General features: G+C 38.3%; 2 protein-coding genes across 3 annotated transcripts; both read left to right on the top strand.

Annotated features, from left to right (window-relative positions):
• The first annotated feature begins 21631 nt into the window (after positions 1-21631).
• LOC140242643 (uncharacterized) lies at positions 21632-44724 on the top strand. 2 transcript variants are annotated; one of them, XM_072322398.1, is made up of 8 exons: positions 21632-21665; positions 25756-25895; positions 26864-27409; positions 35581-35756; positions 39776-42422; positions 42880-43090; positions 43380-43467; positions 43927-44724. In XM_072322398.1, the coding sequence occupies exons 2-8, from the start codon at positions 25790-25792 to the stop codon at positions 44143-44145; spliced, it is 3993 nt and encodes a 1330-aa protein (XP_072178499.1). In that variant the 5' UTR covers positions 21632-21665; positions 25756-25789; the 3' UTR covers positions 44146-44724. The 2 variants fall into 2 exon arrangements, with proteins under 2 accessions (XP_072178499.1, XP_072178500.1); XM_072322399.1 differs by having other exon boundaries at positions 21654-21665; positions 25762-25895.
• A 14557-nt stretch (positions 44725-59281) lies between these two features.
• LOC140242815 (uncharacterized) lies at positions 59282-62381 on the top strand. Its single transcript, XM_072322570.1, has 2 exons — positions 59282-60771; positions 62029-62381. Exons 1-2 carry the CDS (start codon positions 59598-59600, stop codon positions 62379-62381), a joined length of 1527 nt encoding a protein of 508 aa, XP_072178671.1. The 5' UTR covers positions 59282-59597.
• Positions 62382-72089: the final 9708 nt, after the last annotated feature.

Here is a 72089-nt window from a genome sequence, read left to right on the forward strand (position 1 = left end):
TAATTACTTTTCGCTATCCCGTCTTATAAAAGGTAGGTTATACTGACACGAGGACGCGCGAATAGAAATTGGGCAAAAAATACTGAAATAAAGATGAAAATTACTCGACTGGGCATACCCGGGCACTAATCTGACATATCTATCAATAAAGAATTGTACTTGAAGATTATTCCATATTAGTTTTATTTGCGGAAATGAAGTGGAAAAGTGATCAAACCGGCTTTCGAGGATGGTACAGTTTTAAACATTTTCACAATGTCATGATACAGCTCTGATTTACACTTTTGCACAAAGTTCTGGACGGGATCGGCTTTTGTTTAACATGCTTTATCATTAAGTGAAATTTCATTTCATTTAATAAATAAATAAGCAAAATATGGCCAACATTATGTTAACGTTCCAAATAATATCTTCAGATTGCTCAGCAAGACGGCGGCATCGAACATCGATCATCAAAGGCACAAATGCACCTGTGGAATTCTTTTGTATATCACTAGAAATCTGACAACTGTTTGAATAATTACAGCCAGTTGAAACTCCAACACTTAAACCTCCTTGATCAGACTTTATCAAGCCATACAAAGAGAGAGAGAGAGAGAGAGAGAGAGAGAGAGAGAGAGAGGGGGGGGGGGCGGGACAGACGCTAGAATATTTCTTTGTTGGACTTAATTACTGTTAAAGGACAGTGGAGGCGCCGGCTTTCGGAGCAGCGAGTAACTGGTCACATGACCTTACACAGCGATCATTGTGATCACTATACAGCCTGCAACTCACTTCCTGCAAGGAATTGTTTTCCCTCCGATACCATCACTATTGTTCAATTTTCTAGCATTCATTGAATGTTTTATATTACACTATCCCCTCCTATTCTTACGACATGGAAAAAAATAACGATGTCAAAACTAGAATTCAAAGGAAGGGGCGTGTCACTGGAGATAATAATTATGTTGTTTGCTGAATAAGGACGACAAGCAATGGAAAGTATCTAACTTATCCCTGTCTTTAGTAGCCCATTTTTTTTTTTTTGGGGGGGGGGGGGGGGGGGGAGGGAGTCTGCTTTCGATTTTTTTTTACACTTCGTTGAAGATGCAATGATGTATATTTGCAAAACATGGATTCCTAAGAAATTCATTCAGATTGATTGATTGGGTATAGAAGTAAAAAAAAAAAATGATAAAAACTGGACAAACAAAGAAAAAAAATACTAGACAAACATCAAACAAACTCAAAAGAAAACATAACATAACACAACAAGAAAGCCGAATCGTTTCATGGGCACTCCAAATTCAGACAATGGAAGGGCGACGGGAGTCCTGGGTGCGTCCTATATTATACTGCTCGATTAGACCATGGACCTACTACACGTATGGACTGTGAACGGAGGTCGTTCTTTGATCCCATCATCACCACCGCCACCTGTTAATGTGCATCTTAATGAGTACATTAAAGGCATAATTTACCATTTGCACATGAAACAAAAACCCAACATTAGTGCTTAAAAATATATCTAAAATGTGAGTTACGGATAGAAACAACCACTGTAAAAAATTGAATCTGTATAATCGATGTTAAGTATTGTTAAGTACACAAAATGTGAACAATAGTTATAATAAGAATGCTTCCAGACTAAACCGTATACAGTTATGGTTTATTAAGAAGAATGGTGATATCTCCTCATGTTTTAGGCTTTATTGCAAAAATCTTATATGGTAGGATGTTTTGTGATACAACAGACCTACACATATGCATCAAATGTGATATCTTGAAAATTTTTGAAATCACTGCTCCCAAAGGTAAACAGAACCTTTAAGGTGCTTGGATAATGGCGATTGTGCAATTGTGCATCGTCACAAACAAAAGAATCATTTCTCTCATTGCGGTCTGGTTTCGCTGATGTGCCTTTTTTCAGACGGAAATTGTCTTTGAATAAACAGATAATGAGGAGCAGCAAAACCTGAGAACATGGCAAATTTTGCGTCGAAAGATGGATAATCGCTGATTCGCACATTTTCGCACACGCATAAGACCTTGCCTAATGGCAAGATGCTGTTCTCTACCATTACCGTCCCTTTTTGCTCTGGAATAAAAGCTGGAGAAAAGTGAAATATTGAGATCACAAATGACAATCATTCTGCCAAAATGTTAGCTTTCTTTTAAAAACTGCCTGCTTCTCCCAAGCGAAATTGTTTGAGGCATGGTTTCCCAACATACACCACAACTGCACATTCACTTTACCTAGCTGATTTTTGTGAGTTATAATCTTCTGCGCCTATAGTTTTAGATTTCTTTAATCTTCGTCTCGTTCTTCTCCCGGCTTGCTGGCGGTGACGATCATAGGGATCAAAGCAGTGAAGCATGTTAAAAATGTCTTTTTGGCGCTTTTGAGATGTATAGGAGCATAGGCAGGCTTTCATGCTCGGTTATTCGCCCATGATATTTTTATCATGGCTACTACTAGAACACTGATCAATTCAGTGCTTATTTACGTCGATGCAGGGCAATTTGTCAATCAGTTGCAATACGGGGTCTTTTCTCTTTTGTGAATAGTGTGTGCTCTCTGCTTGCTTTTACAGCAAGTGCTGCTGTGACAGGGCCTTTGTAACACCGACGCAAGAGGAAGAGCAAAGATGGCATCGTGCAAACTTTTTTTTTGTGTGTGGTTCCCTCCCCCCCTAATGATCGTCAGACCTGAAACCAATGCGTCATTTTTCTTGATCATGTAGTAGTCCTAAATATCCAGATTTCAGATATCAAATGGTATCAAATACCATAATGCAGAACTGAAAACAAAGGGTCTACAAAGTGGCAGACGATAAAGCTGTACGTAAATTCGCATAGATCATGGTCCTACTACACAAGAACATTCATCGTATCGTTAATTAATTCATGCACCTATACATTGTCATTATTTTGTAATCTCAATATTTCACTTTTCTCCAGCTTATTCCAGAGCAAAGATGGACGGTAATGGTAGAGAATAGGTATATCTTGCCATTAGGCAAGGTCTTATGCGTGTGTGAAAATGTGTGAATCAGCAATTATCCATCTTTTGACACAAAATTTGCCATGTTCTCAAGTTTTGCTGCTCCTCATCATCTGTATTTATTCAAAGACAATTTCCGTCTGAAAAAGGCATATCAGCGAAACATGGCCGGAATGAGGGAAATAGTACTTTTGTTTATGCACGATTGCACAATCGCCATTATCCAAGCACCTGAATGTACTCATTAAGATGCACATAATCAGGTGGCGGTGGTGATGATGGGATCGAAAGACCTCCGTTCATTAGATAGTCCATTGTGTAGTAGATCCACGCCTGGATCAAAGCCAAAATTAATGCATGGTCAAAGCCCACGGAAAAAGGACGATTATTCAGAAGAGGACAGTACAACGAAGAGCGAGAATTCATAAGTGGCACAGGGAAATAACCTAATTGCAACGGAAATGACTATAATCATCCCCTCCTAGCAATTGAAGCAGTATTAGTGCATGGACAGTAGAAAATGAAAATGGGATGTGATTTGGTATGCCTTATATACATGATATAAGGGGTAGTTTAGTATCGGTGGAGATGAGAATTTGGCTTTTAACTTTTTTCGAGATACCAGGAAACCACCTATGAAATAGTACAGAGGATACCATTTTAGGAGGAATTCAAAGTTTGTTGATGAAGGTCGGTTTTGGTATGGCTGAGGCACCCAAAAACAAAGTAAAACAAAGCGATCGTAATGAAAGCTGGGTCCCAATTCTTATTAGGATCGCTCTGGTTTTTTTTTTTTTTTGGATATCTCAGCCATTTCGGGGCCATTTTCATCAAATAAAATAATTCATCTTAAAATTACATGCTCTTTCATATTCATAAAAAGTTTCTCATTATCTCACCAAAAAATGTTAGAAATCTGAAGTTAGGTCTCAACCGAAACTGTACAATCCCTTTAAGAGAAAGAAACTAATTTCTTTCTGTTGCAGCATAAGACTTCCAAAGGAAAAACTTTATTCTTAAACGAATTCAATGTAAGAACACTTATTTCGATGTCCATATTAAAAGGGAGTTCCCGTCTCTTGGAAGAAAAATGTCTGCTGAGATATTACGGTGCTTATAGCAAAGGTTACTGACACTCTATTTGTGACCGTGCACCTCAAAACGAACATAAAGTCGCACACAGAATTTTGCGTGAGGACTGAAAATAAGTGAAATGGGTCAACCTAGCCGAACTTGACTTTTTCATATTTTCTGAAAGAGCGGGTCTTCTTTTACATTATGCTAAAATTTGGTATCATAAAACCGGCAGGAAAGTGTGTGTTTTTTATCAGTTTATCTCGAACATTTTTGGTAGAATAGTGTGATTAGGTGTGTCTTCCGAATCCCTTTTTCATTTCTGAAAAACCTCGTCCACACTCTTCACTTTCAACTCCAATAACTCAAAAGGATAGTGCTACTACTTTGAAAGTTGGCATTAATAAAATTATGGACAGAATGTGTTAATGCGGCATGCTTAAGTTCAGTTTAATCTGATAATCCCTTCATTGTTGTTACTCTGGTGGTTTACTTGCTGTTTTTTGTCCCATTCATCGCACAGCCAGCACGGTTTGGTAAAGATTAAGCGCTTGAATAGACACTGTACTTCAGAGCCTCTTTTCTCAGTTCCCACTTTTCCTGAGTTTGTGCTTCCTTTCCAATATTTAGATAGGTTAGGAGAGTCCATTTGATTTGAGTTATACATCATTTTAAAGCTTAAAGTCTGCTCTTTCAGAATAGAGTCTTAACTGAAAATTCATGTCTGGCGACTTTTTGTTCGTTTTGAGGTACAGGGTCACATTTGGATGCTTATGATATTATGTGCACAAAATGACAAGTAAATAGGAGGGAGTATGCTTGTCCTATAGATCAATCTTTAAATTTGAGAAGCTTGTTAATCAATAAACAAAGCGGTTGTAGGCCCTGTGCGAAGATGGAGCGGAATAAAAAAAAAAATCCAGAGTGCCTTCTTTTGTTCAGTAAAACCCTATCATTGCTATTTGACGCTTGTTTTCCCATCACGCTGAAATTCAGGAAATTCATTATGATTCATCTGAAAAACGAAGTAGTGATGGAATGGATTTAATATAATGAGCCCCAACCACCATCTATAAGGGGCCCAAAAGCTCGACACCAGGTAAAACGGCCCACGAGACCGACATTAGGCCTACATCAAGAGGCTTAATCTAACGTAGTGTCGGTCTCGTGGGTCTTTTTGGCCTCGTATTGAGCTTGTGGGCCTTATTTGCCTAGTAGCTCGTGGGAAATGCCAATTGTCGATCTCAAGGGACTTTCTTGTCTAGTGTCGAGCTCGTGGGATGACCCCATGTAATCGTTATTATTCAAATACAGATATGTACCTGTGTTTCACATACCGTCATATGTGATGATAAAACCAATTCTGATGTGAAATAATTTTTATCGGCATAGCGACTGCATTCTATATCGATACAACAATATCGTAAGACCTCGCGGGGATTTCAGCGGACATCGATTGTCACACCTCACTGTAGCAGTAACTTTTGATCAAAGAAAATGCAAATCGGAAACAAACACTAAACTAAAATCAGAAGTTGACACAAAAAGCAACCACAAGCAAAGAGATGAAATAAAACATTGCCACTTTGACAGCATGACAAAAGTAGCGATGAAAATAGAAGCCTACCTGCAACTGATTGACAAATTGCCCTACATCGACGTAAATAAGCACTGAATTGATCAGTGTTTTAGTAGTTAGTAGCCATGATAAAAATCATGGGCGTACATACTCGAACATTACTCAACCTGCGACCTCCTGATCACCGGACAGGCGTCATCTCCACTAGACCACCGAGCTTTCGCCCGACAGCTAGTGTTGGTTCTAATCCTTATAGCATGCAGCGGGTACTGCGTGATTATTCAAATTGCCCTACATCGATGTAGGGCAATTTGTCAATCAGTTGCAATGAAGACACCTCGACGGATGAACTTCATGACTTTGAACAATCACGCAGTACCCGCTGCATGCTATAAGGATTACAACCAACACTTGCTGTCGGGCGAAAGCTCGGTGGTCTAGTGGAGATGACGCCTGTCCGGTGATCAGGAGGTCGTAGGTTCGAATCCTGCTCGAGTATGTACGCCTATGATTTTTTATCATGGCTACTACTAAAACACTGATTAATTCACTTTACGTCGATGAAGGCAATTTGTCAATCAGTTGCAATGAAAACTCGATGGAAGAATTTCATGAGTTTGAAGAAGCCTACCTGTCTGCTTTAGCAGGTGCATTAGGAGAAGCATGTTGAAAAGAACCGGTAGTTTCTTCGACATGATCTGTGTTAGCTCCCACAAACGTGAAGTCAAAAGTTTTATCTCGTTTTTATGAAATAGTTATGACTTGCGTGAAGACACGGCGGAGGTAAATGTGTCTCTTCTCCACACAAGAAATCTCACTCGACTGCTGCGACGAAATGCAGCTAGTTGAGCCGTTCACTGAAATGAGGCAGGCCTGAAAATCATTCACAGCTGCATGTTACTGGGGGCAGGGATATTCAAATTTGTATTAAATTATGTATCAGATGTTAACATGCATCATGATAAATGCGTTTCAGATGACAAAGGATAACGCTTGTGTCTGATATGGCAGTAATATCGCACACCCCCAGAATGATGTATGGCGCATGATTGATTTTTTTCCCCCTTTTTTTTTGGGGGGGGGGATTGTTAGGGCTTGAGCAGAAGAAAAATGCAATGAAATGAGTAACCACCAGAACATTTTCATTTGTCTCTAAGTTTCGCATCATTTCTTCTTGTATGATGGGGGTGTCACACAGGCTTCTCTTGTTTCTTGTGGGGACTACATCTGGGTCCCATTCCCTAAAAAAATGTTAGGATGGCAACTCTTGCTGGAATGGCAACTTCCAATAGCAGCAGCCAATCAGGAAGCTGCAGGATTCTTGTCGTTATATACTATGACAATTGCCATTCCAGCAAGAGTTGCTATCATATCAACAACTTTTTCTGAAATGGGGCCCTGTACATCACATAATTTGATACCACGGCAAACATAGGGACAACAAAGTGGGTGTACGTGCAAAAATGGCACAGTATTGTTGAATTCAGCATTTAATTCAAGTAAACTCTGTTTTTGACTTCTTTCTGTATTCATTCGTTTAGACTCGGTTCATTATTTTTTTTTCTCTTGATCTCATCTATTTTTACCGCGAATTAAATAGACAATTTGCGCTACTCTCTTTCTTCTAGTGGGCCTTTAAAAGCGTGTACAACTATACTAGGTATTACAAAAAACTTTTCCCGTTTTTGATCCTTAATAGTTAAAAAAAACTGTATATCAGATACCACTGACATTGAAATGAGCTATAGCCGAGTAGTGTACAATATTGTTGGAGGTGATTTAAGAATGAAAGCATAAATCAGTTTTATGAAATTCAAGATTTATTCTTAAGTTAGGTTTCAGATTTTGCTCTGTTATCAACCCCTGTACAAAACTTTCACTTTGCACAGGGGTCAATTGGTGTGTATGGGAATGTGTGGTTAACGGCAAGACAATGATCCTGAACAATGGTCAGGGTTATCTATTACATATTATTCATGAGAAATTCCACTATCACAGCTATAGTCTTTATTCATACTTGAAATTTAGTGTATGAAAACATGTACTTACTTTTTTTCATGTGCATGCACTTTATACCCTTTACCATGAATTCAGAGTAGCAGTGCCAAGGGCAATCCATCTTGAATTATTGATAAAGCATTCATGTGCCTTGGAGCATGGACCCAATACAACAATGACATTCATCGTATCGTTAATTAATTCATGCACCTATACATCTCAAAAGCCCCACAAAGACATTGTTTAGCATGCTTCACTGCTTTGATCCCATGATCGTCACCGCCAGCAAGCCGGGAAAATAACAAGACGGAGATTCGAAAAATCTAAAACTATATCGGGAGAAGAAAATAACTCACAAAAATCAAGTAAAGTGAATGTGCAGTTGCGGTGTATGTTAGGAAATCATGCCTCAAACAATGTCGCTTGGGAGAAGCAGGTAGTTTTTAAAGGAAAGCTAACATTTTGGCAGAATGATTGTCATTTGCCATCTCAATACTTCATTTTCCCGCAGCTTATCCCAGAGCAAAAAGGGATGATAATGGTAGAGAATAGGTATATCTTGCCATTTCACGTTTGCGAAAATGTGCGAATCAGCAATTGCCAATCTTTTGACACAAAATTTGTCATGATCTCAGGTTTTGCCGCTCCTCATCATCCCCCTGTATGCATTCAAAGACATTTCCGTCTGAAAAAAGCACATCAGCGAAACAAGACTGAAATGAGGGAAACGATTCTTTTGTTAGTGATGATACATGATAACACAATTGTTATTGTCAAGACACCTGAATGTACTCATTATGATGCACATAATCATGTGTCGGTGACGATCATTACATCAAAGAAAGATTGCCGTGAATACTGTGTAGTATAATCCATGTTACCATGTTCGTACCAATGTGCCATGAGCTATAACTCTGAACTGACTTATTGGTTTGGAAGATTTTTTTTTTTTATTTTTTTTTTGTGGGCGTATCCAAGTACTCCCAACAGATATTTGTATATGTATATATATATATATATATATATATATATATATATATATATATATAAATATACATATACATGTATGTGTGTGTTAACCCAAAACTTCTGACAACACCCTTTGTATGAACTGTGCAGTCACATTGTTTGCTACTATGTCGGTGCAGTCTTTATTGACCTACGAAAAGCGTTCGACACTGTGGACACAGAATTGCTTATGCAGAAGCTTTGTAAAATAGGGGTGTCGAAGGAAAGTTTAAAATGGTTCGAAAGTTATTTGAAGAGACGACATATTTGCACTCAGATAAACTCGTCGAGATCACGATTACAACAAGTTGATCACGGCGTGCCTCAGGGCTCAATTCTCGGGCCACTGCTGTCAATGATTTGGCTGACTATATTGAACGAGGTAAAGTAAATTTGTATGCAGACGATACAGTGTTGTATTGCTCGGGAAAAAGTGTAAATGAAATAGAGTGTGTATTGAATTCTGATCTGCAGAACATTATATATATATATATATATATACTAGCTGCCTCGGCGCGCGCTGCGCGCGCGCCTCGGCAGCTAGGCTCGGCGCTACGCGCCTCGGCGTCCCTTGTCAAGTATAGCGAGGTGCCCGCACCTCGTCAGGGGCCCGAATACCGTCACCCCGCTTAAAATTGTTTCAATCACACTAAACAAAAATTTATGACCGGGAATGTGTTCAGTACGCTGGAAACTTGGCAGGGCCACCACAACCAAGCAAATTGTGGTGAAAACTAAACAGTTTTTCGCGAAAATCTGAAACATCCAGCGTGGGGTGCATTATTTATGACCAAAAGAGGGCGTCCTACGACCTCAGACCACAGAACTCTTACACAGTAAGAGTTCTGTGCCTCAGACTTAGCCAAGGAGCTGTAGAATAACTTTAGCCAATCACAGAGATTCTTCATGGACTCAGAAAAATTATTACACGCAAAGAAATGTATTTTAGAATGTCTCTTATTGGCCAAAACACCTACCAGGGGTTCGAGCCTGCTGAGAAAGTAATCAATATTCATGTTTACAGGGCGCATGTATCTTTGTTGCCCCAGCAACTGCAGTGATTTCTTACGCGCGGTATCGTGATATCGATTGATCTCCTCGGAGAGGAGTGCGTGGATATCTGATTACCTACCTAGCTGTGTGTGTCGAATTCCATCTACGTTAGTGAGTGTTGCGTAACTTCTCTAGGTTTCCCGTCCATTCCCTCTTTTTTTCTCTTTTACTTTCGTATCATTCTATATCTTTTATTCTCAGAGTACAATCGTACTTCTGAGAGTGTTTTGTTCATTATTTTAAGTGATTATCTCGTTTGCAACAATTTAGAGGTGAGTTTTTGTTCGAGTGTTTGTTGAGTTTTTTTATTGAACACGATGTAGTCTAGTAGATTATCTACGTGTGTGCGAGAACATCGTTCTTTGTATGGTACCCACTCGTTTGTTTTCGAGTTAGCATTTTTACCGTAAAGTGTTTTCATCGTTCGTCTTCCAGGCATCGGGTTTTCACCCTAGTTTTCCTCATCGTAGTTTTTTACCTCGATTTTTTTTTTTCCGGTGCAAGATGTTCTGTGTATTTTTTTCTACGGTAAAATACCACTGTCGATAGTCTTCGTGTATTCATTACTTGTTTTCCACCTCCGTTTCGTTTTTGTGTATAACTAATGTCTAGCTAGGTCTCGTTTGCTGATGTGTTTTGTGAGAGTGAAGAGTATGATGATGATGGGAGTGATATCCAGGGATTTGCTGTGGTTGAGATGATAGTGATGATGATGATAATGTCCATGATTCTGGTGATGTTGATGTACGAACCCTTATGATGCAATTTATTTCGTGTGACCATGAGCATGACGTTGATGGCGAGTACGACATGACACGAGTAGCCTAGGCCGATGACGAGAGTGACACTGAAACGGTGCTGATGCTCGCTCGTGCACAGACAGGAATGGTCTAGAGACCTGCATTTTATCTTTCTTTTTTTTTTCATTTTGCTTGTTCACTCGGATTTAGTGCTACCAAAATTTGTGTCTCTAAAGAAACTCAACAAAAAGCTTGACAATAAGTTTGCATTAGGTCTATTCTGTAGTGAATATTAGATCTAAATGACGATGCTAATTTATTTAGTTTTCATTTAGAACTTGATGGAATCCCGTTTTCTTTGCTAATTTTTCGACTAATAAATTATTTAGAATTGTACTTATAATCTGATGTACTGCGTTCACCATTGTGTTAAATCAATAAAAAAAGAGCCTGCTGAGCAGGTATATCATTCTGTCCTCTTCATTTCCTACCTATCCTTTTTGTTTCCTTGCTGTCACTTTCTTCTTTGACCCTGGATGGAAAAAAAATCCCATCTTGCCATGTAAAGACAGAACACATACCATCATGAAATATTATGACATTAAACTAATAAAAGAAATATGTAAGTGATAAAAATTCTTATTTGTGAAAATAAATGATAAATCAAAGGTGATTTCTTGTGAAGCAGTTCTTTCAAACGTCCAACAGCTTCGATAATGAAGCAAGTGAAATCTGAAAACTATCGTGGCAACAAGTGATATCGATAGGGAATTCTGACTAAAACTGTCACACCATTTGATGTTTGAATTTGTCTTTTTTTTTATTGGCTAGGGTTATAAAACTATAAACACCACCGATAAATTCACAATCGCTCTCAATTACAATCTAACACGAGCAGTTAAGGGTAGGTACGTTTTCACATCAGCCCGATGTTTCGAAATAGCGCGCTATTTTCTGACTCGGGGAATTAAAAAAAAAATATCTCGAGCTTGGAGTGGTTGGATTTTTATCGGGCTAATGTGAAAACGCCTTCTGTAAACAGTTGATTACTTATGCATCGTATCCATGGGCAACTGCGGGGAACTGCAAGAAAGCGCATGGATTTTAGACTTGAGTTAAGAATTTTTGTTTATTATTACTTTTTTATTCAAAAGTCTTTTTCTCTCGGACTGAAAAAACCCCCAAATATTTCATATTACTCTTCTAAAATATATAACGAATATAATTATCAAGTATTTTAATCGTGATTTTATGAAGAATTAGAATTATTATGAAAATATAAATACTAGACGGGCTGAACAATGAAGTCTAATTTCGCCCCAAGAATTTGCAACACACCGCGTAGCTGGTGCATTCCTAGCGTTCTTGTCGCACTCGATGCATGCAGCTGCAGCAGTCACATTGCACATGTTACAGTACACGTTGTATGAGTACCTAGTTCAGTTATCTCATTCCTGATCTCGAGCGAGGAAAACCTTGAAAATCCTCTCAAAACTAAGCCAGACATGATTTTGGAACATATACAGTGTCAAGACCTTTTCAGTGGACATTGATTTCGCTATTTCTCTGTTTTAGCTCTTGAATGTACGACTTCTTACGTCCGATTTGTTTGTACCATGCCACGTGCTGCATGTTTTTTTCAGCCCCATGCTTCCCCTACACACAAGCCATCGCGATCGAAGTTTGAGCGATAGCGATAACACGTGCGGAGCAGACATGCGGATTCCAGCACAGGGTAAATGAGTAGTTGAACGTATCACGATTGTAAAACAAATCTTTTTCTATGTCTCTGCAAAATTGAATTAGGCTATCTAAGCATAGATAGATTATGATACATTATAGAATAGATTAGCCATATAGCAAGAACTTGCTTACATGAGAGTTAGTTGATAACGTTGCAAAATAAAAACCCCGTCATTGAATGGAATGTCCCAGCGCTATCTCTGTGGGCTCGAGGACACTATGGACACGTCGATTTGCAAGTGGGTAAGATGTGATTACAGATAGGTTGAAATGAAGATGATTTATGAATGAAATACACAGAAACATAATATTTGTTCATTATACCTTCACAGTTTATTATTTCTTTTCATAAAATTGACATAAACTAGTGCTGTATTGAGTCAACTAAGTGCACATTCGCACGAGTGTACACGCATCATCCCTCCTGCCTAGTGGGAATGACACAGGCAGTTTTTCAATGCAATGACCTATGAATGCCCTTGGCGTTCCGCCTGAGTGCACCGAGCAAGTGCGAGCAGCAGCAGCAGCAGCAGCAGCAGTAGTTCGAGACTTTTATATATATAGATATATATATATATATATATATATATATATATATATATATTTTTTTAAATTCAAGTTCCATATTCCACGTCAATCAGGCTTCATATTCCATTTGATTTCGGACTAAAATATGTATAACACAACATTCAATTTTAGACATAATTTCACAAATGTATAAGGACATGTAATAAAATGATGTGTAAATATGAGGAACCTACTAAAAAGCAATGCTTGTAGGATGTAGGTTCCTTTAAAGAAACAATGTAAGCGTTCAGTACAACATGCTAAATTACGAAAGATGACGAAACACAAGCGAAAATCGGTATGTCGAGATAATAATAAACTCTACAGAATGTACAAAATAGTTTATGATGGTCAAGGTAAAACTCAGGGATTCAATGCTCCATAAAATTGCACTATTGGTCAAAGAATTTATGTGGTCAAATGAAGTCAAATGAAGACACCCGAGCGAGGCATCATTGAGAATAAGAACAGATATATCAAAATGGTCACAGCAAGTAACTATACATAAGATTAAAAAAAAAAAAATGGCTTTTAGATTTTGCTTAAAGGAACTTATAGAGAACTTGATTGCAGCCGAACAGAATCTAACTCATTCCAGAAAGAAGGACCGGTAGAAGTAATTGTCTTAAGGGCTAGAACTGTACGAACGGGAGAAAAGTGATATGATCCACTTTGTCTTGTAGGGTAATTATGAATTTCACTGTTTTTAACAAACATTGAGGAAAATAAACTAGGAAGATAGCCAATGCTCAACTTATACATAAAAATTCCAACGTGATACAAATACAAATCAGAAACTTTTAGTAATTTACTGGAAACAAACAATTCATCTGTATGATCCAAAAAATGTGCACGATTTATAATCCGCAAGGCCTTTTTCTGAATCAAAAATAACGAATCGATTTTAGTCTTAGAGCAATTACCCCAGGCCAATATTTCGTAATTTAAGTAAGGTAATAATAGAGTTGAATAGAGGGAATGCAATATTGGCTTGGGGAAGAGGTACTTCAATTTGTGAATAACTCCAACGTTTTTACACAACAACTTACATAAATAATCAACATGAACCTTCCAAGAAAGATTACTATCAATATAAATACCTAAAAATTTTGTTGAATCTATTTGATTTAACTGCAAACCATTCACTAATACTGAACCTGGAAGAAACTTTATTGTATTACTAAAAACCATATAAATTAGTATTATATAATTAGTCTTGTTTATATTGAGTGATAATTAATTCGCCTGTATCCATTCAAATACCAGTTGCAGTTCGTTATTCACAGAATCAAGCAACACATAAGGATCTGAGTGAGAATAAAAAAAGACTTGTGTCATCCGCAAACAGAAGAAAAGACAGCAGAGAGGATGGGTTGCGGAAGTCATTAATATAAAGAATAAATAAAAGAGGACCTAAGAGGGAGCCCTGTGGAACGCCACAGCAAATCGAACCTATTTCTGAGTCGTGGTTATTCACAGTAACAAACTGAGTTCTTTCGGTAAGATAACTTCTGAACCACTCCAAGGCCTTTCCACGAATGCCGTAATGATTTAATTTGTACAAAAGTATTTCGTGGTCTATTGTGTCAAAGGCCTTGGAGTAGTCCAGAAACAAGCCGATTGTATGCGACTTTGAGTCTATAGCTTTCGCAACTTTCTCTACAAATAATAATATAGCATGAGTGGTTGCATGTTTTTTCCGGAATCCGAATTGATTATCAGCTAAAATATCACATTCATTTAAGAATTTAAGTAAACGATTATAAAAACCACCTTCTCAAGTATTTTAGAAAAAGAAGACAGTAATGATATTGGTCGATAATTTCCCAACTCATCCTCTCTACCCTTCTTATAGATTGGTAAAACTTTGGCAATTTTCATTTGAGCGGGCACAATGCCAGTAAGGAAAGACAAATTCAAAATGTGGACTAATGGTGAAAGAATTTCATTTATAATACATTTTATGAGATGATTAGAAAATCCATCGTGACCTGCACTCTTCTTGGGGGAAAGAGAATTAATAATATCTAAGACCTCTGCTTCAAATACAGGGAGAAAAAAAAATAAAGACTGAGGATTGGAATTTAGTGGGTATGAGTGGAAAGGTCTGTGTGCAGACGAAATGTTGCATGCCAAATTTGAACCAATGTTAACAAAAAAAAAAAATTAAATGCTTCCGCAATTTCTTCATCATCTGTTATATTATTGCCTTCATAGACAATCTTATCAATTACACTTTTATTTTCATGTTTATGAATTACATTATTAATTATACACCTAGTAGATTTTACATCTGACTTATGCTGTTCAAACAAAGAACAAAAATAATCCTTTTTCGCTTTACGTAACAGGGATGTAAGGGTATTTCGATACTTGATGTACTTTGATTTATTCAAAGCTGTGTTATGTGATTTATATCTGTAAAACAGAGTATATTTCTTGTTTATGGATCTAAGTAAGGCTTTAGTTATCCAAGGTGATCGTGGAACTGTTTTATAATTTCCTCTTTGATTTCTCAATGGAAAATGTGAGTGAAATAAGGGTAACAAAGTGTTCATAAATCTATCATACGCATCATTCGGGTCAATGGAATCAAAAACTTCATTCCATTCCATTGAGGATAAACTATGTTTAAACAGCTGAATATTATAATCAGAAAATATTCTTGTTTGCGATGAATTATTACACATCTTTTGTTTCTGTGATTCAGGTATAACAGGATTGGTAGAAACTATAACGGGAAAATTATCTGATATGTCTGTTACAACAATACATTGATCACCATAAGTGTGATTGTTTGAGAATACATTATCAATCAGTGTTGCGGAAGCTCCACATAATCTTGTTGGCTTGGTAATACAAGGAGTGAAAAAGGATGATACCATGGTATTTAGAAAATCACGTGTTTGTGGCTTTTCATAATCGAGTAAGTCTAAATTAAAGTCGCCCATTATATAACTGTGTTTGTTGCGGAGATACAACCTAGGGCGAATCTAAAATAAATTCAAGGATTGACATAAAATATATGACATATATGTGTTTGAATAAGATTAGTGTAAATTGTGAAAAAACAGTATATTACTGGGTTCTCGTTATAATCTAAGTAAATGTAATAAATTAGAATTATCTATTTCTGGAAATAGAATAGAACAGAAGGATGTTGTGAAATACCTCGGTGTTATGATTGATCAACAGCTGAAATGGGATATACATATAGATACAATGTGTAAGAATATTGTCAAACTGGTGAAATTTCTGGGCCGTTTACGCAGTTATGTAAATACTTCAACTTTGAAATCGATTTATAAAATTTTTATTCTCCCATTATTTGATTATGCCAATATTATTACACACAGATAGATTACAAATATTACAAAATAGGGCACTGAGAATAATTCTTCGAGTAAACCCTTATAAATATGTCTCAAATAAAGAAATTCATACACTGATGAACCTTCAAACATTAGAATCCCGACGCAAAGATCATTTGTGTTTAATGACATTTAAGGCCATAAATAATTTTTCTCCACCGTATTTAAAAGAGATGTTTAGATTTTCCGATACGCCATCATAATCTTCGTTCTGTTGGTACTCTTGTTCTTCCAAAACCCAAAACTCAATACTGCCGCAAGTCTTTTAGTTATAGAGGATCGTGTTTTTAAATAGTATCAACTTTTCAACTTAAGTGTATTTGTAGATGTATTTTTTTCTTCTTCTATTTCATTGAAGCGTAGATGTATATATTTGTTAAATTCATTGATTTGGCTTATTGCCATCATGGTAATAGTGTTCGTATAACTGTAAGGTAGTAGTGGATGTTATTTTGATTCTGTGAAGTGTAGTTTTTGTTGATACAAGTTTGCATGTTAATTTCAGATATACCGAGTGTATTTTCTTCTGGACCCCTCGGTAGAACAGCTCCACCATGAGGGCGGAGCTGAGTAGGGCTATCCAGCCGCAGTTTCATGTACTTTCGTGATAATTTCTTTGTATTATTCAAAAAGAAGTGATGTACATATTTTTTATTTTGAGGAAATAAAATCACTCAATCAATCAATCAATCAATCAATCATTGGTATATAGCGATATGATATAGGGTTTTTCTATGTGTTTCTACAAGCACTTCATGTAGAGTTTTATCTTTAGTGTAACCAGTAACTTAGACACGTTTTAAACTGTCAGTTTATTTTTCATGGGTCTGGTCGTTGTCCTAAATCAGATGTTTGTAATCTTTCTTCTTCTCCTTTTGTCGCTCCTATTTTGTCAAAAGAGACGTGTCGGTTCAAGGCAGTAGATCTTAGAGGTATCTGTTCATTTTTTTTAACGCACTTATGACTGACCTTTGCGTTTCCACATACCACCTGACCAAACTAACAGACGATTTCATGCACATGCCATTTACCAAACTAACAGACGATTTCATGCACATGCCATGTACACGCATAAACACACATACACACGCACACACACACACACACACATACACACACATACATACCATAAGATTTATTCAAGCACTTTCACACGCCGTCAAAAATAATATTGTAGCACTGCTGATGACATGTCCAATTTACAGCTTCTGAATCATCATCCTTATAGAAATATGAATCAACGTCTAAAAGTCATAATTATGAGACAATGTATGGAGTGAGTTTGTCACAAAGTTCCCACTGCCAGTCAAACAGATTACTCGATACACTATTACGATCCATCAATGAAATAACCAGCGCTCAGTGGCGTATCTAGGGGGGGGGGGCAAGGGGGGCACGTGCCCCGGGCGCCACTCCTTGGGGGCGCAAAAAAAAAAGAAAAAAAAAAAACGAAGAAGAAGAAGAAAAAAAAAGGGGGAAAAAACATTCCATGTTCTGTGAGCTGAAATACAAAAATTTTCGGCTCGCTCGCTGCGCTCGCTCGCCAAAATTTATATAAAAAAGAAGGTAAGAACAAAACGTGATGATGACAAAATGACAGTGTCTATTGTGTTCACACATGTCATTTTATATTTAGCAGGCAAAATGTTTCACGGAGCAGCGGCTGCAATTTCGTTCTGAAGCGATCGCCAATTGGATCAAAAGAAGGCGCCAACGGTTTCGAACATACGGGGGGGGGGGGGGGGGGCGCAAAAAACCCCGAATCAAACAAGATAACAACAAAACGTAATGATGACGCGGAAATATACAAATTTCGGCTCACTCGCTCGTACTAATTTAGAGTATTTTTTTCAAGTCCTCATTTTTTTTTCAAGTACGTCAACTCCACTGGCTACCAGTCAAAGCAAGAATATCCTTCAAGCTTCTCCTACTGGTCTACAAAGTAGTCAACAAAAGAGCTCCAGAGTACATTGGGGAGTGTCTGGTACGACACTCTCACTCTAGGCGCACTCGTCTTTCATCATCCGTTACCTTTACTCAGCCACACACGAAAAAACTAGCCGGAGATGCAGCTTTCTCTTCTTCTGCTCCTAGGCTGTGGAATAAGCTCCCTCCTCTTTTCAAATCTTCACCCACACTTGATCATTTCAAGCAAAACTTGAAGACTTGTTTATTTTGATGTCCCTGTATGTGCACCGGACTTATACTGTCACTGCCTGGTATTTTGTATATATTTTATCTCCTATTATGGCGACCAGGGATGACATGTCATAGCGCTTTGCATCCAGTTGAAAAGGCGCTCTATAAATGTCTACTTGTATTATTATTATTAAATCGTTATCTATAAGGCCGTCACTATATCTTGATTAGAATTGTAAGATTTAATAAGCAGAAAATGACAAGAGTTTCATGATTTGTAAGCTGAAATACAAAAATTTTCGGCTCGCTCGCTGCGCTCGCTCTCCAAAATTTGTATAATAAAAAAGAAGAAGATAAGAACAAAACGTGACGATGACGCGGACAAAATGATAATGTCTATTGTGTTCACTCATGTCATTTTATATTTAGCAGGAAAAATGTTACACGGAGCAGCGACTGCAATTTCATTCGTTCTGAAGCGATCGCCGATTGGATCAAAAGAGGACGCCAACGGTTTCGAACATATTATGGGGGAGGGGAGCGCAAAAAAAAAAATCAAAAAAGATAAGAAAAAAACGTAATGATGACGCAGAAATATACAAATTTCGGCTCACTCGCCCGTACTAATTTAGAGTATTTTTTCAAGTCCTCAGTTTGTTGGTATAAATCGTTATCTATAAGGTCGTCACTATAATTGTGAGATTTAATAAGCAAAAAATGACAAGAATTCCATGTTTTGTAAGCTGAAATACAAAAATTTTCGGCTCGCTCGCTGCGCTCGCTCGCTAGAATTTATATATAAAAAAAGATAAGAACAATACGTGATGATGACGAGGACATATACAAATCTCAGCTCACTCGCGCGCACTAATAATTTTTAAAGTATTTTTTAAAGTCCTCAGTTTTTTTGGTATAAATCGTTATCTATAAGGCCGTCACTATATCTTGATTAGAATTGTAAGATTTGGTAAGCAAAAAGTGACAAGAATTCCATGTTTTGTAAGCTGAAATACAAAAGTTTTCGGCTCGCTCGCTGCGCTCGCTCGCCCAAATCTATCAAAATTCATTACATTTAAATCACCCTCAAAAGATCCCTTTTAAGTGCTTGAAAAAGCATCATGTGGACTTTGTTTAAAGTCCCTACCGGGATGGTGGTGGGGTTGAACACCTTTTCAGAAATTAGGGGCGCAATTTTCGTGCTTGCCCCGGGCGCCGTTTTCCCTAGATACGCCACTGCCAGCGCTGCAAATGAAATGACAAGAGAAACGAGGAAGCAGGGTATAAAGCAGGGTATAAAGCATTGCGTTGGCAGATGCGTGATGTTACAAATTCACTCGTAAAACGTGTGTGTGTGCGTGTGTGTGTGTATAGCTAGTAAAATCATCTGATCAAGGAGGCTCAAGAGAATCGAGTCACAACTCTTATTCCCTTTGAAACCATGTTCGAAGCCGCCACTCAAAAATATTTGAAGTATAAGATGCACATGTACCAAACTGGAGCTGCCCCACAGATAGGAAGACAATAATTATATTCATGTGTCATTGCATTTCAACCAGTTATCTTCTAGGAAAGATATGTCTTTATGATGGTAATAACTTTTCGTCATTTATACCTACTTATGGAATATGAGCAAAACAAAAAGGTATAGGCAGGGTATGCGCGGATAGAAATCACAAAGGAATTGGTGAAATGAAAATCAAGTTTACTGGACATGGACATGTCCGGGCACAAATCTGACATATTGATTTATAAAGAACTGTTATCGAAGATTATTCCATATCAGTTTTATTTGACGGAATTTAGCGGAAAAGTGTTAAAATCGGCATTCAAAGAGGGTGTACTTCCAAATACTTTCACAACATACAGCTTCGGTTTACCCTTTTGTAGGTATTTATGGACGAATTTAACTTTTGTTTTAAAATATATTTTAGCATAAGGAGAAATTTCATGTCATTTAATGAATAAACAAGCAAAATATACCCGATATAATGCTAGAGTTCAAAATCCTTCTTCTGATTGCCCAGAATGATGGCGGCTTCAAACATCGAACGTCAAAGGTAATGGAATTCTTTTGTGCATCCATAGAAATCTGACATACTGTATGAATAATTATGGCCATTTGGACCTCCAGCTCTAGAACCTCCTTGATAAACCAAATGCGCAGAACATAATAACTGTCTTAAATCAAGGCCGGGAAATGCATGGGCAGTTGTGGTATTGGTATATCACCGCTCACATGGCTCAGACATTTTGTAGCGAAATGCCGGTACTTTTAAAGAGAAAGCTATAGTTTTTAGCTAAATGATAATGAATTGTAATTTCACTTTCCACCCTTTCCGCACATTTTTCCAGAGTGGAAAACAGATAGTAAGTGGAGAGGATAAAAATGTCTGTCTTAATTATACTATCAGGAAACGTCATAATAGGGCATAGCGAGCGAATCGGTAATTTCCAACCCAATGACACGAAATCAGTCATGCATTGTTCTGAGGTTTGCTGCTCCTCATCATTTGCGTTTATTCAAAGACGTTTTAGTATGAAAAGGCGCATCAGCCAAATAAGACCGGAATCAGGAAAACAATCATTTTGTCAGTGACGATGCACGATTATGCAATCATCATTTTCGATATATCTGTATGTACTCGTTATGCGCATATAATCAGGTGGCGGCGGATCTCGTGTAGGACCTTAGATACTTCAAAATGGTTGTTCACTATTTAAAAGTCTACTCGTCAAAACATGTAGGTCCATACTTGCAGTCTGTGTAATTGACATAACGGTACAAGATGTTTTGCGAGTAAATATCTGCTAGGTTTTTAAACATAATTCCGTTCTCATTCAGTATGTACAATTTCATCTTCTTCTTGAGAATGCATGGTAGAAGTTTCAACAAACTTGACAGGGGAGGGGAGGGGAGGGATGAAAGTGAGGGAAGGGATTGGATTAATTTCTTCTTGAAATCACATGGTCATTATGGATCAAATGGGGGATGTAGATTTTTGTTTTTCTTTTAAACTGCATGGTAAAATTTTCAGAATTCTTGCTAGTTTTTCTCTTCCTCAGTGTGATAGAATAGGGGCCTAGAGAGTTTACAAATGGCATCATACCTCCCCCCCCCCCCAGAAGCCCTCAAAACTACCCCTCCCCTACCCCCCCCCCCCCCCCCACACACACACACACACACACATACACACAAGCACACACACGCCACGCCGCCCCTCGAAACTCGCCTCGGTTTGTTACGTCCACGGAAGCGCCTAGCTAGCGCCTAATGCTACCGAATCGCGCTGGTGGTCGGCCTGGTGGACGGTACTGTCCGTACATCCTATGTAGTGCGTAGGATCTTCGTTTCGTACTTTCACTCACACCAAGCACTTGTGACAGAAAGGGAACAACATCTTCTGTGAAATGTAAGTAAAATGGCAGTAGAAAAAAATAATCTTACTGTTTCAATTCCTAAGTTAAATCCAGTCACTGTTCTCATTCAACTTGTTGGTGGTATTTGCATCATGTGATAAACTACTTTACTTAGTCCCGTGCACGCATTTTGAGCGTATTGAACGAACGTCAGTTTTTGGTTTTGCGCATCGCGCACCATCTAGTAAATTTACGGTAGGTACTAGTCTAGTTACTAGTAAAATTACTACTAGTAAAATATACTACCAGGCACCACTATCGCACTACCACTTTGCTGTACGGCTCGAATTTAGCAGTGTAAAGTTAAAGAGGTTTGTTAAATATCGACTTCGTGAACAAATGGTGAATTTTGAAGTCACCCTACCAATTGCCAACGCTACGTCTGTCTGCGTCTGTACACCAGTTGGATGGAAAGATTTTCTTATTTTAATGTCGCATATTGACCGAAAGATTGGTCTGTATCTGGTCGTCGGGGAAATGTTCTGCGGAGACTGCGTCTGGCTTCACGGATCCGGAGGAGAGCGATAACGTCAAAAAAAAATATGACTCCTCCGATCCTCTGGACAGATGGATCTTTCTGTCTAGTAGGGCCTACAGTAGTAGTAAATTTTAATATGTCCCCCATGCCATATATACAATGCAATGGCCTCACTATTTTTTTTTTTTTAAAGTTTACAAATACAGCGACCCCAACCCATAACCGCACCAGCGACCCCAACCCGTACCGAGTTTAATAGTAATAATACAGCGCCCGCCCCGCGCCGGGGTTACTGCTCAAGTAACTGCAACCAGCCCCAACAACGCTATAAAAGGAGCGCCCCTGGCTGGCCGGGGTTACTGCTCAAGATGCCTAAATGGGTAATGATAAATGTGACCCTGCATCACAAAACAAACAAAAAGTCGGCAGACATGAATTTTTAGTTAAGAGTAGATTCTGAAAGAGCAGACTCTAAGCTTTAAAATGAGGTATAACTCAATTCAAATGGACTCTCCTAACCTATCTAAATATTGGAGAGAAAGGACACACTCTGGAAAGTGTGAACTGAGAAAACGGGCTCTGAAGTACCAGTACAGGGTGTATTCAAGCGCTTAATCTTTACCAAGCTGTGCTAGCTGTGGGATGAATTGAACAAAAAACAGGATGTTAACCACCAGAGCAATAACAATGAAGGGATTATCAGATTAAGCTGAAATTGAGCATACTTCATTAGCACATTCTGTGCATGTTTAATACCAACTTTCAATGCAGTAGCACCATTCTCTCTAAAGTTATTGGAGTTGAAAGTGAAGTGTATGGACAGGGTTTTTGAGAAATGGGAAGAGGGTTCTAAGATGAGAAACAACTAATCACACTATTCCCCCAAAAAGTGTTCGAGAAAAACTGCTGAAAACACAAGTTCCTGTTTGTTTTATGATCCCAAACTTTAATATCACATAGAAAAAGACTTGCTCTTTCAGAAAATATGAAAAACTTAAGATTGGTTAGGTTGACCGATTCCCCTATTTTCAGTCCTCACACAAAATCACTGTGTGAGACTTTTTGTTCGTTTTGTAGTGCACGGTCACAAATTATGGACTGTCTACTTTCGAGGGATAGACTACGTCTATGACATTAAAGGCATAAGTTACCATTTGCAGATGAAAAACAACAACAGCAACAACAACAACAACAACAACAACAACCCAGCATTTAATAGCACTTCAAAATAATTCCAAAATGTGAGTTAGGGATAGAAACAACTACTGTAAAAATTTGAATCAGTAAAATCAATGCTAAATACTGTTAAATATAATATACAAAATGTGAACAATAGTTGTGTGTTGGACCTGTGCGCTATACAAGTAGCCACTATTATTATTATTATTATAAAAATGTTTCCAGACTAAACTGTCTACAGTTACATTTTATTGAGAAAAATACTGATTTTTCGTTATACAGTACCGGTAGTTAAGGCTTTATTGCACAAATTTATATGGTAGGATGTTTTGTGGTACAACAGACCTACAGATATGCATGAAATGTGATAACTTGAACATTTTTGAAATCACTACTCCCAAAGGTAAACAGGACCTTTAATTGCCCTCGCTAGAATTGTATTGCCCTCGTCTTCGACACGGGCAATACAATTCAATAAATGTCGTATCCCCCTCAAGGCCAGTCCATGAATATATTAATACTATCCAGCCTCTTTTTGTCCAGATCTTTTTTTTATGACTCCGAGTCCGTGATAAAGTGTCGCCGGAGGCATTATATTTCGGGTTGTCTGTCCGTCCTTCCGTAGATGTAAACAGTTATGTCGACAGCATATCCAAAAAAATCCTAATGAAACTTGGCATGTATATGTATGAGTGGGCGAAGTTGTGCCCATCAACTTTTTAGCGCACATGCTCAAGGTCAAAGGTCAAGGTCAAATGCTCAAAATTTAACTCTTTCCCCCATATCTATGCAATGCATGAAGATATTTTCTTGAAACTTAGTCTATACAGTTGTACATTAACTACAGGAGAATCTCGGGTCGTGAGGTCAAAGGTCAAGTAAAAATGTTAAAATTTGACTTTTTCCTCCATATCTCACAAATGGTTTAAGGTATCTTTGTGGAACTTATGCATTTACTGACTGGCAGTGATTATCTAGAGAATCTAGGGGTCATGGGTCAAAGGTCAGCGTCAACTCAAAATTTCACTATTTCCCTCTTATCTGCAGGGTACAGGCATGATTATTCTTGAAACTTTATAGCGCACATATGCATGTATTACTATTTCACTTCTTCCTTAAACTTATAAGAGGGTCAAAAGTCAAGTAAAAATCCTCAAATCCCCAAATACCTGCACTCTTAGACAATTATACAACTGTTGTTGTACAGTAGCCATTTATCCAGTTTAACCTAGTTCAAGGAAAATGAACAGGCAACACTTTGGTGACAAACCTGTCATTTTAAATTTGATATTTTGTTAATTACGTGAAACTGTCATCACACATTGTCAAGACTTTGCCATAGGGTCTACAATGTATTAAGAGAACCATGCATTATGGCGGAGGCATACCAGTCGCCATATTGACATTTCTAGTTTATGATATCATGCTAGCAGTCTCGGCAAGAATTTTTTTTTTCTCTCAATCTGATAAATATGGGGAAAAGGGGGATTTCAAACTCAAACAAAATTCCTACACAAACTCACTTGATTTACATATTATTCGTAACCATAATTAACATGTACATTCAAATCAAATTTTCATCTAAATGATGTGCATTCAGATATTCACTACCCCCAAATCACGACAAGGACATGGACAGAACACAGTACAGGCAATCATTCATTGAGCAAACAGAGAACTGTGAACACAGACCAGCTGACGAAGATGTGACACGTTCACACAAAATTGATACAGGGTACAGTATGTGCTGCTCTTATTCTCATTGCTACTTTACGTGTAGGTCACATGCACAGCCATCGATATGACGAGACTGGCATTGGTTCACGTTCATTGTCTGGGCGATGAATGACAGTATCACGCCCAATTTGTACACACACTTACAATCACACACAAGTTTTACTCAATCGCACAATTTGTGCACACACTTACAATCACACACAAGTTTTACTCAATTGTTATGTGCCAAGTATCGTTCCGTACGGTACTGTGTTTAAGCATCAATCTAACGACTTTACCGAGCCTTGATGATCAAAGTTTGAAATTTATTTTTGTCCACTCATTCTCTTTCTTTCCAAGACCTGCTTGATACATTCCTCATATTATTAGGTAAATTTGGCAACACATTGATTTCATTTTGGTGTGAAAAAAAAAAAAAGTTTCAGTGTACGCGACGTGCAATAGGTTACATGTACATGTACAGTGGACATGTGTGGCTACCATTTCCATTGGGTAGGCAGCTGCATGTAGCATACAGTGAGTCTCCCATACCCAGCCAAATCCCTTATCCAGATGAGCACCGGTCCTAGCATGTCCGGATAAGAGAGGTCAGATCAACCCTACTGCCCGCCTGCATCGTGGGACCTATAAGGACGTAATAATTAAGTCTTTGATAGGGATGTACTTGATAGTTTATTGCTTCCTTTCAGCTGCAGCTTCTTCGCCATCATACAATAAATCAACATGGCTGTCTCGTGGATTAAGATGGAGGTAGAAGAAGATGATGACAAAAATGAAGCAGAACATGCATCACAGTGGAAGGACTTTATGGAAGACATCAATGAACCAGGTAATTTTTTTTTTCCTACCAAGCTGAAGCAGTTTCTGTCACACTTTGATTTGCTTTGCTGTGCTGTTATGATAATGTGACAAAGGATCCAAAAGTAGCTGACAGCTGAGGCAGAAAAACTGAGTTTGAAGTCAGATCATAAAAATTGGTGGAAACCATCAAATTTCTGTTTTTGGCATAATGTTGTGGCCTAATGTTTTGTCTATCATCTGCCGAAGTCTCAAAGCTAAATGCTCAGAGGAAAGGCAAGAAATTAACATTTTTCTGGGCCATTATTTTCCGCCCTCAATGGAACAGAAACGTGTCCGAAAATCTGAATTTAATGCTGCAGATAAACTCCGCCCCTGGCAACAAGGGAATGATTTTATTGGTCAATGCGTGGCATCCTCTTTACTGATTGGTCGAGCATAGACCGCTAGTGCTAAGCTTGAATGAACATCGCTAGGGTTGCTACATAACGTATGAACAGACCTTCTATTGTCAAGAGATGAAAACTGTCTTACCTCCCCTTGATCACAATTGCGTCAGAAAGAACACTTTGAAGGTGGTTTTCTCGGAACGCTCATTTTCCGTTACCACTCGACATGGTCTCATAAAATCATCAATATCTCGGCAACTGAGTACTTTTATGAGTCATGTTTTATATGAAATGAAAATGGAAGAAAGAGGGAATAATATCACATCATTTTAAGAAAATCGGATCCTTTCGTTGTAGCAGGTCACATATTCAGTAAAAGTCTTACAATGAATTACAATCATGGGCATCGCAATCGTACTTGTATGTTTTTTTCTTTTTAAAGTTGCATTACTTATCTAGTTAAAGCATTTAATTATGAGGACAGGTCATTTTATCCGCTTCCCAGAAATACATGTAATTTCAATAGAATGAATAGATTTAATGATGTACATCTTCGTGAATATTGCCAGTAACTTCTCATTCCATACAATGTTTGTCTTTCAACACCCAGTTGCAGAAGAATGTGATACCCGCCTGTGTTCACCTTCCTCCATTCCAAGACTCGAGATGGAAAGAGAAGTCTTTGTCAGGACTTACAAGCTACCTCTGTGTGAAGATTGTGGGGAAGCGTTTGCACGCAGTGAAGATTTCAGACAGCACCTGATGACAAGACATAGACACACCCAAAAGAGCCCCACCCCACCAGGCGATGGTGATGATAGGAATGTATCCAATGTACATCATTCTCCTACCACAAGCTCAGTGTCTGATGACAGAACGTTTATTGTCACACAAAGAGAGCAACTTCATAGTCACCAGGCTGACGTTGAGGCCATATCCACTGGACTGGTAGAGTATCCCACCGAGGTAACTCTCAAAGTGGAACCTCCATCTGAACCAGTAGAGTATCCCACTGAAGTGATTCTCAAAGTGGAGCCTCCGTTTGGACAGGTAGAGTATCCCACTGAGGTAACTGTCAAGGTTGAACCTCTGTCTCCAGGAGACGTGCAGACACAAGAAGCAATCAACCTCTCCAACAACTTCAACAACTGTGTTGGTAAGTTGGTAACAGAGAGAGCAAAGAGATGCCCCTTATGAGTAGGTGAAAGCTTCCAAGTTTTATTAATAAGAATTTTAGTACTATGAATGTAGAATGAAACTACGTAACAGACCTGAAGTTGACCTAGAATGCCTTCATTCATGCTTACCTCTGTACTTTGAAAATAACCTAAAGTTGTCACTTTTGTCAGATTTGAGATGCATGGTCACATGTACATTGTAACCCCTCGATACAACTTTTTTTTTTAATAATACTTGAGTCCATGTCTGCTTTTTTTCAATATGTTCTTCTCTTGTTGTAAATGTGAGCTTTTGTTCTATATCATATTGTGTTGTTTAATGCACTGTAAACTGATTATACCAGGGAGGTGTTACAGAGATGGAGTGGCAAATCTTCGTAATTCATGCAAACACATGTTTGGGTTCAAGGCGTTACAATGGGATGTCTAGCATTCCACTACGCTTTGAAGTCATGCTCGGCACCGCTCTAGTTGCAAGACGAAGTTCGGAGACGAAGAAAACATTTCACCTTTCGTTGAATGACAAGCTTTATTTCACCGCAAAATTTTAAATGAAATACTCGAATTGATTTAGAATAGTTTAGGAAAGAATTCAATATTATTAACATGTATTTCTAGTTTCTCCGTTATTCGCAAATTGAAATGAAATGAAAATTAGGCCCTCTCAAAAACCTAATATTGTTCTAAAATGCGCACATTTCTGCATGTTAATTTTCTATCTTTTAATAAGGGATATTTTGATCTTACAAATAAAGTACTCCGTTAAAGCGTGTTCCATCATGGTTTTAAACTATTTGCTGTTAAAATTGTGAGTTTTACACTGCATTTTGATTCGCTGCTCCAATTCAAGGTACACAAATTCATTGTTGCCATCACATTGAAAGAGAGAGCGAATTGCAGTAGGAGCAAATATTTCTAGATGTGAGAGCGCTAGTCCAGATTATTGATGCCCTCTTTTGTCAAAGCACATGGGTAACACCTGTAGTTGAACGCATAACTTCTTGGCGGTGCCTCGTATGACTTCAAAGGAGAGCTTTAGTTGCCTCTCCTTCTCTAGCACCTCCCTGATTATACAAACTCACTGAAAAACAGCCTTGAGGCTGATAATTTTTGTTTTGTTTTGTTTTGTTTTCTCCTGACATATAACGTGAACACTGTATGTGTAGGAGCATGGCTTCCATTCATCATCCTTGGCCAGCAATGTCCTCACATTACAGCGCACTCCCATTTTTGTGAACACGATTGAACGAAATGGTTACAACAAAGTAAAAAGTCAGACTGCAATATTATCCACTCTATATTATTGAATGTTTATTTGTTCGGTTATATATAATGCAAGAAAACTGCTGGTCCATAGGACTTCGTTATAATGGGAGTCCACTGTACTGTGTGTGTAAGAGTATGCTCCATTGTACAAAGATGGACTTCAATCTCACATAATTTTGTGAGTAAGAGCATGCTTCCATCGTACATGTATGTATATTTTTACTTGGTTATCAATCTCCTCAAATAACTGTGTGTGTAAGAGCATGTATCCACTGTACATTATTTGTACATTGTACTTGCATGGCTATTAATCTCCTCACATATCTTTGTGTGTAAGAGTGTACAGTGTAAGAGCATGCTTCCGTTGTACATATTATGCAATTGACTATCGATCTCCTCAAATGTATTAAAGAGCATACATGTACATGTACACTATTGGCTATTTTATGACCTTGCCAGCTATCGCCCAGTGTCGAACCTACCATTCCTTGCCAAAGTGATGGAGAAAATTGTAGCTAGTCGCCTGACAGCTTATCTGCAAGGTAATGATCTCTATGAATGCCTTCAGTCAGCATACAGGAAGAATCACAGCGTTGAGACAGCACTTTTGAAGGTCTCAGATGACATCCTTACATCAGTTGATGACAGGAAGGCAGTTGCCCTTGTTCTACTTGACATGACAGCTGCCTTTAATACTGTTGACCATACTGTCCTTCTGGAGAGACTGAGGAAAGATTTTAGCATTGATGCAACTGCACTCCAGTGGCTCAGATCTTACCTCAACAACAGAAGACAAGCAGTAGTCATCAATGGAAGGCTGTCCCCTGAGACCACCCTTTGTTATGGAGTTCCACAGGGCTCAGTCCTCGGTCCGTTGCTCTTCACACTCTACATTACCCCTCTTGGTTCTATTGTAGAGAAACATGGCCTTGGTGCACATTTCTATGCCGACGACACCCAGCTCTACCTCACTTTTGATCCAAAAGTTGGAGGCACTGAAGAACATACAACTGCTGCTGTTGGGGCTGCCATTGAGGAGATTTGCTGTTGGATGAACAGCAACTTCTTGAAGCTCAATGACAAGAAAACAGAGTATCTGTTGCTCTTATCTCCACACATGAGGAGCAGTATCACTGGTGCTCCAGTTCTAGTCGGTGAAGAAGCTATATCTCCCAACAACAAGGCTAGAAACCTTGGTGTAGTCTTTGACAGAACAATGAGTATGGAGAAACACATATTGTATGTTTGTCAGTCAGCATACTACCAACTCCGCCAGATTGCTGAGATCAGACACTGTCTTACACGAGGTGCTGCAGAAAGTATCATTCATGCTGTGATATCATCTAGATTGGATTTCTGCAACTGTCTCCTTGCTGGCCTGCCATCAATATCAATCAAACGCCTCCAGGCTGTACAGAATGCTGCTGCATGCCTTCTTACCGGCACCAAGAAGTTTGACCATATCTCTCCAATACTTCGTGAGCTTCATTGGCTGCCTGTGCAACGCAGAGTGCAGTATAAGATCTTACTGCTTACTTATAAGGCTCTCCATAACTTGTCTTCTGGCTACTTGTCTGCACTTATCAGTGTACGACAGCGACGACCAGGACTACGTTGTACCGGCCTGACTCTTCGTGTTCCCAATACCTGCCTAAAAATGTATGGGGATAGAGCCTTCTCTTCTGTTGCACCACGTCTGTGGAACTCTCTACCAGTCCATCTTCGGAATTGCAACAGCCTCAATACCTTCAAGTCTGAACTGAAGACTTATCTTTTCCAGCAACTTTGTGGATGATGTGTGACACTTTGTGGGAGAGCTGGGCACCTTTGAATGTTTCAACAGATAAATGGCGCTGTGTGTGTAAGAGCATGCATCCATTGTACATACATGCACTTGGCTATGTATCTCCTCACACAACTGTGTGTAAAGACATGCTTCCAGTACTTTGCTATCAGTCTCCTCACATAACTGTGTGTGTAAAAACATGCGTCCAGTATACATACGTGGCTATCATTCTCGACACATAACTGTGGGTGAGAGCATACTTCCCTCGAACATATTTAGCTGTAATTTCCCTTGCATAATTGTGTATAGGAGCATGCTTCCATTGTACACTCTTATTCAAAGGACTGACAATAAAAGTGCCTTGCCCAAATCACTACTCTACTGCCCCTGAGGGTATCAACCATTGCCTGATTGTGTGTAGGAGCATGCTTCCGTTGTACACTCTTATTCAAAGGACTGACAACAAAAGTGCCTTGCCCAAATCACTACTCTACTGCCGTCGAGGGTATCAACCATTCCTGATGGCTGTTTGACTACCACTGCCCAGAAAGTGGTATGCCACTATCAGAGCCTATGCACCCACCCTGACCAGCCCTGATGATGTCAAGGAAAGGTTCTGTGAGGATATGCAAGTGACCTTTTCTATCATGCCCAGAACAGATAGATTTGTTATCCTTGGTGACTTCAACACTACTGGTGGCACTGACTATTCATCACTGGAAAGTAGTCCCGTGGAAAAATGGACTGGGCAGAAGCATATATCTACTGGAAACCTGCGCTGCACACTAGCTACTCATTACCAACACCGTCTTTCATCTATACAACAATAAGAAGACGTCATGGATGCATCCTTGCTCCAAACACTGGCATATTTGGATTATATCATTGTCGGACAAAGGGACAGGCAAGACATTTGAGTCACCAAAGTCATGTGCAGTGCAGAGTACTGGACAGATCACCGCTAAATGATCTCAAAGCTCGATTTATACCAGGATTCAACTACCCAGACGCCCACAGGGAATGAAGGCATTGAATTCTCTAGATGTCTCTTTGCTGCAGAGTGATCATGTCAAACAGCCACAGATTAAAGAGATTGTCAGCAATCTGCAACAGCAGACTGTTGACTCACTGGATATTGAGTCTGACTGGACTCTCTTTTGTATCATTGTTTCTGCCGTTGCCTCATAACTGGTGGGTCCTGTTACAACAGCGCTAGGACTGGCTTGATGACATCGATGAATGCCTTCAGTCTCTGCTGGAAGAGAAACATCACCTTCATTGAGCACACCTCAACAACCTGTCAGCGACGGAGAAAGCCACTTTCTGCAACATCAGAAGAAGCATACAGCTAAAGCTATGCCGAATGGGTGGAAAGGATGCATGGCTATGTGATAAAGCTACTGAGATCCATCTTATGACATCCATCTTATGCTGCTCACAACGACATGAAAAACTTAGTACTACAAAGCACTCCAGATTATCTATGGACCAACCTCATCAGGATTGTCTCCCTTCCTCAGTACAGAAGGAAATATACTGATCTGGACAAGGAAAAGGTTCTTGAACGCTGGGCAGAACACATCAGAAATCATCCATCTGCCATCAGTGAGGAAGCAATTGCTAGGCTGCCCCAGATTCCAACCAATCATTCTCTTGCTGACATCCCTACTGAAACTGAAGTGGAAATAGCAGTGAAGCGTCTGTCCTGTGGAAAAGCACTTTATGCTGACTCCATCCCTGCATAAATGTATGCCTTGGGTGGCCTAACTCTAACTAGAAAGCTCTGTGAGCTATTACAGTCAACTTAGAATGAAGAGAAATCTCTACAGGAACTGAAGGATGCTTTTATCATCCACTTTTTCAAGCACAAAGGAAACAACAGGTCTGCGACATCTGCTGTGGCATCCCCTAGTTTCTGTTGCCAGGAATATCTGGGCCAGAGACTTGCTGAACTGCCCAATTGACCATTTGGATGAAGGCTTACAATGTACTGTACCACCTGAAAGTTAATGCTGGTTGAGAAAGGGTCACAGTGCAGTGGACATAGTTTTTGCAGCATGTCAACTCCTAGAGAAGTGTCAGGAGCAGAATGTCTATGGCACCTTTGTAGACCTGACTAATAAAGGCTCTTGACACCATCTACCAAGTAGGGTTCTGGAAGATCATGGCTAAATTTGGCTGCCATGCAAAGTTCATTTCACTTGTCAGGCAGCTGCATGACTGCATGCAAGTTAACGTGCAGGATCAGGATGACGGAGAACACTCAGTGCCCTTCCCTGTCACAAACGACTTTTTTGCTTTTTGGTTTGGTTTTGGTTTGGCTTATTTCTGCATTTTCTTTCTCCAAATACAATTACAAATGAAGACAGAGTGATATAGAGTATGCAAAAGAGAGAGAGAGTTTAACATACAAATCAATACAAGAAATATCATTTGCATAACAACATCAATCTGTAGTGACATATGAATCAAAATAACATTAAGGCATACTGTGTCCATGAACAAAGAAATCAATACAGGAGACTGTCATAAGCAGAGCTTGACTAGGATGAGGCCCTATCTATGGATCTGTAATACGAATATATAATACAACACCAATTATACTCATAAAACTCTTAATCTTGAAACTCGAAACACATTTTGCGAAAGGAAAAAAAAAAACGGAAAAGAAAAACAGTGACTTGGCGCTTTAAAGAAAAGCTTTTCATGAGGTTAACATCAGAGTCGACTGCAGATTTAGAGCTGATGGACAACTATTCAACCTACAGTACGGAGACTGAAGGCAAAATCCAAAGACCAGTGAGATATTGCAGGTTACTTTCTCTTTGCTGACACTGTGCCCTGAATGCTACGGTACTCAGTCTGACATGTAGGAAAGCACCACTAATGCCCCAATGCCTGTGATGACTTCGGTCTGACGACGAGCACAAAGGAGACTTACATAATTGTAAGTGATGCATCAGCGAGCTCCTGCAATTCCCTACACAGAGCCAACCATCATGGTCAATGGCAAAAGTTAAAAGTGACAGACAAATTTGTTTACCTTGGCAGGAAGCAGTCACAAGACAGGGTGTGGGAGAGAAGAGGAATTAGTCTTCGGACCTAACTGTAGGTGTACATTTGTACCCCACAGACATCCTGCAAAACTTTGATGATGTACAGCCAGCCTGCTAGACATCTGAACTCCTTCCACCTCAGATGCCTCTGAAACTTTCTGCATGTCAAATGCCATACAAAGTCCAAGACAGAAGAGCCTGGTAGAGCGTGTTATGTGATGCTCAAGTACAAATTTGTTGTACTCGCAGCTTAGATGGGCAAGGCAATTACTCTGAATGCCCGACAAGTGTTTTCCAAAGAGACTGCTCTACAGTGAACTAATGGAAGGCAAGTGCACTGATGGAGGTTAAGAGGAAGCGCTACAAGGACACACCTAACCCTAAAGTTTTTTTGCGACAATTCTGCCGTGCGATTTTTTTTTACCGCGCTGTTCACTGACTTTTTACTTTCAAGTCTCGCACATCTTTTGACACCATTTTTGCGAAAATCACGCATACTGTTACGACGCTGCACGACCTTTTATATATCCCTGTCAGACCGAAAATTGCTCAAAAAACGTGATTTTAATGGAGTTTTCTAACCTTATTCAAAAAGATATGAATATTTTCACTTGCATAGGCTGAAATCAAATATTTTCAGCATGATTATGCTTGAAATAGGTTGTCTTAAATTTTGCAGAAAAACAAATGATAAAACAAAAGGTCAAAAACAAAGAAATACATAAGAAATTCCTAAAACAATAAAATACATCAGAAATTAGTTTTGATACCAGATTTTTTTTTTCCAAGTACATTGTTAGGAATGCTACAAGGAATAATGTCATGAAAAATTAGGATGCCATCAGCTTTATTTTCTGAATTAGAGCATATTAATTAATATAAAATAAAAAAATGAAAAATTAAATTTTTTTCTTTTATAGTTTGGTAGATTACACGACAGGTAATGTATGTGCCAATTTTCAGGGTGATTGCGTGATCAACGGCCGAGATCTCGGGGGGGGGGGGGGGGGGGGGTTTGAATCAACCCTCCCCCGGCCGCAGAACACCCCAAAAAGCCTGGCCTGGTTTGGGTTAAAGCTTCCATGAAATGCTGCAGCATGAACCCTGAAACAAGGGAAGCAAAATGGCACAAGACTGATCTGCCTCGCGATCAGTGGTCAGCTCTGGTGTATCAGGCTATGAAGTGAGGCATGTGGAGGAGCGGGAACAGAAACCCCAGCGACTAAAAAGCGGAATGAGCACTACTTTTCACATTCTGGCTTTACCCGGCATATGCATGTCTCCACTGCACCAGACATTTTAGAGGGAGGATCAGACTGATCAACCATCTTTGCACTCATAGAATCTTGTGATATATGAGAAATTGTGGGACCCCATCTTCACCTGCGAAGGACAAACATCATCAAGTGACTGTACTGTTCAAGAAGTGTTACGCATGTATGTGGGAGTTCTTGTTATGCAGTTACATGCAGTCCTATCCACTGAGATGATGACATCTTTTCAATCCAACTATGATTTCCCAATGTCTCCATTTTCCATGTACCCCATCACTGAGAGTATTAAAGCTCACTGGATTTGATCTAAAAAGCATATGAATACCAGCATCATGCATTCTGAAACTTCACCATGCCTATGATTACAGAATTTCTGTAACTTACATGTACATACAGGAAAGTTGTGAAAGGAGGCGAGATGATATGAAATGCTCCCATTGTGTTTTGTTTTATGTTTTAATATGCATGATCATACAGTATATAACCATGCATTATACATTTTGATCCCTCGATATATAAATTGCATTGAAAAGTATGTGGCATGCTAGATAGCTATTCAAATCATATGGGTTATACTGAATTGTGGTAGCTCACCTTGGATTTTCACCACTGAGAATAAATTACCGGTAATGACTGGACAGATTCTTATATTATTGATTTGAGCTCTTATGCAATTTTTACTCTTATCTTCGTGGAAAAAAAAAATCAATGTTTTACAATCATCAGACTATCTTCTCTAAGTGTATTTTCCCTGTTGTTACCATCAGGACCAATACTCGGCATAGCCCAACAGGCACAACAAGCCCCATCCCACGAAGAAGGTCCACAACACGAGGCCTACATTGGAGATGCCCCTTTTACGCAGTTCCAGCCACAACCCCCTCCAGACCACCATCAGAAGCAGCAGCAGTCCGAGCAGGTGTTGTCTGGTTTGACAAGACAGGTAATGAGATATTGTTGACATTTTTTTGCTTTTATGAATGCATACAGTGAAGATGATAGTTTGGATAACAAATTTAGACCTGTTCATGGGGGCTTCAGAGTCATGCCATTTGTCCCCTGGAGGGGCTACTAGTGTGGGATAGGGGCCTTCTTGTAGTAAACTATACATATTATTTTACCATTTATTGAATATTCATGTCTAGATTGTAATAAAACTAGGCAAGAATTATTGTTAAGAGGAGTCCAAATTTGGGATGTCACTACAGTGGACTCCCGTTATAACGAAGTCCTTGGAACCGGCAGTTTTCTTTCGTTATAACGAATTTTCGTTATAACCGAATGAATAAACAATAAAAATACATAGAGTTGATAAAGTTGCGGCCCTAAATTTTATTTCGTTGTAACCGGAATTTCGTTATAACCGTGTTCGTTATAACGGGAGTGCACTGTACTCCTCCTTTTTTTTTTTTTTCGGGGGGGGGGGGGGAGTTCAGGGGTAAAGCCTCCTTCAGATATGCTTGGTGATTTTTATGCCTCTGCCATGCAGTGTCACCGGAGGCATAATGTTTTCGGGTTTTCCGTCCCTCCATCTGTCCCTAATTAAGTTTGTGGACAGCATAACTTAATTTTTCTCAGGCCGGGCTTTTTCGGGCTATTTTAAAACCGAAGGGGGGGGGGGGGAGGGGCGGATTCCCCCTTCCCATGAGATCTCGGCCATCAGAGGCACGGTCATGTCAAATTTGGCACGCCTGACACTCACATTGTAATATACAATGATTGATTTGTGTATCCATTTTAAGATATTCAACAATATTGTACATTACATCATTAACACTCCCATAAGTCATTTCAATTCTGATGGATATCATTGTTTTAGGAATTATCCTTTTCTTTTTGTATACCCCCGCCAAATGAAGTTTGAAGGGGGTATATAGGAATCAGCGGACGGTCGGGCGGTCGGTCGGGCGGTTGGGCGGTCGGTCCGTTGCAAATCTTGTATTGCGAACTACTTCCTCAGTTTTCAACCGATTCCCATAAAACTTGGCACAGATGTGTGCCTTGGGTTGTAGATGTGCAAGACATATTTTTTGACAGTACCCAAAAGTATGTTGCCATGGTAACGGCATATTATGGGCAAAAATGGGTACAAATCTTGCGTCGCGAACTCCTCCCACAGTTTTTGATCAATTTTTATGAAATTAGGTACAGATGTTCATCTGAATATGTTAATGTGCAAGACACATATTTCCGCAGTGGCAAAAAGTGCGTTGCCATGGTAACGGCATGTTATTGGTAAAATATAGGGCAAAATGCTTCATGGCAAAACTGCTTCATCAGTGTTCTTCCAATTCTCATGGAATTCATATTGAATGTGGCTATTTCCATAAAATAGGAACCCATTGGCTGTGTTTGGTGTCCCTGCATTTATATCAATGTTTTATTCACTACAATGCTACTAATTTGAGTTTCCTTAGGTAGTATGTGTGCACTGTGTTTCATAATGTCCGTATACAAGTTTTGGGGCACGGAAAAAATTATAATTGGCTTGCCACGAGCAAGAAGTATGGTTGTTGCATTAGGTTTTTCCTAATGTCGGCGTGACATTTTTTACATTAAATTTTAATACATTGTGTATTTAAAAGTCCTTTTTTTTAATTTATTTTTATTGGAAGTAATGTCTATCAACAATTGTTTAAAATGCTATGCAACTTTTCCACAAATCGGGTGCTAATTTGCTTTCCAAAATATTGGACTTTTAGCCTCACGACGTAAGCGTTGGTGTCCCCGTCCTCACGTATGATAGGTATTGCTTTGGTGAAATATTACTAAGCAAAAACATGTTTTTTGCCGGCAAATATTTCATTTTTTAGCATTAATGAACGAAAATGTAATTTTCATCACATTTTTTTTGTATAATAAGTACAATACATCGTAATTTCTTGAGTTTCTTGGATGACGCGTTCATATTGTGTCCCTTCGATATCCTAACGTCGGTCACGAGTTTATTACTCCGCCAAGCACACTCCCAATAAATTCATGAACGAAATGTACCCTACGTCATATCTCAGGCCCGATCTACGTCATATATCAGGCTCGATGAAAGTAGATCTTTTCAGCGCGCTACAAACCACGATGTGTACTCTGTGTCCCTCCCTAACGTCGGTGGCACTTTCACTGCAAATTACGCCGGAATCATCATCGAGCTCTCAAAAGTAATGTAAGCACGATTTTCTGTAGATTTTAAACATTATGATTATGAATTTTTATTGTTTCGGTTATTACGAAAAGCGTAAAATATCGGGACAGTTTTGTGCTCGGTGGTGAAACCTTCACACATGCAATGTTGCTGTTAATGGGAAACCATATTCACCGTGTCCCCGCTAACGAAGTACGAGTATTGACGATGAAAACACTCCGTCTTTCATTGTAGCGGCATAATTTTGCAAGCAACACCTGTCGCAATTACTACTTGCAAATACCGTATCGTTTCATATCCAATATTATGCTTAGATTGCCGTAATCAACATGGTAATACTAGTCATTTGTGGAGCACTGTACACCCAACGTTAGCATGACGACGGGGACGCCTTGAAGTGCAGTGTCCCTTATGCGTCGTGCCGCGTTAGTCCCACATGTGTTAAATGGTGTATTGTGTATGTGAGTTCGTATTTTCAAGTCTTAACTTGCGATATTGGCGGTAATTTTCTGCACTTGAAAATGATAAATCTGACCATCAAAGTGTCATAGGAGATTCAGAAATAATATTTGTGTTTTTAAGTGGATTTAAAGAGGGATACTTGGTCAAAAAGTGGCAAATTTAGCAGCTGGAAACATAGCTATGTGACCCATTCAGTCACAGAATAATCCCCTGAACTCTGGGGTTGGAAGATGGCAGGCGTGGTGTCCAGTTCCCTGGCTGGGGTAGTGGTTTTATGAAGAACTTTGTTACTAAATATTTCCCAAGTAGTGTACTCTATCTAATAAATTCTGATTAGGTAGGCCTAACCATTTCAAAGATTTTGAATAAGATAAGTGTAATATTCTAAGCAAGTTTGGGTGAAAGTGAAATGGAGAATAGACACTAAAACTTTAGTTTATGCTGGTCTACATTTTCCTTTTTTTTTTTTGTTTTGAAGTACCGGGTTTGGGAATCAATTATGCATTCCTAAGAGGATAATATATTTGAGACTACCATGAAGTTTTAAATGTCCAGAAATTAACTCTTGGTTGCATAGGCAGTGATCCGGTGTGGTGTTACCTTACCCACCCCCATAGGCGGCGGAAGCGGGGGGGGGGGGGGGGGGGGGGGGGATGGGGGGGGGGATGGGGGGGGGGGATTGCGTCCCCCCCAAATTTTTTTGGGTGATAAAAATTTTTTTGGGTGATAAAAATTTTTTTATTGAAACCCCCAACAGACAACAATCGGGGGCAATTTTTTTTTCCTGGATCCCCCTCTTAATTTTGGTTGATAACCTTTTTTTTTTGCTTGTCAAATTTTTTTCCGCCGCGTCCCCCCCTAAATTTTTTTGCTTCCGCCGCCAATGCCCACCCCCTCATGGGAGGGGGTTATCCCCCTTGATTTTTTGAGCTTAATTTTCCAGAATTTGCCAGCACTTTTGATAAATTTTACAGACACTGAAAATGTACTGAACACTTTTCTTTATAAACACTTGAACATTTTTGTCTGGAAACATATATAGCTGAAATTATGTTATGATACCAAAAGTTTAGGGTTATTTCTAGAACACTTCATTAACACTTAAACAAATTTAATATGAAATCATAACCACTACCAATCCCTTTATACTTCATTTTTATTTAACTATTCACTTACCGTATTTACAGGGATGAGATTTCTCCGCGGATTTTGAGTCTGGGATTTTTTTTTTTTTTTTTTTTCCGCTCCCTCAGACAAGTGTTTCCTCTTTTTTGAAATTTCTGTTTCACACCTGATATTTTTTAAAATTATGCTTTAAACCATATTACGATTTATGAAGTCAATTCTTTTTCATTTAACAGGGTTCACTATTGAAGATGGCTCGCCAATTCAAAGAGAGAGGGGTGGCCTGCAGAGGCGAAGCAAAAAGGTCACCACGCAAAGGCAAAAGGTCACCGTGCAAAAGCAAAGTGAAAGAAACTAAAAAAAAAATCAAACTGCCCTTTGCTCTCCGCATTCGATGCCAAAATCGAGAGGATAGTGGTCAATCAAGTGGGGCCAGTCAGACAAAGAGAAAAAGTAGAAGTGCCAGTACAAGTTGGAGACATAAACTGAAGCAAAATGACCCCCAAAAATACCAAAAAGTGCAACAAAGTGGAAAGTTGTACAGCCAGATGTACCGCCTAAACATGGCATTGGCCGAAAAGACTTTAAGAAAAAGAAACCTCAAATCAGAGGAAAGAGAAGAAGCTGAAGAGTGGCTAGAGAAAAAGAAGAAGTACAATGAGAAAAGTAGAATCCGCCAGCGAAGATTTGCTGAGAAAAAGAAAAAAGAAAGGGAAGAGAACAAGAACAAGCCACACATTCCTGTGACGAGGAAACAAGCTGATAAAAAAAAAGAGTATGAAAGAAACAAAAAACGGAAGCAGCGTGAAGCATACTCAGTCGAAAGACATGAAGCAGTTAAAGCGAGGAGAAGAGAATTATACGCACAGAAGCGGCAATGTGAAAAAGATGTCATCTTACAGGAAAGAGAAAAGAAATTAAAAGCTGACGAGGAGCACCTTAGGGCAATGGAAGCGGAGATAAGAGAGAGAGAAAGGCAACTCCAACTGCATGAAAGAGATGGAGACATAGAGGCAAGAAAACGCCAAATGAAAGAATTTAAAGATGCTGAAGGGAACGATGTACGATCAAACCCAGCTAGACGACAGAGCTTGAAAAGGGCATTACATGCTTTACCCAGCAAGACATCACACTTTGTTGGTACTGTTGTTGACATTCTTAACAAAGCTTCTCCTACAAAACAAGCAGCCTTTACAGGAGCAGGTGTAAAACTTACCAAAACAGCGAGGAGACAGCCTAATCTTGAAGAGGTAGTCACTAAAGGACTGTCATCAAGGCTCAAAGAAGAAAAGAAAAGTCGGAAAATTCTAGCATCGACGCTTCACCTCATGAAAAAATACCGTCTGCAAAGACAGGCCTGTAAGCGGTTTGGTGTAAACAAGAAATTGATAAACAAGAAATTGTCAAAGCAAGGAAGGCCAAAGGTCAACTTGGAAACCGTAAAGCAGGTTCATGAGTTTTATGAAGTTAACTCGTCAGAAATGCCAGACAAGCGACTTGTAAGCAAAAAAACCAGAAAGCCTAGACGCATTATTGATACCTCCATTGCCATTTTACATGAACAATACAACAAGACCTATCCAGATCAACAAGTGTGCTCTTCCAGTTTCTATGCACTCAGACCTAAACATGTAAGCACCAAGAGACAGGCAAAATATCATGGCTGTCTTTGCGAATACTGCGAAAATCTGCAACTAAAATTGGAGGTACTAGCCAACGTGAAATTGAGAACAGTGTATGACGTTGCTAATGCAACTCTCTGTCCAAAGCCAAGTGCATCAGCATTTCATAGGCCAACCTGTTTGGAAAGAAAGTGTGGCAACTGTGGTATCCACAAACTGGACGATATATTTCATGACAAAGAGCCACATGAGGAAGTTGAATGGAAAGTTTGGAAAATGGTCAACCATACCTGTCACACCAAATCAAACAAGACAAAAGAAGTGAAGAAGCGTTCGCTTGTCACCGAGAAGGGCACTGTAGCTGATCTCATAAAGCAGCTTAAGGATGAAGCCAATGACATTGCTGTACATCTGTTCAATAAAGACTGGCAGCAACAGCAGTTCTCAAAACTGAAGACAAACCTACCAGAAGGAGCAGTGCTGAGCATTGTAGATTTCTCAGAAAATTACAAATGCGGTTTCCAGAGAGAAGTGCAAACTGCATACTATGCCCAAAATTCAGCTACTTTGCACCCAATGGTGAACTACTACAGGTGCGAGACTTGCCGTGAAGTTGTGCAAGAATCTTGCATTGTAATCAGTGATGACCTTCGGCATGATTATCATTTAGTGCATGCCATGCAAGCAAAAGTCTGTAAACACCTAGCAGAAAAGAGAGGGCTGAATATCAAAGTTATGTACAGATACTCCGATGGTTGTGCTAGCCAGTACAAATCGAAAGGACCTTTCTCAGATGTGAGTTACTTCACAGAAGATTTTGGCTTCCCAGTCATCCACAACTACTTCGGCAGCAGACATGGTAAAGGCCCGAGCGATGGAGAGGGTGCGGTCGTGAAATCTCAAGCGTCAACAGCAGTTCTAACTCGCAAGGTAGTAATCAGTGATGCAAAAGCGCTGTATGAGTTTTCCAAGAAGCATCTAGACAAGCAAAGCGAAGGCGGCCAATGTTGCAAGAAATTTCTGCGCACATCATTCTTTGTTTCACATGCAGAGGTTAATAGAGACAGGGAAAACAGATCTACAAAGTTGGTGAAAGGTTCAAGAAAGCTACACTGTGTTAAGACCGTGGAGAGTGGAGTAATTTCAACTCGAAATTTAACTTGTGTGTGTGACACCTGTCTACTTGGCCATGGAAACTGCAGAAACAATACCTATGTCGAGAACTGGAAGAAGGTGGACCTGAGAGCTGCAAATAAGCAAGGTAGGGGTCAGGGCCAGTATTCTGAAACTTTAAAAAAATATATACATCTACATCACTAAAAATGTTATTAGCAGATGAGATTGTCATGTTTTCCTAGGTTGCATAATGAATCCCAGTATACAGTATCTACAATTGTTTTATCTATATGTCACATTTTTTTTGTAAGTTTCAGCATATGGGCCTAGAATGTTTCATGAAGATATTTGCATGATGATTACTTAAATCACCCTGACCATGGTCTCATTTGAGGCTAGAAATTACTGCAGTTTGATTCAGATTTGACTCTTGCAGAGATTAAATCATGTCAATCCCATCTATACATTTAGGGAACAGATTCTCAAAGAGATCCTGTCACCTGAAAATTCCATTTGGGAGTTTAAAGAACACCTACAGCTATCTCATATTTTATAAGCAACATGTCATTCACTACAAACCCATGTAATGTCATCCCTCACAGGTATGAGACTGAGAGCAAATACCACTGCAGCCCCAGCTGACCCAACCAGTGACGTTCTCACAGCTGTTGTCCCAGATGATGTCACAGAAACACTAGAACCCCCCACAGCTGTTGTCTTACATGGTGCCGGTACGCCTGCCACAGCACATAGAGATGATCCCCCTGATACTATGAACATGACAGAACCACAGAGCTCTGATGATAGTGAGAGGTAAAACATCTATCATGTTGGGAAATATTTGGCCTGAAGGCGTATGAAAGTATCTATGTTTATCACAACAGGTAAAAACAAGAAATGGATATTTGTTGAATGTGCTGTACAATAATATTCATCTTGAAATTTAAAGCTCTTCATCAACACTAACATTTATTGATCTGGATATTTCAGAAATGTCCCATTTAAAATATTTATTTCATGTCTTCTATCATGAGATCTAAGTAAATTCATTTGCAATATTAATCTTGGGATATTTTCTTTTTTTTTTCTTTATGCATTACAGGTACAAAGTTAATACCTATGTTGCAGTGCGTTTTGAAGTATGTGGCAAGAAGACGGATAGTACCAAAGGATTGGTTTACATGGCATTGGTAAGTTTGCTGGCTTGGTTTGTGGGTATTCTCTTACTCTTCTCTGATTGTAATTTTAAACATTCGGTATTTCAAGAAAAACAAGTCAGAGCATTGAGGAAAGTAAACTGATACTTGCTGTTCCAAGCTGTACACATATGCATTGTACTTGTGTTTCACATCATGTGGATAAACTATGTACCTTTGCAGTAGATTTACCCGTTATCTGAGACATCACCAAGTGGTACAGTGGAACCTCATTATAAAGAGGTCGGATATAACAAATCCCTCTTATAACAAGGTAATTTTGTTGGTCCCAGCTCTTCTTTGTTTTTTGCTTTTTACCCTGATGTAATGAGAAACCTATATAACAAGGTAATTTTCATGGTCCAAGGACCTCGTTGCAAAGAGGTTCCTCTGTATTGCATTTCTTACCTGTATAATTTACATTGTACTTGATTTTGTGCTTGATTTTTACAGATAACTGCTGTTAGAGGTGATGTCGTACAAGTCAAATTCCTGAAACGTACAACCGACGGTTTATACAGCTTCTCGCCGGAGCCAGAGGCTGCTCATCCGAAGTCAGACATAGTGGGAAAGCTGCCAGTACCAGTTATGCATCCTGTTGGCAGAAAATTTTTGTATGAATTTGATCAAACAGTGCTGTCAACCTTATCAGGAAAATATGGACTGGAGTAAATTGGACAAGTGGTGCACTGTACTATACTGAGAAGAACAAATTCTTCCAACATTTTATTTCTTGCATTTGCAGGCTGCTAGACCATCTGCCATAACACGCTCATATCGAGCAAGCATACACTGCACAGAATTTTTATTTCCAGGAGCAGTGACTGTTGATACTTTTTGCTTACATACTGGACTGTAGGTAGAATGGTTGCAACCTCAGCAATAAACGTGTAGGCCTCAGGTTTCAATTGGTGTGGCGTCAGAGTTTGTCATCTCATTCATTTTGCAAAAGCAACAGCAATAGGGACCTGAAAATGACATGTTAAGGCCGGGCCACACTAAGCGGTTTCATGCGACGCAATGCAACTGGACGTTTCCATGCCATTGTTTCAGTGTGACATGGCAGTTTTCCCTCGTTGCAATGCAGTTTTGTCGCGTTGGACCTCGGTGCAGACGATAGAACATGTTCTCTCGCAGTTGTCTGCCGTTGCGTCCGACAGGCAAACCGTCCAGCTGCGTTGGGTCACGTCGCGGCAGCTCAGTGTGGCCTGGCCATTACAAGGTCCCCCTCCCCTTGCTTTTACAAGTTATGTTAACAAGGTTCCACTGCATAAGTGTCTCATAATTGTGAATCAAAGGTACTGGGTAAGAGTTTAGGAGGGTAGAATCACTCTTACCCAGTACCTTTAAATTGTGGCAAGAACAGTTGCCCCACGACCAGCACTTTGCCTTGAACTAATAATAAACTTGTTTAAATGTATAATTTGCCATATTTTGAAGTTACTTCCAGGGTTGGTTCAATTACATTTTTAGTTACTTCCAATTATTTTTGGATTTTCCTGAATTAAATATTTTCCCTTTCATTTGCACACAATTACAGTAATTGCAATCGAATTTGAAAAAGTAATTAATCACACGAAAAATGAAATTGAACCCAACCCTGACTGTTTCTCTTTGAGAAGTGTTACAAGTTCAATTTTCTTATCAGAAAGAATCTACCTCATTTCTAAAGTGCCCTACTAATGTTGTGGAGATAGGCATCGTGCTCGTTTCGATCCCTTCCTTGATTAGTATGAGGCAGTTTACATCCAGGATCTTCCGTGAAAGTTCACTAAATGGTCTGTAAACATTCACAGAACAGCATGCGTGCTGTCGTCAGGTGGGAAATGTAAACCTTCAGCCTCAACACAACTTGTAAAACAACTTGTTAGTGAGAAACTATAAGGAATAACAACTTTTTCGTAAGAAGCTATAAATTAGAATTCAAACAAAATCATACTGAAAATGTATGTAAATTCAATTGAACAAATGTGGAAACAGCACATGCATAGTTTGTGTTGAATTCTATGGAGTACTGCAGGCTGAGCAAAATAAAACATTATGTGATGCTTGGAGGCCTCCTTTCGTCTTTGGTAGACACTTCATAGGTTCCTGGTAAGAATGAGTAATGTGGAACATTTGGTGTTAAGGCAATTTTTATGTAGTTTGTACATTGTTGGTAAATTTAAGAGTTCATTAAAGGGAGTGCATGGGGAGCTGGAAGTGAGAGTATGCCCATGTCGTAGCTGCCATCTTGTGCACCTGGCGAGTTTAGTCTCCTTTTTGCCCCAACCCCATGGAATGACCCAGATCTTAGATTTTTGAGATTTTTAAGAATTTGAATTTAAGAATTTGACAATTTTGAGAATTTGAAGATTTAAATATTTGGTGTCCTCCCAGAAGTTTGGAACCTCATTGTAGGTGACTTTGAGAGTGTTTCTATTGTTGAAAGTGTATCTCAATGAGTAGAATGTAAGTTTAAACTAAACATGATACTTATCACTCACTTGTAATCACCATTTTGGGCTTGTGGTCACTATGTAATTGTGGCAAGAACAGTTGCCCCACGACCAGCACTTTGCCTTGAACTAATAATAAATTTGTTTAAATGTATAATTTGCCATATTTTGAAGTTACTTCCAGGGTTGGTTCAATTACATTTTTAGTTACTTCCAATTATTTTTGGATTTTCCTGAATTAAATATTTTCCCTTTCATTTGCACACAATTACAGTAATTGCAATCGAATTTGAAAAAGTAATTAATCACACGAAAAATGAAATTGAACCCAACCCTGACTGTTTCTCTTTGAGAAGTGTTACAAGTTCAATTTTCTTATCAGAAAGAATCTACCTCATTTCTAAAGTGCCCTACTAATGTTGTGGAGATAGGCATCGTGCTCGTTTCGATCCCTTCCTTGATTAGTATGAGGCAGTTTACATCCAGGATCTTCCGTGAAAGTTCACTAAATGGTCTGTAAACATTCACAGAACAGCATGCGTGCTGTCGTCAGGTGGGAAATGTAAACCTTCAGCCTCAACACAACTTGTAAAACAACTTGTTAGTGAGAAACTATAAGGAATAACAACTTTTTCGTAAGAAGCTATAAATTAGAATTCAAACAAAATCATACTGAAAAGGTACGTAAATTCAATTGAACAAATGTGGAAACAGCACATGCATAGTTTGTGTTGAATTCTATGGAGTACTGCAGGCTGAGCAAAATAAAACAATATGTGATGCTTGGAGGCCTCCTTTCGTCTTTGGTAGACACTTCATAGGTTCCTGGTAAGAATGAGTAATGTGGAACATTTGGTGTTAAGGCAATTTTTATGTAGTTTGTACATTGTTGGTAAATTTAAGAGTTCATTAAAGGGAGTGCATGGGGAGCTGGAAGTGAGAGTATGCCCATGTCGTAGCTGCCATCTTGTGCACCTGGCGAGTTTAGTCTCCTTTTTGCCCCAACCCCATGGAATGACCCAGATCTTAGATTTTTGAGATTTTTAAGAATTTGAATTTAAGAATTTGACAATTTTGAGAATTTGAAGATTTAAATATTTGGTGTCCTCCCAGAAGTTTGGAACCTCATTGTATGTGACTTTGAGAGTGTTTCTATTGTTGAAAGTGTATCTCAATGAGTAGAATGTAAGTTTAAACTAAACATGATACTTATCACTCACTTGTAATCACCATTTTGGGCATGTGGTCACTATGTAAGGGGGACACCATTTTTGGTGTCCCCCTTACGCGTGAAATTAGAATTACATCTTCGGGCAATAAAAATCAGGAATTTTATCTGACTTTGAGTAAGGAAGAGTGTTTCTATTGTTGAAAGTGTATCTCAATGAGTAGAGTGTAAGTTTAAACTAAACATGAATGATACTTATTACTCACTTGTAATCACCATTTCGAGCTTGTGGTCACTATGTAAGGGGGACACCATTTTTTGGTGTCCCCCTTACGCGTGAAATTAGAATGACATTTTCGGGCAATAAACATTTGTTGTGTATTTTTGCATGCAATTGTTTAAGAAGAAGATTCAGTGCTTCATATATTGTGTTTGAGATTAAATTATTCTTAAGAGTGGCAAGAATTGTTATGTCCACAGAGTTTCTTCTACCATATGTCTCAAAATTTCAAATTTTACAGTATAATGGGTAAGCTGTTGAGATTTTTTATTTTTTTTGTATTGAAATGATCCAAACAAAAAGTTGTTCAATGTGAAATGGCATCAAAAACAGACATGAAAACAGAAAAAAAAATTAGAAATGTATACCTCTTGAAACCAGTCTGACACATAAACACCTTGGGTTTGGTGTCCCCCTTACACGTGAAATCTGTTAGGAGCGTGCATGTTTTGGACCAGCCCCACTTTGATGAATTGTACAAAATGGTGAGAATTTTGTTATTTTCCAAAAATTAAGCTATATAGGAAATAAAAAATAATACTTTGATGAATTAATAAATGAATCTAGAATTTGACCCCTATGTCACACATTGAGGTCCTATTTTATGGAAATAGCCATTTGTCTTAGGATATAGGTCAGCATGACACATATCTTGACAGTGACAAAAAGTATGTTGCCATGGTAACAGCTCACATATTATGAGCCAAAATGATGGAAAATTTTGTGTTGCAAACTACTTCCTCAGTTTTTGCCCAATTTCCATGAAACTTGGTGCAGATGTGTGCCTTTGGTTGTAGATGTGCAAGACGCATTTTTCGACAGTACCCGAAAGTACGTTGCCATGGTAACGGCATATTAATGGCAGAAGATCAAGGAAAGATCTTGTGGATTTAACTACTTCCTCAGTTTTTTGACCAAAGCTGATGAAATGTTTTGACCAAAGCTTATGAAATGTTGTTTGGCGGGGGTATAACCAGTCGCTGTAGCGACATTTCTAGTTTCTTTTTTCTTTTTACTTTTATGTCTTTTTTTTTCATTGGAAGTTGTCACTCCCAATTTTCTACCGTAATCAGCAACAAGTCATTTTAAGTCAATATGTGATAAATAGTACAACTACACACGTTTTTAGGAATGTGATGACTGAGCACTGTTTTCCACAGGAAATGTACACAAAATTACAAAATTTGTGCCCATTTGGGCGTGACATACAGTACAGTTACAAAAATGGGTGTCACTTTGTAACGGTATAATGACGTTGATGTTGCAAATTTGGTCTCAAAAGTTGCACAAGACTTGAATAAAAAAAGCTAAGAAGCCTTGTGATGAGGCCTTCTCTGGATGCAGAAGTATTGCGCAGGTTAAGAGCCATTTTGGTCATCAAAATGTTGCCGTGCATCACAAAACCAACAAAAAGCAGCATGCACCGATTTTGTGTGAGGACTCAAAATATGAAATAAGTCAATGTAGTCAATCTCGAGTTCTCTATATTTTTAGGAAGAGCCATTCTTCTACATACCAGTAATTCTAAAGATTGGGATCATAAAATGAAAGGAAAATTTTTAGCAGGTTTTCTGTTGTACATGATACCACAATTTTATTGATATGTGTGTAACTGAATTCTGTAAATGGGAGACATTCAGGGGTTTGTAGACATACATGTGCTTTAAAAGAAAACTGTACTGACATTTTCTAATTGTCTGATATTTCTAATCTACATTTTTTGATGCCTACTACTGGAAAGAGAGGATTGTAAGACCCAGGATAAGCCTGTAATGATTTTTTGAAAAAAATGAAAACGAGCAAGCTGTGATCCACACAATTTGGCCTATGTCACAGGTGCTCTTGGTGCACAACTCCGACATTAGCAAAACAAACTACGTAATGCCAATTTACTGGTGAAATCTCACATGAAGTACTGCAAAAGCTGTTATTTAGTATAATTGCAATATGGAGCTATAATAAACATGTTAAACAATATCTATTAATCTATAAAAGCAATCCCTTCAACAGCTTTTTATTTAGATAAACCTTGTGGGGAAATTCCAGATATGCAAAATGAAATTGGCATCGTTATCCGAACATGCTGCCCATAGAAGACTGTGTGTAAGTAACATTACGCATTGATTATCATGATCGAGCGATGGTTCGCCAGTTCAAACTATCTAACGTAGATGAGGGCTGAGTGAATCTAAATCCAAATGTAGTCTATCTTCAACGGCACGCACGATTTACGCTTAGTATTTAAGATGAAAACGGTACCCAGTACACATAGACTCTGAAATACTAGAACTAGGACTAGGACTACTGAGCAGTCAAGGAGTAGGTTCTACGTGGCAGTCCAAGTTTTGATGAGTAGGCCCTACACCCACTCACCGTCGACATTGCAGCTGTAGGCCCTATGTGCACAGCGCTAATAAGGCACAGCGTAACGTTACATACCCCTGCTGCCAGAACTTGAAGAAAGTCCAGACGAAAGTCCAGACTCCAGATCTAGATCTGGACCCTTGTCCTGCAGGCACTGTTGTTCCTGTGCTGAATTTTTCAGGTAAGGTATCTGCTTTATGGATTTCTGATGTTTTGTAGTCGAGATAAATCTCATAGTGGTGTTATTTACACCAAGGACTAATGTTAGATCTAACAGTTTGTTTCAGTAGGCCTACAGTACTAGGACCCATATCTCGGAAGAGTGGCCTGACCACGTAGATTCTAACACAGTGTCGCCGCTTCGCGATCCCAGCGCTGGTGTAGGTATAGTGCTAGCGTACTTCCGTATCCATGTAGATATCTCAAAATTCACCTTGCCAAATGGCACCAAACTCACAGGAAATACTTTATGATTCATATCCAACAGCTCACGTTAATTGGAAACAAATCACATGTCGGGAAGCGTAAGTGTAGATGTCGACTTTCCTGTTGGCGTCGCTAAAAATAATCTGCTCTACAACTATAACATGAGTGATTGCGGCCAGGCCCTACCTAGAGTGTCTACCTGCTGCGCACGCACAGACTGAAGTTAGCCATTTAATATCATGAGACAAATCTTTCAAGTAATCAGGGGCAATAAATAAATTTACAAATTATTTGTGGTAAGTTGAATGAAAAATGTAGTTCCTATATCACACAAGTCGCAAAAATCATTACACTTTTGAGTTTAGTTCTCGCGTAAATTCCCCGTTCGCACAGTACTAGTCGGCTAACTTCAGTTCTAGATTGTGCATCTTGCGTTCGCCAAGATCTCTCGCGAAGAGTGAGTTTTTTTTGAGTGACGACTTGAAAGTCGACGTCAATATTAATACTTCTCGATTACTGATTTCGTTCAAATATAAGAGAATACTTTGAAATATGCTATGAAGTATATCCTGTAATTTTGGTGCGATTTGGTTTAGTGAAATTTGAGATATCTACATGGATAGAACAGTACACAAGCGCCGCCTGCTAGCTAAATTAGACCTAAGCGTCGTCTGCTACTCGATACGAATTAACGCACGCGTATGCGAGCGCTTGTAATCAGTAATAGTGAGAGCACCTGTGACATCATAACATCCGGGCTCGTCAGCTCATTAGCATAATTCTCACCTAAAAAGTTCCATTTTTAACATTAAATTACGGACTTAATCGTTATGAAATTTTGATTCTGTTTGCACCGCTGGGTCTTTTAGAATTAAAAGAACAACATATAAAAAAATAAAAAACCAGTACAATGCCCTTTTAAGGCAACACCTATGTAAGGGTCAACATTTTTCATGTCTCCTTTAAATTTCATCCCCTCTGAAATACCAGGGAGGTGTTACAGAGATGGAGTGGCAACTCTTCGTAATTCATGCAAACACATGTTTGGGTACAAGGCGTTACAATGAGATGTCTAGCATTCCATTACGCTTTGAAGTCATGCTCGGCACCGCTCTAGTTACAAGACGAAGTTCGGAGACGAAGAACGCATTTCTCCTTTCGTCGAATTATAAGCTTTATTTCACTGCAAAATTTTAAATGAAATACTCGAATTGATTTAGAATAGTTTAGGAAAGAATTCAATATTATTATTACAACATGTATTTCTAGTTTCTTCGTAATTCGCAAATCGAAAGAAATGAAAATAAAAAACCTAATTTTTTCTATAATGCGCACATTTCCGCATGTTAATTTTCTATCTTTTAACAAGGGATATTTTGATCTTTCAAATAAAGTACTCTGTTAAAGCGTGTTCCAGCATGTTTTTAAACTATTTGCTGTTAAAATTGTGAGTTTTACACTGCATTTTGATTCGCTGCTCCAATTCAAGGTACCGAAATTCATTGTTGCCATCATATTGAAAGAGAGAGCGAATTGCAGTAGGAACAAATATTTCTAGATGTGAGAGCGCTAGTCCCGATTATTGATGCTATCTTTTGTCAAAGCACATGGGTAACACCTGTAGTTGAACGCATAACTTCTTGGCGGTGCCTCGTATGACTTCAAAGGAGAGCTTTAGTTGCCTCTCCTTCTCTAGCACCTCCCTGGAAATACTGTTTTATGCAGTTAATAGACCACTATTAAATACTTATGAATATTCATGATGTCTTTGCAGCTGTATGTTGGTACCATCCATTCAAAACAGGGATACATCAACTTGAAATAAGGCTCATGTGAAATTCATGGATCTATACTTTATGCATGTACCATGGTTATATTTAATAAGTGTGTCTTGGAGACATCATGTTTATTGCATATTACTCGCTATCCAAGCAGTGTATTTTTCAAATATTCCTACCTTAGATAAATTATGTTGCTTACAGTTGAACAATGTGCATTTATCCATCAAATTTATTTATCAAATTAATATCCAAAATGAGAAAAATACCACTCTATTTTTTGTAGTACTTCTGCCCACATAGTTCACGCATGCGCAGAAAAATATACATATGCCTCGGAAAAAACTGTCAACGTGTCTCCGCTGCTCCAGAGTGTGCGTACTTTATAGTAAATCTGTCTCCCTATTATGCAGTCAAATAGCAAACACGTGTGTGGATGCTATTTGCAGCAAACGGTGGCCAGAGTTGCGGCACTGGTGCATGCATGGGTGCTGCATATCGCGCTGCAGTTATGTTACGCATGCATGCATACATGTGAGCATGAGCTTGAATTGGAGCTGGCCAATCGGGACAATTAGCCAGAATCTGATCCGACTGAGAAATGAAAGGTACGTGTTAATGTGATTCTCGTTTAGTAGTTTAAATGTAATCAAGAAACCAGCATCTATTTTTGATAGTTGAAAGAGTTCAAATAACGGCATTACTTAAAGTTTAATTGCACATCGTTACGCTTGCAGACCAAGTCCTAGACCTAGTCCCATGTCTATGTAGGATGGAGGGTGGGGCCCTTTTTTCGGGACACGTAAGAAACTTCAGTTTTCATGACAAAACTTTAACAAACTAGAACACATAATTTCAGAAAATTTGAATTTATCTAGAAAATGCTCCTCTTTGATACCTCAGGAGCTATCATAAGATTAAGCATTTCCGAAAACATTAAGATGATTTCAAACAATTGATCTTCATTTTTATTCAACCGTCACATGCGTGCGTGCATTGTCTATGGGAGTTGCATATGTAAATGCTAGTAGTATGGTACAAATTCTGATTATGATATATTTCCTTAGATTTTGAACTGCATTTTATAAAATATCTTCTGTTTAATGGATTGTTTGTTTAAATATAATATTATCCTGATGCATGGTTTGTTTTGATGAGCCAAATTTCTTATCGTAATTCTATTTTGTCCAGGCTTAGGGCCTGTCCGGAATTAAGGTCTCTTTCTAGTCTACTGCTAATGGCAACTTTCGTGTGCACAGGTAGTGGCGAGGCATGATACAAACCCCTTGTTTTTTCTTTAATTAGACTCTAGTCGTCTTCTACCACTAAGTTAGTACTTCATAATACAAAAATAAATCTGTATGCACAAAGCCCCCAACCTTTCCCTGCTTGCGATTTTTATGCCTCCACCATGAAGTGTCGCCAGAGGCATTATGTTTTCGGGTTTTCTGTCCTGTCTGTCCGTCCATAATGAATTTAGTGGACAGCGTAACTACAAAACTGTTTAAGGTATCCTCATGAGACATGGTACACATGTTTTTGCATTATGAGTGGACGAAGTTGTGCCTGTGAACTTTTGGGTGCACATGCTCAAGGTCAAAGGTCAAGGTCAAATGCTCAAAATCTCACTATTTCCCCTATTGCTATGCCTGAAGGTATTTTCTTGAAAGTTAATGTATACATTTATTAGCCAAGAAAAACTCTTTAAAAAAAGTTTTGGGATATGAGTTTAAGGGTCAAAGGTCAAAGTTCATGTGAAAGTGCTAGAATTTCTACTTTTTCTCCATACACTATCTCAGAAATGGTCCAAGGTATCCTCATGGAACTTAGAACATGTTCATGTACTGCCTGACAGTCATTCTCTTGGGCATTTTTGGGTCACAGGATCAAAGGTCAAGGGTCAAAGGTCAAAGGTCAACTGCTTAAGATTCACTACTTTGCACATCTATGCAATTCCTGGAGTGTATTCTTGAAACTCAGTGTATACATGTATTGCCAAATAGAAAATGTCTGGGAAAGGTTTTGGCTAAAAGGGCAAAGGTAAAAAGGTTAAAGGTCAAGTGAAAAGGCTGCATTTCACTTCATCCTCCAGATCTTGGAAGTGGCTTAAGCTATCATCATGAAACTTCAAACATATCTGTGCATTTACTGCCTGTTGGTGATTCCCTGGGTAATTTAAGGGTCATGGGGTCAAAGTTCAAGTGTCAAAGGCCTAGTGAAAATGCTAAAATTTTACTGCTTGATGCTGAAGTTACACTTTTTCTCCATTCTTTGGAAAATTAGTCCATGCATATTACGAAGGGCTAAAGGTCAAGTAACAATCATCAAATCACCTTGTACCATTGATGCAATAAAACCTACTTCAAGGAAAGTGAAAAAATCACATTTGTGACAAATAGGTCATTTTAATGTTTTGCCAGTTACACGTACATGTGAAACTCGTCGTAATAGAACATTGTCAAGACATGATACACTTATTGGGAGAACCATGCATCATGGCGGAGGCATACCAGTCGCCATAGCAACATTTCTAGTCTAAAGCTGTTATGATTCCTTCACTATTTTGTTGTCTTTTTACCCTTCACATTTCTCATGTTTTTTCTTTTTTTTTTCCCCTGGTAGAAAATGCTCACAAGGCAAAAAAGGGGGTGAAAAGAAGCCACCTGATCCTAATGAAGTGGTACGAACATACGTCCAAAATGTGCAATTAGCCGTGCATGCATGCATGACTTGTGATTTATGCATGATTTTTAAATGTACATGTTGTATACAAGTTTTGGCAAGTTGAGTATGCGAACTAGAACCATTGACATTGCCCAGGGATAAACATATTAAGTACTAATGAAAATAGTTTGAGTCTAGGGTCACCTATTCATTTATTACCTCCGCCAAGGGGGAGGTTATGTTTTCGTTACCGTTGGTTTGTTTGTAGTAGTTAACGGATTGGGATGAAACTTGCAGGAAAGGTTGAGAATGACACAAGTACCGAACGATTAACTTTTGGTAGTGATCCGAGAATTTGGGGGGAATTTGTGAAGGATTTTTTATATTTTGGCAGGTAGGGTCAATGAACTTGCGAGTTTTAATCGTTTATTACTTGTGTCATTCTCAACCTTTCCTGCAAGTTTCATCCCAATCCGTTAACTACTTTTTGAGTTATTTTGCACACAGACAAACTAACTGACTAACAAACCAACGGTAACGAAAACATAACCTCCTCCCTTGGCGGAGGTAATAAACAGCTCTGCCCTAATTGGCAAAATGAAACAAGTGACAAAAGTGACATTCTGTAAAAGAGCAAAATGTGTCTGTCATTTGTACTGCCATCAATGGAGAATGATTTGTCATTGTCTTGCCTAACATCATTTTTTTAGCAAGATGGATGCTGATGCATAAAATTTTGCCTGGAAGAAGAGCAATTTATCTGAAGTCTGGAAAAAACAACAATAACACATTAAAGGGAAGATAAACCCCGAGAGCAATGTGGATTGAGTGAAAGCAGCAACATTAGTAGAACACATCAGTGAAAGTTTGAGGAAAATCGGACAATCGATGCAAAAGTTATGAATTTTTAAAGTTTTGGTGTTGGAACCGCTGGATGAGGAGACTACTAGAGGATATGACGTATGAGTGGACAACAATACAAAGAAAATATAAAGGAAATTCAACAAAAATTCACTTTTCTAGAATCATGAAAGAGCAATGGACCAACCTCTTTCAGAAAGCAGGGGGAATAATTGCTACCCTTAACATATGTCAATATCAAGTTGATGGAATTTGTAATTTTCATGAAAAATTGATTTTTGTAGAATTTTCTTTATATTTTCTTGGTATTGTTGTCCACTCATACGTCATAACCTCTAGTAGTCTCCTCATCCAGCGGTTCCAACACCAAAACTTTAAAAATTCATAACTTTTGCATCGATTGTCCGATTTTCTTCAAACTTTCACTGATGTGTTCTACTAATGTTGCTGCTTTCACTCAATCCACATTGCTCTTGGGGTTTTTGTCTTCCCTTTAAAGTAGGCCAGAGATGTGGCATACTATATGCCTTGCCTTTTTTTGAATTGGACAAGAAACCACCCACCAATAAGTGGGCTGATGATAGATGAGGATAGACCTGGAAGCTGGACTGCTGCTACACAGCAATCTTCCAGTATCTTCGGTAGAGGTTAAGGTATAATGGCAGCGAATAACCTTGTGCCACCTAAATCTGAGTTGGCTTGATTTGACTTGGCATTGTGTCTTGTCTTGATTTGACTTGACTTGAATGATGTGCCTGACTTGATGACTTGACTTGGGCAAACTTACCAGTGACTTGACTTGACTTGTGACTTGACCCAAGAGTGACTCATTAAATTCTGAATGTACATACTAGTACTTGAAATGTGTGTTGGTGTGTGTTTATATACTGTATATTGTGTGACTGTGTTTGCATAGATGGTGTGTGTACGTACGTACATGTACTTGACACTTGTTTCTGTTGTGGTTTTGCTTGTGTTTCTGATATTGTTGTCACATATTAGCAAGTTGTGACACTTTTCATTTTGACTGTCGCTGTTCATAATAACACTGTATACAGGTGGTGGGTTGGGGAGGGGGTTTGAATGGAGCAAAAGTAGTGTAGGTGAGCAATTCTATGCCTCTTAAGGCTTTCTGTCATACTGTTCATCCCTGTATCTTCATCACCATTTCTCAAGACCCAATTCCATACAAAACTTTAAATGTGTTACCCATTTGCATCACTGTACAGTTTTGTGTGATATTATCAATGATCCAATGGAACAGAGCTCAATTTACCCAAATTTTCTTCTTTCATTGATTTATTAAGAACCATTCTCAGCATTTTTACTAAAATGTAACATCATTAGAATCAAAATATTTCGATTCAGTTCAAAAGCCGCATTAAGTAAAGTACTGTTAGTATTTGGCTTGGATAAGTAAACTTGTTTAACTCGCATTCAGATCAAATCTAAGCATTTTACTTTAGCAAGCCGACTTACGTAAGGCAAAATACTAATAGCCATTGTGACATCACACAGCTACTCTAAAAAAATTTTCAATAAATGCGTCGCATTTACATGCGCACTAGTATTTTAGCTTGTGCGCAGCTTGTACAATTCTGCGTATTACATGTACATGTATGAAAGCCACATACTGCCAATCAAATAAATGTCATAGGACTGCTAGTGGACTTTCTTATATTTGGGGTAAAAGACTTAAATAGCCAAAAGATTCAAATGAATATCAAACTTGATTAAGTATTTTATCTCAGAGGAAAACTAAGTAAAATACTCATATTTTGTACTTAAGTACTGAACTGAACATATATATGTTTAACGCAGGTCAATAACGCAAAGTTTTTAGGGCTTTGGATTGACCGAGAATTATCCTGGAAAACTCATATTAATTTTGTAAGTAAAATTTTGTCCAGAAATATTGGAATTTTAAACAAGCTTAAACATTTGTTCCCTGTTTATATTTTGCAGAGTATATATTCTTCTTTAATATCTCCACACTTTAATTATGGAATTTTGGCGTGGGGAAATGCAATCAATTTACTATTAGATTCCCTTCTTCGTATTCAAAAGCGTGCAATAAGAATTATAAACCACGCCGGATATTTTGCTCATACCAACTGTTTTTTTCATCAAAACAGAATTCTGAAAATTCCAGACCTATTTCATTATAATCTTGGAATTTTCATGTATAAACTAACAACTAATGAGTTACCATCCGTTTTTATTCACATGTTCAAAAGAAATCGCTCTATTCATTGCTACCCCACTCGTCAGAGTGACGCTTATCACCTTCCCCGTACTCGCACTATTTTCGCAAAGAAAACAATTATGTTTACTGGACCCAGATACTGGAATGACCTCCCTCAAGATATTACTTCTTCCTTATCCTTATTCACCTTCAAACGCAAACTAAAACGGCTATTACTTAGTGGATACACACTACCCGGCTCTTAGCAACATTTTTTTTTTTTTTTAATACCCCCAGTCTTTTGTCTTTGTCTGCAGCTCCAAGTTATTTGACGATACCGTTATAGCACTTTTTGTGTGAGTGTGTGTGTGTAATCACGGCGAAATATGTACAGTCTCGTTTAAGCGATACTAAAGTATTCATGTGGTTCGATAGTTCGTTTTTAATACTGATTTTGCACTGGTACAATTTAAGTTGGTCGAGATAAACATGTCCGTTCTCCGTATAATTTCACGCCTATAAACTCGGGAACCTACAGTTTTTACAAGCATCTTTGCTTTTATGTAGGCCCCATCATATTTCTGACATTTATTTGTGATATCCTCAGATGAAAATGACCATTTATATTTGTGTGTAATGTTTGTTTGTCTTTTTTTTTTCTTCAAACATAAGATATGGTTGTATTATTATGTTTTGTACTTTTGTTTTATTGTCAATCATTTTGTAATCCCATCACTGAGAAATGGAAATATGAAATAAACTTGAAACTTGAAACTTGAACTGAATACGGACCCTGTTCTACTTGTATTTATCACTATTCTCTTTTGATCTATAATTGTACATAAAGTGTGTTGTGTAACAAACTTGTAAAACTACTTGTATTTATCACTATTCTCTTTTGATCTATAATTGTACATAAAGTGTTTGGTGTAACAAACTTTACGGACTTTTCAAATTTATACATTTGCACTGGTAAAATGTAAAGTGATAATGAAATGAGGAGGAGGCACAATGAAGATGCAGTCAAATTCCTCTAATATAGTATTGTATGAATCATCAATTATGTGAATTGGAGAAATACCAACTGGTGCTTTTGTTTTTCTTGCATTGAACTTTGTCTTTTATAACTGCCAACTGAATCCTCTAGACTTACAACAGTCACGCATTTTTCGTCTAGTCAGTTTGTATCAATAAAGCACCAGTCCAAAAGACAAAGTATTCCACCAACAATTTTCTTTTACCAGTGTAGGCTATTAATTGAATAGATATTGTGTAATCTGACCTATTTTCTCTTTATCAAAACTCATTTTAGGATACCGACTCGGATAGTTCATATTCTGTACCATCTTCTGGATCAGGGACTGATGACAAGGACGTTTCTAGATGCAGTCGTGACGTACAGCTCCCATCAACTAGTGCAGCCCCTAATGAACTAGGAAGTATTCGTGTACAGATGACAAATAATGATGGAAAGAGAGTGTTTGACAAAAGATACCCTTGCCTATATTGTCAAACCATGCAGTCCCAAATTCAGAGACATTTACGAGACATACATGGAGAAGAACATGAAGTAGCTGCAATACAGTATGAAACAGACAGAAAAAAAAGCAAAAGAAAATGACTCTTCTAAGGAATAAAGGCACACACAGGCATAATTGCACAGTGTTGCGAAACGGTAAAGGGACAATACATGTAGTGTATAGGCCAGCATATGCAACTTCAGCAGAAGATTAAGGGCCTTGTGAACATTGCTTGGGCTATTATGTGAGAAGGGATTTGTGGAAACACAATTGCCCTCTGAAACCATCTCGCCAAAAGAAGAAGCATGAAAGGCCAGCAAAAACATGCAAACTACTCTTACCACCTCCAAGGGGTGTATCGCCTGGATTAAATAAAGTGCTACTGACAATGAAGGATGATAAGATCTCTAGGATTGCTAAGAGCGACAATCTAATAACAGATGGCTGAAAGGCAGTATCGTGTTCATGGACATGATAGAGACAAAGAGACAGACATAAGAAACAAAATGAGGGAGTCCGGACGCCTTCTTTCTAAGCTTCGGAAGATGACAGACAACAAGAATGCTCCTATGAGTGAATTCATTCACCCGAGGAAGTTCATGACCGTGGTAGCAGCAGTGAAGGAGGTCGCTGGGTATGATGAAGAGACACATCAATACAAAATACCATCCCTAGCATTGAAATTAGGACACACTTTGCAGAAAATGGCCAAAGTACAACAAGGCAAGGGATCCGGAAGTGGAGATGACAATATGTACCACAATGCGAAGAAATTCAGTGAGTGTTGCACAAGTGATTGGTCATGCTTCATTTCCTCCAGTGCCCTCAGGACTCTGCATGAACAGAAAAGGAATCGCGTTGAGCTTCTCCCTCTCACAGAAGATGTTGTTCATCTTACTAACTTCTTGAAGGAAAGGGGAAGAAGAAGTTACCAAAGACTGGCTGCAGATACGAGTGATTCAGAAGCATGGAATGACTTGAATGAAGTAACTCTAGCCCAAATTACCATGTTCAACAGAAGAAGAACTGGAGAAATGTCAAAAATGAAGCTTAGTGACTACAAGAATTTAGATGGATTACCAGATTCAACTGTTATCAAGTCCCTTTCCCAACTCGAAAAGGAATTGTGCAAGAAGTTGTCTCGGGTGGAGCTTGTTGGGAGAAGAGGCAGATCGGTCCCTGCCCTACTAACATCAGAGATGGAGGAATGGATTTCTGCTCTTGTTGATAACCGACATCAAGCAGGAGTCAACCCAGAAAATGAGTACTTGTTTGCTCGATCTCATAGTATGTCACTGGGGCATATTCGAGCTAGTGACTGTCTACGCAAGTTTAGCTATCTGAGTGAGGTCAAGCATCCAGATACAATCACAGGAACACGGCTGAGGAAACAGCTGGGAACCTTGTGCCAGCTCCTCAGCTTGAAGGAAAATGAGATGGATATCGTGGCCAATTTCCTAGGACATGACGTGCATGTACATAGAGATTTCTACAGACTCCCAAATGAAGTGCTGCAAGTGGCTAAAGTATCCAAGATCCTACTTTCGATGGAACAAGGTGGGGAAGGACTCTCTCAAGGTGAAACACTGGATAGTGTGCCTGTGCTCAATGAAGGTAAATGAAAGTTTTTATATTTTGTACATTTTGAAAGTTGTCTGTTGTCATTTTGTTAGCCTGAATGTTTAACCCTATTCTGACGTGGGGAAGGGGGTCAATTTGATCCCCCCCCAAAAAAATCCTAGACTGCCATGCAGCTCTTGCAACTTTTGAGACCAAGTTCAAAAAAATTGGACCCACAATTACACAACATCATGAAATGACGTGTCGAGCCAAAATTTAATGAAAATTGACATTTTGCATATATTGTGTTAAAAAAAAACTCCTAAATTCCTCTATTACACTCCTAGTTGAGTCTTCTAGGCCTTTTGGCTTAATATCTTCCTTGTCTTGATACTTATCAAGATACATTTCTGAAACAAAAAATTCTGAAAGAAGTACACAAGATGAAAACAGTAAAATACATATTCTAAGGAATTGATAAAACAATAGAATACAAATTTGCTTGAATTATTTCATAATTTGCATGAATTGATAAAGCAATGAATTATTTTTATGCCTCCGCCATGAAGTGGTGCCGGAGGCATTATGTTTTTTTTTTCCAAAAATCAAATGCAGGGATACTATTTACATGTGCAATGATGTTCTTGCATAATTTCACATCAATCAGACCTTCCAGTCAGAAAGTGCTCACAAAAAGCCCAGACAGAATAGGGTTCAGCTCCATGCTACCATGTTCAAGGCACCAGATAGTAATACAACGATGCCGACTCTGTTGATTGCTTACATTGTATGTCATATTCTTGGAGTTAGTTGATAAAACCACAACAAATACTTCAAGAATTAAATGTATCGTTTTATTAGGAAAGTTTCAATATTTATTCAAATACTTCTGTATTACAAACTTATGTACACCATCGATAAATGTGCTTTTGTTAGTTCAGTTCATAAATTGACTAGCCTAGAGGATTGCCTACACAGGTGATTGCTTATCATGTCTTTATTATTATTATTATTATTTATTATGTAGTGCTTTCACTGATCATACACTGTTCTACGGGGGGGGGGGGGGGGGGGGGCTAAGTACATGCTAACATACCAAAACAACACATACAACCTCCACATATTATAACGCAGAATTTGTAAACATTAATCAATCATGAAGTTTTACAGTTGCTGCGATTCATACAAACACTTTTAATATCAGTTTAGAATTAACTGTACAAACTACATTTTCTACTTTCTCTGTACACATTCCTCTACATATGAAACTATATAGTCTTTTTGATGCAATGTCAATTTGTTTTTTGGTAGAACTTGGCGATGACTACAAGGCAGATAGACTGGTAGATGCAGAGGAAGCCATGAGTGAGTCACATTCTCCGTGTCTGGATGCAGAGTCTTCAGTGGCTCCAGTGAGAGTTACAAAGAGAAAACACCCACCTATGACGAGGAATCTGAATATCAAGAAATGGAAGCAATGGAGTCCAGGTGAAAAAGCAGCAGTCCAACGTCACTTCCATCAACTTATTTTGACCAACACTCTTCCTCGTAAATCACAAATTGAGCAGTGCTTAAAAGAGGAGCCCATCTTGCGTGAAAGAACCTGGCGTAATATCAAAGATTACATTCGCAACAGTTTCAAGCAAAACAAAGCCTGCAGGTAAAAAGACTGTAGACTTCTCTTAAACATCTACAGTGAAAGACTTGCACACAACATTGGTATATGTCATTTTTCTATGACAGCAACAAATGGTTAAGAATAAGGCCGAATATTTTAGCAAATGGAATATTCAAGTTGTAGTCGGCATCTATAAGTAACACAAACTTTAACCGTAAATGACTGAGATATGATAAGTTCAAACCCATAGGCCCGAATTATCGAAGGAGGTTTAAACCCCCACCTGGTTTAAACACCCTCCTAGGTTTTTGAAGTGTACGCGCACACTGAATGTGGTTCAATCATGTATTTCTTTAAGCGTGCACATGCAAGTTTAAAGCAAAAGAAAGGCTGCAGTTAAAAAGACTGTGGACTTAAACGCTAATCTGAAAGTTTACCTGGTAAATGATTCTGTTAACCAGTTAAGATTGGATTTGCAAATGATTACCATTGTGTAAAGTGTTGTGCTAAAGAAAAATTTCTCTCCACTTTGCCTATTGTTTGCTCATGCATTAATACCTATTAATACAGGATGCCTTTCTTTTTGACAAATTTACTTTTTTATTTGAAAGTTTGCAATGGAACTAAAGGCGGGCATCTATCTAAATGGTCATTTGATTAGATAACACAGTGTAAGTAGATCATCTTCAATGAAAAACTTACACACTGCATTGTTATATGTCATCAAGCAGTATGCATTAAGTGCTTGTTTTTTATATTCTTTGAGTGTTTATTAGTTTGCTGATTGAAAGGTGCGTTTGTGATAATGTTTTCTATACATGTTTGGAATTTTAGCACAAAAATTCCAAGTTCAGCAATAGTCTTATGTTATGCAATAGAGAGAAAGAGGGACAAATCAAGAGCCAAATTGAAGTAAAGAAACATCTCATTATCTTTGTTTAGAGCATAGTGTCGATATAATGTTTTTGATTCAGGCTATGGTGGGTGTCAGTTATGTCAAATCTTAGAAGGACACTTATGTTTATAAAAATCAAAGACCAAAGCAATGAAAGCTAACTTTTTCATACTTCGTCGTATCAATGCTAACGCTGATCGGCAATATCATCAACAGCACCCGCTACACTACCCAAACTACAGATATGCCCCTTTATCTCATCTTCTTTGCTTAGTCATTTGTTAATATACCTTAATCAATGTGCCAAAGTAGAGAATATTAAAGGACTTCAAGATCGTACTAATGGAGTTGGCCTTTATTGTACAATCTGTACAGAACTTGGGGTCAAACATGAGTTTTCTTTTCTATTTTCATACTGTATAGCATGCTATAGACATTAATACAAGTATGGTTTAAGTATTGCATAAAAATCATAAATACAATACATTAAACAACTGGGTACTCTATGCAGTTGAGGTTTAAATCATGAATCACAAATGATCATACAAAGTGATTTTGGATAAAACACTCTTTCAGAACATGTATGGTAACCTTTGGTTCAAAACTGATGTTTGAGATAAGTAGCAATTTCTAAGTGTAAACTTTTTATTGTAGTCACTCGGTAAAGCGCTTTTGGGGTGAATCGTGCACCTTATGGTAAAAGCATGAAACTTGGTACACATTTACATGATGCCAATGCAAGTTGTTTCTGATATGGAAGCCACTCCGATCCTGCCTGTGGGGCTGTGGCGGCCATTTTTCAAAATGGCTGTCATGTAATATAGCAACTATAGAACCATCTCAACCTATGATTTGCGTTTATTGTTTGACATGTGATATTGCTTCTTCATTCTTTGGCAAAGGAAAGCGATCAGCATGGGAAACATGGATGGCTTATCCTGAAGTTTTACTAAAAATATCTTGCATTTATGAATGAACCTGAGCTTTTAGGTGTTGATGACAACATTTGACACTTTTAGGAGGTTTGTTGTCTTGATGTAAGACAATACAAGCATGACAACAAGTCTTTTAATGAAACAAGACTACATCTGTTTGCTAGAATTACATAATGATGTAAACAACATCTCTCTAACTAAAGGCACTCTCATCCAGCATGTAAGGAGAGCTGTATATCGAGCTGGGCACTCCTAGAGTCAGGTCTGTAAACTGATCATGAGCCTTCCTTCACCAGAATGATGGGACTGTCCTGGTAGGACAATGGTATGGAATCATCTCCCAGTTTGCTCAGAGCTTTTGCATTGCAGTTGCATCAAAGGATGTGAAAGGTGATGGGAGTGCAGAACCACTGTCCTTTCATTACAGCCCAGTGTAAATGTGAGGGATCTCACGAGTAGACTCTTGTGATAATTTGCAAATGACAGTTTTAGATGTATATTAATATGATGTGAATAATATCTACACTCAGTAAAAAAAGAAAGTAAACACTTTTTTCAATTTCATCTTTTTCTTAGACTATCTGGCTAATAATGGTGTTTTATATACATTTGTGCCAAGATAAAGGTCATTTAATTGGCTATCAACCAAGTAGGTCAATAAAAAGGGAAACTTTCTGCATTCAGGAGTGAACACATTCTTTTTTTTTCTCTTTCAAGGCACAAAAGTAAAAATTGCAAAAATGGACAAGTTGGCATTCAAGCATAGGTGCTCTTCCATATAACCATGAGAACAAACGGCAAATCCAACACAATAAAAATGCCAATAATGTGCAAAAAATTAGCCTTTGATCTCTAAAGACTGTGTAACCCTCCAAAGATAAAGAAAGGCAAAAAAAAAAAATAGTGAAAGAAAATGAAGAATACTGTAAAACAAGGAATGGACAGACGTGTGCATTTTAAATTCTTCCATATAACCATGAGAACAAAAGGCAAATCCAACACAATAAAAATGCCAATAATGTGCAACAATTAGCCTTTGGTCTCTATAAAGTCTGTGTAACCCTCCAAAGATAAAGAAAAGCAAAAAATAGTGAAAGGAAATGAAGAATACTGTAAAACAAGGAATGTTCGCGTGCATTTTAATTTCGTGAATTTCGTGAGCGCCAAGATTTGCGAAAATAAAATTCATGTGAAAGTTCTAGTCTACAATGTATGCATTGCACGGCAGTGGCAATTTACGAAAATTTCATACCACAATGGAGGCCGTTGGCTCCAATTCGAGAAAATTTCCTGCCGCGAATATATCTTGTGTTACAGTTTTCTGTCAAATCCATAGTCAAAAGGCATTTAGAGAAAAAGTTGTGATAACAAAGAAGGGTGAATTTGAAACATTATTCCAAATGAAAATTTGAAATATTTTGTTCTGGAATTTGTCTTAAGATTGCATTTTTACATTTTTACAAGGTAAAATTAAGAAATTCTGTAGATTTTATCACCTTTGCGGCTTACTTCCCAAGTCATTTAAAGTTTGAATTAATAGAGAATTTTTATATTCCACCTTCAGTTCCCCACTATGTTTTTGTTTTGAATACAAAGGGAAACAAGGGAAAGAAAACTTATTTCTGCTGTTTCATTTATGTCTCCTATTGTGTTAAATTGATCTCTAGTAATCATTATCTTGGAGGGCATTTGCAAATAAATTTCAATATGTTAATTTCTTCAATTGTTACTTTTCTGCCTTGGAGGACAAAAATAAATGTGTTCACTCATACTTAACGTTTCCCTTATTACAAACCTTCTCGGTTGGTAGCCAATTAGATAATCTTTCATGTCATATGTGACAATGATTTTTATCAAAATCTTCTATAAAAAATCAACTAGAAAAAGTGTTTACTTTTTTTTTTGCTGAATGTATTATAGTTATTATAGTTCTTCTATCCACATATTGTGTCCTTGTTCTTTTGTTTTGTTTTGTTTTTTTTGTTTTTTTCTGGGCCACTATGCATAAAGACTGGAAAAACAATGACGTGCAAAAGAATGTTTAAAGGTACTGGGGAAAGCGTTGGCTTGTGTAGAACTATAAGTGAAAGGATGAATTCTATGTCTGTTTCCTTGTTCATGCACAAAGAGTCTTTTGTGAAAATTTCAACCCTATACAACTCATACTGTCAGAGATATGAATGAAAGTATGAAAGTGAAATGAAAGTGTCACAGGTACACTGTAATGCACACAAACTATCATACATATTTTTTTTTTCCATGACTATTTTTTTGAAAATTTTGCAATATCAAGACATATATAAATTTACCATTTCACATCATAACTCAGCACTTTTGCATTCTCCCCCTCTACACTCTTCCAACACAGGTGTGTCATGAGACACACAATTTATGTAGTCATCATTTAATGGACTAGAAATGTTTTGAATCTTATTATGTAAATAACTGTTAATGAACCACACAAGTGAGTGAAGCACATTAGGGCTATTGCATATACCTGCCAAGTGTGTGTTTTTGTTTTGTTTTGTTTTGTTTTTTAGCCCTATTTGTTCATGTTTGTTTCAAGGTTGACAGGTATGAAATAGCCCTGTGTTTGATATTACTATTCCTGATATTGGAGTATTAGCCTTAATATTATGTAAAACCTCCACTCTAGATAATCTTATCTTAATTATGAAATGAAAGTCTAAATTATGTAAGATGACAAGTTGATATGTGCTGTGGTGATGATTTATTGCCTCTTGTACCTGATTATTTTCTCTTGCCTGTGAAGCAGATGCAATGCAAAGGTGTCCCCATCTCTGGTGGCTGTGGTGTCCAAATGTCAGGGGTTTAGTGTTAGTTTGCATGTTCCTGCTCTCAGACTGAAGGTTTTTATGCTTTACAAATTTCCTTGAAATCTGATAAGAAATATCGAGGAGAGTGCTGTCTGTGTTTCTTTTAGAAATTTCATTTTGTAACCTTTATTGGATTGGTCAGAATCTTAGACCAGTTGCATCCTGCATGGAAATGAAGGTTAACATGACTAAGATATGAGGTAGGAGTGTCCATTGATGATGTACACATATTTTGATACAAGCCATGTTTTTAATAGACAGTGGCTTGCGACTGAAGGTCAGAGGTCTGTGAAGGTTAACTTCACCCGATTTTTGTACCATTCCTTGTTTAATTTCTACTTTAGTGAAACAAATGATTACATTGTTCAGAAATGATGTAAACCAAAGCCTCAGTCTGTAACATTGTAATGTAACGTAGGTCAGATATAAGTAATCAGGGGTTGAATAAACTTGATTGGTAAAAAAGAAAAAAAAAAAGAATGTCACTATTTGTGACTGTTTCAGGTACGCTTGTATGATCGCCACTTCATAACAGTGTTTTAACTATAGAAAAGCAGTACTTAGTTATGGTCAAGGGTGCAGGTTTAATGACATCTTTGTGTGAGTACATGTAACATATATGTAAACATTATACCAGTTTGTTTTTTTTTGTTTTTTGTTTTGTTTTTGTAATCTGAGCTACACGAATCCTGCATACCGTCCTGATAATATCTGATGAAGTATAAAGAATTGCACCAACTTTATTGCTCTATAAAGTTCAAGCTTAAATGACATAAAATGCAAATTTTTATGCATATTGATTTGTGTTGATTCATTAATTCATGGAAAAGATTCAAGGAAAAGGGCAAGAAAAAGCAGATTTGCTACTGTTTTGAATATGGCCCATTCTCGCCCCCACCCACATTTAATTCTTTACTTAATTGTTTAATTCAAAATACAGATAAATAAAAGTTATGACCAAACCTGACAAGAGTCTGGCACAAAACACCTTAATTTGCTCAGTTTGTATTGTTCAATTTTATACTTCCCCAATTTCTCCATGGTTTATCTTTACATGAGATATGTTGCTAATAAAATAATTGAATTTTCCTTTGGTTTGTTTGTTTGTTTGTTTGTTTGTGTTTTGCTTGTGAGTATGACTTTTCATTCATCACCAATGGAAGATGTGAATGAATCTCATAGAGTTTAATTGATGTAGAGTGTGATTATACAATGTCATGTATTTTAATATGTTGGTGTTCTAGATCTATCTGTGTATAATTTCATAGCACAGAAGAAAAATCAAATTGAACAATGTAAGGTACGCAGAATTGGAAAAAAGAAAATAAAACGGTATTCACACATCATGACTCAACAAGTTTTAAAGAAGAAAAATAGTGAAAAAAAAATAAATTATGGTGTTTCAACAAGCAGCAAACATGCTGACAGGAGCCTTTGTGTGCACACACACACATACACACGTACGTATTACATTACATTTACCTGCCAATGTAGGCCAAGGGCAATGTAATGAGGGCAATTTGAGAGCATGAAACAGTTTTGTTAAATCCTTGATTAATTTTGAAGTTGATGAGTTCCAGATTTTGGTCAAATTTGAACCCTCTGCCTGTACAAAATTGAACTTTACGCAGAACCAATGATCTGTGTCATGTAAATGAGTGTGTGCTTACAATGAGCCTGAACAATAAACATATTAAATACCATGAATACCATCTTTCAGAGCTCTGCTGACTAGGCTTCTGGACTCTTGCTCCAAGGCACATACATGCTTTATTGATAATTCATGATGGATTGCCCTGGGCACTGCTAGTCTGAATTCATGGTAAAGGGAAAAATGCATGCACAAACAAATAAGCACATGTTTACATGTGTTTGCATATGCTACATTTCAGAATGAATAAAGACTAGCTGTGACAGTGTTTCTCTAGGACTTTTAGGGGCATGAGGCCAAAGGTCAGGTTAAAATGTTTAAATTCTACTATTTGATACTAACTTAAATTACACATTTTTTCCATGCCTTAGAAATTAATGCATTTTTAAACTCTTGAAAGGGTCAGAAGACCAGTAAAAATCCTTTAATCCCCAAATGCAGTACATGTACCTGCTCTCTTTAAATAATAGACAACATAGCCATTAATCCAATTCAACCTAGTTCAAGGAAACTGAACATTCAACGGATTTGTGACAAACAAGTCATTTTAATATTTTGCCAATTTGTGTACAGGTACTGGTGTCACACATTGTCAAGATGTACTGTAGACCTATGTATATGTCAAATGTCAGCGAAATGTTATGGCTCATGCAAAAATTAGCATTGATCGCAAAATCAGAGGACATTCATTTCTTCTGTTTTTATCACCTAAATATGACAGTGTGATTTGTTCATGTTTTAGTAGGCCTACATTGTTCTGAAATTCTGATCATGTTATTTCACACATAACACAGGCAGCAAAACATGCATTCCTGCTGTACTGCCATTCTAAAATTTGATTTGTATATTATATTGTTAATTGCCAGCGCATGTATGCACATATATTTCCTATAAACAATGTTTTTGTAACACACCTTAGTCTAGATTGAGTTCATAGATTTGAAGATTAAAAAGATTAAAATCCAAAGAGTAATAGAAGATCATGGTACCATTGAGTCAGTTTTTTTTTTTTTTAAACAGTGCCTTTCTGAAAATGATGAAAACTTGCACCTTCTGACACCCATACATACCACTGTTCCATGGTAAATTAGCAGATAATGATGCATGAAGGCTAATCAAATGACATATTATAGCCCATAGATGGCAGCAAAAAGCAGCATCGTCAACAATCCAGGTTAAAGTTTGCATAGTCACACTTCAAGGTTGTGCTGCCAATACTGACTGTCCTTTTTTACAATAGTTAGAACTTATATTGAGTCTGGTTCAGCAATTTCAATTTAATAACCTTTTAAACTGGGATTTAGTAATGTTAACATTTCATGCATCGACAATCCAGATTAAGTTTGCATAGTCAAACTTGAAAAGGTGATTCCAATACTTGTTCATGTAAACAGTTCATATGAACAGTCTTGAAACCTATATATATACAGGCTAATGATCCAGTAGAGTGTTTCTCTTCATTTTAATCTTTTAATTCCTGGTGTGTTTCATTGTTTGTTTCAGTGTGAAATAATGATTTTTTGTGTTAAATTTAAGGTCATTGCAATGTACAATATTCTCCCTATAAACTGTACAATTCCATAGTACATGAATGTTTTCAGTTTTGTTAGCTGACCTGAGCTAATTAAAAGCTCAAGGTGAGCTTAGGGACGTTGCGGTAACTATGGGACAAAAATGACCTGTTGTTGGACAGTGGCACCCAACAACTATTGTTGGTGCTGAACGCTGTATTTGCCCGGCATATCTGCAAGCATTTTTATTGATGAAAAGTTGCTATGGATCATTGTGCTATACCATGTGATTTGCATCCTGAAGTGACCGCAACGTACCTTATGCAATTGTTTTTCGCCCGTCATCTGTCGTTTGTCGGGTGTCGTCTGTCAGTCTTTAAACTTTTTACACTTTTTTACTTCTTAAAAATCCCTGGCTGGATTTTCACCAAACTTGTCAGGAATTATCGTAGGGAAAGAGGTCACAAGTTTGATCAAATGAGCTACACTGCCCCCCCCCCCCCCCCCCCGAGGATCAGAGGCATAGCCGCCTATGCCAGTTACTAAATGATTTTCAAAAATCTTCTTCCAGGTCCAGAAGTGCTAGACCCAAGTAATATTGTGGGAAGATACCTTTTAAAATGAATGATAAGGGTTGTATTTAGGAGTCCCCGGAGACATCCTGTAGGCCTCTTTGAGGGGTACCATGAAAAGGGGGGGGGGGGGGGGTCCACCATTGTTCCATATATGTACATGTTTTGATTTCTTAAAAACTCCTGGCTTGATTTCAACTAAACTTGCCTGAGGTTTGCTGACTAGAGCAACAAGTAGTGTTTTGAAACTGGATTCAAAGCATTGGGGCAAATTTTATAAAAAGCATGAGGCTAGTTGACACGACGACGCCGTACACTGCGACTTGGATCAAACACATTGCAAGTTGTCAAAGTACATGTACTTGAGCATTCAATGTGTTCATGTAGCATGCCAGTCAATGTGAATGACAGAATAACCTCCATGGCCACTGCACCTTAATTAACTCTCTTCTCCAAAATACCTGTGTTCCCACTAAAACATTATGTTGTATTACTATTATAATATTATAAGTACTGTTTGATTCCATTGACAGCTGGAGAGGTACAAACTAAAGATGATGGAAACTCAAAGGGACCTTGAGCATCAGTTAGAACAGGCCCAGAGAGAGGCTCGTGAAGCACAAGCAGAGCTCATGAAGATGAAGGTCTCACAGGAAGTAATAATTATTTTTGTCTGTTTGTGAATGGTTTATATACCACGTACGTGACCCCCACCAGTAAACTTGCCTAAAAAACTGCATTGTCTTAGGCTCCGGCAATGCACGAACCGCAACCAGCCAACACAGAAAAGAGAGAAGAAATTTGAATAAGAATAGAACCACTCGACTGGCATGCCATGCTACCCTGAGTGTATCCGTATACACTGCACAACTGCTGCCTAAACCTCACTTTGTCTTTTGCGCTCTTGGGCGCTAGTCATCTCCGTTGTCCGGCCAGCCTTGCTGAACGAGCCGCCAACTACTGTCAGACATATGATACGGCAGGGGGAGTGATGTCTTCCTTCCGGCCTTCCACAGCGGCTAATAATCGCGTCATATTTTCATGCTTCTTCTAGGGCCTAGATTACCTTCACTCTAGGAGAGTTCCGGTAAGGGGAGCCAAGCTAGTTTTACGTGGCAGCTATGCAACCCAGTATAGGAAGGCGACAAGGGTTTCGCTATCAGAAAGCGATACAAATCCCTTGGGGGGGGGGGGGGGGGGTTGAAGTTCCTGGCCCGCATCAGGGAACCTCTCTACCATTCCACCTTGGTTATGCTGGGCCCTATTTTTCCGCTCAAAACGGGGTCTGGTAGGGCTTGTGGTATTCCATCGCCTGCACCACAGGGATGAGTGAGCCGACAGCTCAGGTGTAGG

Source organism: Diadema setosum, chromosome 19 (genome assembly GCF_964275005.1).
Source record: "Diadema setosum chromosome 19, eeDiaSeto1, whole genome shotgun sequence".
Taxonomy (NCBI): Eukaryota; Metazoa; Echinodermata; class Echinoidea; order Diadematoida; family Diadematidae; genus Diadema; species Diadema setosum.

Bases quoted from the DNA above. Each gene is read 5' to 3' on its own strand.
- LOC140242643 (XM_072322398.1), top strand. From the start codon at position 25,790: ATGGCTGTCTCGTGGATTAAGATGGAGGTAGAAGAAGATGATGACAAA. The intron at 27,410-35,580 runs GTAAGTTGGTAA...TGTTACCATCAG, and splicing joins CAACTTCAACAACTGTGTTG to GACCAATACTCGGCATAGCC. The intron at 35,757-39,775 runs GTAATGAGATAT...TTCATTTAACAG, and splicing joins TGTCTGGTTTGACAAGACAG to GGTTCACTATTGAAGATGGC.
- LOC140242815 (XM_072322570.1), top strand. From the start codon at position 59,598: ATGGCTGAAAGGCAGTATCGTGTTCATGGACATGATAGAGACAAAGAG. The intron at 60,772-62,028 runs GTAAATGAAAGT...GTTTTTTGGTAG, and splicing joins TGTGCCTGTGCTCAATGAAG to AACTTGGCGATGACTACAAG.